The following is a 72089-nucleotide window of genomic DNA, read 5'->3' on the forward strand; positions in this document are numbered from 1 at the left end:
TCATGGTTTGTGACTACCGTGTTCCCTAGCTCTAACTTTCCGAATAAGATTTAGCCACGTAAGTAAAAAAAGGATTCAAAATATTTTATTTTGAAAACAGAGCACTAGATTGGCTGGAGTTTTGGCAGTAAATCCAATGTCTGACCTGGAAAATATTTGACTTTTGCGTACGACTAGATATAGACAAAAATTAATTAATTATTATTATATTTAAAAATTAAAGAGAGCGGAGAGCAGCTGGGGCCTTTGGGTTTGAAGCCCATTATTGTTTTCAGAGGCCCCATTGGTTCTGAATTTTTGAAGGTTGATTTAAAAAAGAGAATTTTTAAAAAATATTATTTTTATATTATTATGTACAAAAATATGAGAATTATATATATTTTTAATTTGTATAAGAAAATTTATTAAAGTAAAAATTAAAGTGTGAGAAACACAATTAATAGCTAACTAAAATATGAAAATGCAACATTTTTTTATCATAGTTATGTTTTCTTGGATTTCGAAAGTAATTTTATTTTATTTTTTAATTTAAATTTTTTTCTTTATTTTTTAATTATTTTTTCAGTTATTTTTTATTTCTTACTTATTTTTCTACTATTTAATTTTTTTTTTCTACCAATTTTTTCTTTCTATTTTTCATTTTTCTTCTTCTTTTTCATTTTTATTCATTTATCTATTTTTTTTATTTCATTTGTATTATTTTTTTTCATTTTTTTTTCAGTTTTCTTTCCTTTTTTTTTCTTTTTTTTTTTCCTTCTATTTTTTTTTCATTTTTGTATTTATTATTTTCTCCTTCCACTTTTTTTCTTTTTTCACACTTATGAGCTTTTTTTTCTTTCTTTTTTTCTTCTTCTATTTTTTCTTTTCATTTTTTTCTACCAATTTTTTTATTCATATTTTTTTTCTTTTCATTTTTCTATTATTTTTCTTTTTCTTCTTTTCATTTTTATTTATTCATCTGTTTTTTTCCTTCATCATTTCTTTTATTTTTTTCATATTTTTTTTCATTTTTGTACTTATTATTTTCTCATTCCATTTTTTTTATTTATTATTATAATTTTTTTTATATAGTTTTTTCCACTATTTGTAAAAAAATTCAAATCAATTTTTTAAGCATTTTCGTTTTACTATAACACTTATAGAAATACCAAAATTTGGAAAGAAAATAATAAAAATATAAACACGTGAATGGGTAATTGGTTACATTCATGTTCTTTGTGTGTATATTTCTGGGAGTAATTGGTTACCTTTCACGTTCTGGTGTGTGTATATTTATGGGTTCTTTATGGTAACTCGTTACCTATGTTACTAAAATCATAGTTACTTCTTCTTCCCATTTTAATGAAGTGTTCTTCCCATTTTTTCCTCAAATTTGATGTTTCTTTTCATATTTAATATGAGTAACTTGTCACCCATCTTATTATAACTGGTTACCCATCTTATGGCAGAAAGTTACTCCTCTCAAGATAACTGATTATCCCTCCTGGTACATATTTAACATAACTCTAGGATTTTTTTATATAACTGTCAAAGATCAATCAAGTAACTGGTTACCTTATTCAGGATTTGAAAAAAGAAACGTACAATAAGAAAAAACAGGAAAAAAATGTTTATAATAAATAAAAAATAATTTGAAAAACAATTCATATTAGAAAAAAAATTTGCAAAACAACCAAAGACAAATTTAATATAAAAACAATATAAAAAAAACAAATAAGCTAAAAAAATAATAATCAAATTACAAACATACCCTTCCAAATTAATAAAACTTGATTAAGATTAAAACTATGGCATAAACCAACTTTTGTAAAAAAAAATATGGAAAAATAAACCCATAAAAGTGAAAATTCTTAAAAAAAAACCATATTTTTGCACACTCTATTAAAAATCTCATATAAAATGTAATTTCCTCTTTAAAAAAATTATGTAGATTTAGGAGTTGTTTGATAACACTTAAAAAAATATTTTTTTATTTAATTAATTAAAATTTGAAAATTAAACTTAAAATGGTGTTGGTAACTCTATTTTTATTTATTATTTTTTTAAAATTTAATTAAAATTCATTAAATTTTGAAAATAAAAAATTTTCACTTTCAAATTTTTTTTAAACCGTTTTTTGACTTTTTCATTTTTTTTTCTCTTCTTCAAATCAACAACTCATTTTATATTGTTAAACAAAAAATAAAAATAAAAGTTATCAAATGCATTTATTATTTTTTGTTTTTAAAAAAAAAAAAAGAAATAGTTACCAAACATATTTTTATTTTTTTAAAATAAAGAAACAAAAATAAAAATAATATTTCTATTTTTGTGTTTAAAAGATTCAAAAGCAAAAATTTTACCAAACACAGCCTTAACTTTTTTATTTTTTTTATTTGAAAGTTTATAATAATGAGATTTTCTTTCTTGTAAATTTAAAAAATATATAATTATGTCATATTTCTAACAATATTTATGTTTTCTTTAATTTTAAAGTAAATTTTTCTTTTCTTTTCTTTTCTTTTTTTTATTATTTTCTAGATTTTTTTCTTTCTATTTTTCATTTCTCTTCCTTCTTTCTTTTTCTTTCATCATTTGTTTTTTTTTTTTGTATTTATTTAGTTTTCTTTCTTCCTTTTTTTTTTTCCTTTTTTTTCATCATTTTTTGTTTTTATATTTTTTTTCAATTTTTTTCCTTTCTTTTTCCTCCTTTTTTTTTTTCATTTTTTACCTTCTGTTTTCTCCTCTTTTTTCTATTTACTCTTTTCTTCTTCTATTTTATTTTTTCTTCATTTTTTTCTTTTTCTTTCACATATATTTTAATTTTACATAATTATTTTACCATTTTATTATTCATTATTGTCATCATTCCTGGTAAAGGTAGTGGCACTTGTCGACTCCCCATTGCAGGGCCCATCAATCTGAGCCATTAATGATGAGTCCACTCAACTACCCAAAACGTCTAATTCGTACCCTAGGTGACATTTCACTCCATATCCGAGGTGTCCTTTCCCCATGTTAATAATCACGATCCACGCCTCTTGGACTCTGACTGTTGGATCATTCTCGAGTGCCTATGTCGTAGGTAATCAACGGTCAGGGTGGAGCTGCTCCCCCCCCCCCCCCCCCCCCCCCTATGTTGTTTGGGTATAAAACCTCGACAACCGTCCCTCATAAATCACTTTTAGCATTCGACATTCAAACACTCTCTTCTTCTTCATCTTTTTGCTTCCCAAACTTCACCCATTTTCTAAGATCTCAACGCTCTAGAAGGTTGGTGAGAATCATCGTACTTTTGGTCAGGTGGCAAGCAATTTTTCAGAGATAAGACTCGCTTCTGCACTTATAAGCGCTTCATCTCGAGTAAGTTTTATTTCTGTCTCCTATTTGGTTTTGTGTTTACTTTTGAATTCTATTGAGGGTTTAAGTTGCATGTGTTAGGATTTGAATTAGTGGCACCCTAGAGGTCATTTTGACATCTTTTAGGTCTTTTTGGGCACATTTTGACGTTAAAAACGCTCTAAATGGTCCCCCACGCTCTGTACGCAACTTTTGCATTTCTGGACATCCGAATGAAATTTTTGGTGATGTCCATAATTTCTGGTGCTACTCTCCAGCAAACATCCTTTGGTCCCGAAGACATCCCAGTACCTTAGAAATTTTCCTTCTCATCTTCCCGAGCAGTATTCTTAAGGGTTCTCGTCTTTGGCCTATCTTTTTTTGGGTCATGACGTGAACTGCTTGGTTTCTTATTTCAGATGTCTGAGGAGCTTCAACAATTACACGAGCAGTCATTCTACGCATTCAACGCCAAGATATTGGAGATGGCCCAAGAGGCAAGAAGACTCCTCGAGAAAATTAAACAATCGGAGAGCATTCGGGCCCTTATGGCGAGGGAAGATAATCCCTCGACAACGACGAGGCCTCTCTGGCACAGAATCTTGGAGGAAGAGGAAAACTTCAGCCCTGTAGTTTCAGACAAAATACGTTGCCGCCGTGGGTTTCGAGGTGGAGGTGACCCCCAACAAGCCTAGACACAGAAGAGCTTTGGACAGGATTGTAACCCACCATGGGATGGACACTGCGATATTGGTGGACCTCTCTCGGGAGGACTAGAGGGCGCATGAGAGTGTCCACAACCTCAGGGCTTGGAACGCGTCTCATCTCCAAGCTGGTGCATCATTGCCACTACACCAATACTATGTTGACTTTTTGAAGTTCGTTGGCATAGCTCCATTCCAGCTATCCCCGAACGGATATCAAGTGCTGGCCAAGTTGTATGTTTTGTGCAAGAGGCACAATTGACCCGTTCCTTCTCCAGCTGAGATACTGTACATCTACAGCTTTCGACAGTGTTGGAGGAAGGATGATCGGGACAGGTACTACATGCTGATGAAGCATACGTACTTGGGGATGAAGTACAAGGCCCCGTGCGGAAACGAGAACCACGTGAGGGACTACAAGGACCACTTCTTCTGGGAAAGTGGCTTCCCTATGCGGAATAACCTGACTCTTCTCTTGTACTTCGCCAAGGTTTGTAAGTGTCACCTCTCGAGTTATTCAACTTATTAGCACTCCGCCTGTAGTTGTTCCTTAGTCTCAACCATTTTCTTTTTAGGTCCTTTCCACCATACACTTTACGTTGATGCCTATGACGAAAGGTTCAAGAAATTGAACACACTACATGAGGAAGAGATGAACCTCATTCTTCTCGTCACCGAGGCCAATCTTCAACGGTACGACTTGCTTCGAGAGGGTCAAAGGATAAGTGATGTGACCCTCATTAGCTTTCTTGATTCGAAGAAATCACTTAACAAGGCGAGGATCTACACACAGTACATCGCGGTGAAGGCCCAATATGAGTATGAACAGCGCCTTCAGGAGGAGCATATGGAGAGCGCACTCGCTATCCAAGCCGCCACAAATGCAAAAGAAGGCGAGGAGCTCGAAGTTGAGCTCGAGGCTGGGATCGAAGCATCCTCTATGCCACAAGGTAAATCCCCAATAGTTGTTAACTACACCCATCATGTAGGGGAGGGAATTAGCCCCGACCACTCCTTATTCTCGCCATCACTCCTTGAGTGCGGGCAGGTTTCACAACGTTCTTGGACTGACAAGGAGTACCAAGACTACCAAGATCTTATCGACATTTTTCTCCACCATCTGAAGAGGAGGAAACACCCCCAAGGGCTCGTGCCTCTGGACGAGGTGATGGGGTGTTGACTCATTCATGAGTTTGCCCATTCCATTCTTCACCCGGAGGAGCCTTATCGTGGTGGGGCTCTCGAGGAGATTTACTTTGTGCCTTACTTGCATGTCTATTTTTATAGATAGCTTCCTTTCTTTTCTTTCAAAGACTAATCTTTCCTGTTTCTCTGCGCAGAAAACATGGGACTGTCCGCCCTGGTCAGGCAGAAACAACAGAGGGTGATGGGGGCCTCTCAAATAGATGCCCCGAAGGCATTGACCACGGAGCCCTTGCCCTCGGCGCTCATTCCTTTGGCCCTAATTGTAACGACCCAAATTTCTTAATAAGGCTTAGGGCCTTGATTAGGGGGCCAAGATGGCAAATCTTGGAGTTATATGATTATATGATATTTATGTGTATCATTATGTGATTATGTGAGTTATATCATAATATGACTAGATATGCATGTTTAGGTGTATTAAATATGCATGTGGGTCCATTTCTATTCAATTGGGTAAGTTTCATATTTTGGCTTATTTTGGGTATATTTGGCATATATGTGGTATGTGTGTGGTGCTTCATTATTATTTGGTTATGCTTGGGTTACACAACACAAGACGATCCTAGGAGGCAAGCTAGTGGGAAAGTCACAATGAGATTCATACTTGACTCGGAGTGAGTCAAGGGATATTTAGCACATTACCGGGATATTGGGTAATGGGAATAAATATTTGATGATAAATTGGGAGTTAGTGAAATCAGGAGGGAATTCTGGGAATTTTGACTATTTTACCCCCCGGGGGCGTTTTTGGGATCCTGAGCATTAGGCTTTGCTTGAGGTTACTTAAGCTTGAAGTAACCTGTCAGAAATAAAAAGAGCGTTCTCTCTCTCCTATTCCCTTTTTGACACTGATCGCATTTTCGAAGGAAACTCGAGTTTTAGGACTCGGATTCAAGCAAGGATCGAGGCATAGCTATTCTAGGGAAGATTAGAAGCTTATTAGCCGGAAAATTTAGTTGGGAAATGACTCAATCAGAGGTAATCCGAGTTTTAAGTTTTCAAGTTTTTAAGCTTTGATTGGATTTTATGTTTTTGATGAGTTTTTGGATGATTTGAGATTTGGGTTATGATGGTTTTGGATAATAAGGATGTTTGGGAACTTTAATTTTTGGGATTTGGAGATGTTTGGATAGGTTTTTGGAAGGGTTTTAAATGGAGAAATGAGGTTCATGGTTGGGACGCGACCCTGTTCTTGGGCGCTGCGGCCCAGGCTTGATGAAAAAGGTTGTAACGCCCTACTTCCTTAGAGTCGTTACTAAGTGAGTTTAAAATGTGCAATTAACTCGCTAATCAAGGTTTTAAGGAAAAAGTGTAATTAAACCATAAACAGAGTCTTATACTTTGAAAATAATTCCATTCATTGAAAAACATAAAACATTTAACATTTGGGATCCCAAAATACTGTTTAGAAATATTTACAACTCAAAAATATAACTAAAATCAGCTAAACGACAAAATCTAGGTTTAGTACAACCATCTCCCAAAATACCCCTGGCCGTGGCAGCCTGGCAGGCCAAACATGTATGCGCCGCTTCACGCTCTCCGTACTCATGGTTGGTCGACTTTCCCCTTGCCATTACCTGCACCATAGAGCACCCGTGAGCAGAAGCCCAACAAGAAAACTCACACAAGCAGATAACATATGCATATTTAACATTCAACATATAATCAGGCCATCATCAGGCTAAACACGTACGACCATGCCGTCCTAGGCGTTTTACCAGGCCCTGGGTTCGCGGTCCACACCGTGAGGATATCCCAGGTATCCTTTAGGGTCTCGCCCTGGCAACTCGCACTCTGCGTGCTAAACGCTGCTCCTGGCCACTTGCTGTACTCGACCTTTGCCATTCCCGACCTTCGCCGTTCTCGGCCCTCGCCATCCGCGGCTCATGCTGTTCAATGCACAGATAGCATAATTAAACAAATACTTAAACATGCATAAGCACAATAATGGGGCTACGCCCTGCAACACAATCAAATAGGGTCGTGCCCTGTAATACAAACTATAGGGCCTTGCCTTGCTCTACGGGTACAACAGTTTTCTTACCTGTGTCCCAAGCTATCCGTGCACTGCGATCACGAGCATAGTCCTCTAACCCGAGCCTTGGAGAAACCCTAGTCAAAACGCATGAACAATAATCAACCATCACGTTCTAATCCATTAAATAGTTTCGAGACATAATTCTAACCTTTGGGACCTTGGTTTCTACCAAACTAGGTAGTAGAAACCTTCCCGAGCCTTAACGTTCAAGTTCCCGAGCTAAAAACCCTCATTTTGCCAAAAATCCACCTTTGGGCCGCGGCCCAGCCTCCCTTAAGCGCCAGGGTGCGCCCCAAAGCAGAGGCGAAATAGCCTCACATCTGCCAGCCTAGGGCCACGGCGCCCAAACCTTGCGCCGCGACGCTTGGGAAATTTCTCGAAGCGCCACTAGCCTATAAACTAAAGCGGGTCGCGACGCTAATGAATAGGGTCGCGGCTCAACCCCGAAACCCAGAAATTCCATGCATTTTTTACAAGCTAACTCCCCTGAAAAATCATCCCAAACGCACCCCAACAACAGAATTGAGTCCCATAATCACCCTAATACACTTTAAGCTGCATATAAGCCCAGAGAAACCAACCAAAATCCTATTATAACCCAAATTCCATCACCTAAGGGTCCAACCCCCAAAACTTCAACAAACAAAGGAAGTTCAACAGAAAAACCAGTTTTGATTCTTACCTTTGAGACAATTTCGGCCTGAGCTGATTCCTCTACTCCTCAAACTTGCACTCCACCAATTCACAGCCCAGCTCCTCAAGCTTTTCCCCAAAATTCCCTAGCTTCCAAATGAAAAGTGTGAACCGAATGAGAGAGAGTGCTAAAAGATTTATCTGATTTTTACTTCTTTCTTTTTCTTCCAGAATATGCCTAAAGACTAAGGATAACCCCAGCTGCCTAACATAAGCCTATCCTTTAACCAAAATGACCAAAATAGCCCTTTAACTTGTCCCTAATCCTTTAGTAACCCAAGGGTATTTCAGTCATTTGCCATACCCTGCTAAGTCCCCGAGTAGTCTAATAAATCCTTATTAATCCCGACATATCCCAACCATTACTTAATTACTACCCGCTATTAAATAATTCCCGAACACATTATAATATCCATGAAATACCCCTAAGCTTCTCCTGAGCTGAGTATTTGACCCCGTTCTGACTTTCTAGCTCACCGCTCCCTAGGACTGTCTCGGATCGTGCAACACAGATATATCACAAGTATATCATAATCATCACATTTATGCCCTCAACTGGCTAAAATTACAAACATGCCCCTAATAACCAAACGGGGCCCACATGCATATTTAATTCATCTAAACATGCATCTCTAATCACATATTCATACAAATTCACATATTATAATACTAAATCACTTATTGCCCTCCAGGCACACTAATCAAGGCCCTAAGCCTTATTAGCAAATTTGGGACGCTACAAAGGTGAAGTTGGCTGAATGGCAGTTAGGGCCGCGGCGCAAGGTGCCACGCCGCGACGCTAGGTACAGGAAGAAATGGGTTCAGCCTCTGTTTGGAGGCGGGCTGGGGGAGGGTCGTGACGCTTAAGGGCAGTTTTACCCAGATTTAGTTTTTAGCCATGGGAACTTAACTTTACTACCCAGTTGAGTAGGATTCGACGTCCTGGAGGCTAGGTTTAGGTCTGGAAGTATTTATTTACTCATTTTTTATGAAATTTTATATTATGGTTGTGACTAGGTTATCACTAGAGGATCGTGCTTGTGGCTCGTTTATTGGTAACCTGTGCTTGGACTAAAGGTAAGAAAACTGCACCCAATATGTGATGCATGTGATGCATAAGATACATGTGATTAGGGCATGGCATGAATGTTGAATATGAGATTGATGAGAGCTTGAGTCTCTGTAATTGTGCATGAATATGATTATGCTTGTGGTTATCGATTAAGCATGTTGAATGCCTTATATTTGGATGTTTGAATGTGCATGGTTATAATTATGCTGGTAATTGTTGATGAGGCATGTTGAGTGCTCTATATATGGACATTGATTGCATAGTAAATGCATAGCAGCTTTGCTTATCTGTGTATGGTACTGATTTATTAGTCAGCAACGGCAATGGTGTAGTATTGATTGTGAAGCTGTGACTTATTATTCAAGTTCGGTAGTGGTACTGGGCAGTGGTAGTATGGTATTGGCTTATGAGTCAAGAACGGTATTAGCGTGCTTAACGCAAGCCAAAAAGATTAGATCTAATCAGCTTAAGAATTATCAACATAAGCATGAAATGCTTGACCAACCCTAAGTTCGATGAAAACAAAAGTGCTTGTCTAGTCTAAAGGCTAGTTATTTAGAGCCAGGGCTATAAGCGCAGGTGACTGAAATGTCACATGGATAGGAGGGCGTGGAACCTCAGAGATAGACTTATCAGTCATCTATACAGAGATAGACTTATCAGTCATCTACACAGAGATAGACTTATCAGTCATCTACACAGAGACAGACTTATCAGTCATCTACTCAGAGATAGACTTATTAGTCATCCACTCAGAGATAGACTTATCATTCATCTATACAGAGATAGACTTATTAGTTATCTACTCAGAGATAGACTTATCAGTCATCTATACAGAGATAGACTTATTTGTCATCTACATAAGGATAGACTTATTAGTCATCTATGTAAAGTATGACTTATTAGTCGTCTATTCAGAGAGAGACTTATTAGTCATCTACCTCAGAGCGAGAGACTTATTAGTCATCTACTCAAAGCGCAAGACTCCACAAACATTTATTTGTACCCGCTTGCATGCATGAGTAGGGTTATTACTGCTAGGCATGCCTATTATGATTTAGTGACATGTTATTACCTGTTTATGAGCATGTTTAAGTTTTCTTGCTGAGCATTGGCTCACGGGTGCTATGTGGTGCAGGTAAAGGCAAAAGAAAGCTGGACCATCCTTGAGTTGGAGAGCTTAGGTGCCGATGTGTACATATGCAGCTGCTCGATCGCCATGACTGAGGGTTTAAAGAGGAATTAGGGTTAAATCCTATTTTTTCGCTTAGGTCGGCTGGTTGTAAATATTTTATTGTAATTAACCTTTAAAATATATTTTGGGATCCCAATGTATACCGTAAAATATTTTAGTGAAATGTTATATCTTTAATAAAAAAATTTAACCTTGAACCATTAATCACATTTAGTTACACGATTATGGTCAAATGGCTCGGTTAGCAAGTGAGACATCTCCCTTAATCCCATATTGCGCACATTACCCATGAACGACTTTGCAGGAAGTGTCTTGAATAGGGAATTTTCATGAATGAATATGGAATTTTCTTGATATTATTATATAATTAATTCAAACAATAATTATAGCATTCAAATATAATAAAATTGTACTTTTATTTAAAACAAATAAAATGTCTTTACACACTTTTAGGGCATTAATCCTAACAATCTCCCACTTGCCCTCAAAGCAAGTGAGGCATCTCCCTTAATCCCATATTGCGCACGTGATCCATGAACGACTTTGCAGGAAGTGTCTTGGTAAATAGGTCAGCCAGGTTCTGTTCTGATGCTATCTTCATAATAGTCACATCACCTCAGTGTACAATCTCTCTTACCAGATGGTGTTTCCTTTCTATATGCTTCCCTCTCTCGTGGCTTATCGGCTCTTTGGAATTAGCTACTGCTCCACTGTTGTCATAGTATAGGATTAGTGGCTTATGTATATCTGGAACAACTTCCAAATCAGTGCATAACTTCTTCAAACAATCTGCCTCCTTAGCTGCTTCACAAGTCGATATGTATTCGGATTCCATTGTTGAATCATCTATGCTAGATTGTTTAATGCTTCTCCAGACAACATCTCCTCCACCAAGAGTGAGCACTGACCCAGATGTTGATTTTTGACGGTCTTTGTCTGATTGGAAATAAGAATCAGTGTATCCAGTAGGGTTTAGCTCACCCCCTTAATATACCAGCATATAGTCTCTCGTTCTCCTAAGATACTTGAGAATGTGCTTTACTGCAATCTAGTGTTCCAAACCAGAATTTGATTGATAACGACTTACAATCCCAACTGCATAACATTTGTCAGGCCTAGTACACAACATAGCATACATCAGACTCCCAACTATTGAAGCATAGGGATACTTTCTCATACACTCTTCCTCCTGAGGTGTCTTAGGACATTGTTCCTTTGAGAGAGCAATTCCATTTCTGGTCGATAACTGACCTTTCTTGGAATTCTCCATAGAGAATCTTTCAAGCACCTTATCTATATAATTAGCCTGAGAAAGTACCAAGAGCTTGTTCTTCCCATCCCTTAGGATTTGGAATTCTAGAACATAGCTTGCTTCGCCCAAATCTTTCATTTGGAACTTTTCGGCTAACCAATTCTTCATGTTTAACAATGTCTCTACATTGTTCCCAGTGAGAAAAATGTCATCAATGTAAAGAACTAAGAAAAACATCACTTTTTCTTTGATGTATTCATACACACATGCTTCATCAACATTCTGTTCGAAGCCATATGTTTTAATTGTTTCATCAAAAGTGATATTCCAAGATCTAAATGCTTGCTTTAATCCATAAATGGATTTCAGCAATTTGCACACCTTTTGATCTTCCCCTTTCTTTATGAACCCTTCTGGTTGTACCATATAGACACTTTCATCAAGATAGCCATTCAGAAATGATGTCTTGATGTCCATTTGCCATATCTTATAATCATTGGCAGCTGCTATGGATAAGAGGATATGGATATGGCATGGCCACAGGAGAAAATGTTTCTTGATAATCAACACCTTCTCTCTGAATGTAACCTTTGGCAACAAGCTTCGCTTTGAAAGTCTCTACTTTCCCATCTACACCTCTTTTCTTCTTGTATATCCACTTACACCCTATGGGACTGACATCTTCAGGTAGATCCACAAGTTCCCAGACAGAATTAGAATACATCGATTCCATTTCTTAGTTCATGGCTTCTTGCCATTTCTCCTTTTTAGGATCATCCATTGCCTCTTTAAAGGTTAATGGATTGTCCTTGTATCAGAAACAAGGACACGTGCCTCATGTTCGTAGCGAACTGATTGTTTCACAATCCTCCAACTACGACATTGCACTGGGGTTTCTTTTTCAGAAATTATGGTTTCCTCAGTTTGTCGTTTATCATTTAATGATGAAGATGATTGTGATGGAATCGTATCAGCTTTGAGTTCCTCCAATACTACCTTGCTCTGAGGTTTATAGTCATGTTCAAGGAAGGTCGCATTTGTGGAAATAAATACCTTTTGATCCTTGGGGCTATAAAAATAACCACCTCTTGTTTTTGGAGCGTAGCCAACAAAAATGCACACTTCTGACCTTGATTCAAGTTTTTCTGATTTAGGTTTATGAACATGAGTAGGACAGCCCCAAATATGGAAATGGTGCAAACTATGTTTGCTTCCATTACACAGTTCTAGTGGCATTTTGCTAATGGTCTTAGATGGGACTACATTCAAAATGTACGTCGCCGTTTGAAGTGCATATCCCCAGAATGAGAGAGGAAGTGAAGAGTAGCTTAACATAGACCTGATCATGTCCACCAAGGTCCTGTTTCTTCTTTCAGAAACACCATTTTGCTGTGGCGTTCCTGGTGCTGTGAGTTGGGATAGAATACCATACTCCAGCAAGAAATCTTTGAATTCTAAATCAAAATATTCTCCACCTCGATCATATCAAAGTGTCTTTAGAGTCTTACCTAATTGTTTCTCAGCCTCAGCTTTGAATTCTTGAAACTTACCAAAGGTTTCAGATTTCCTAAGCATTAGGCAAGTATGACCATATCTTGAGTAATCGTCAATAAAAGTGACGAAATACTCATACCCTCTTGCTTGTACATTAATTGGACCACAAACATCGCTGTGTACAAGCTCCAAAGGTTCTTTAGCTCAATTTCCTTTTGCTAAGAAATGACGTTTGGTCATTTTTCCTTCTAGACAAGATTCACAAACCGAAAGAGTTCCAACTCTTAGTTCTCTCAAATGTCCTTCTTTTTGTTATCTGGTTTATCCTATCTAGACCTCTATGACCAAGTCTAAGATGCCAAAGATATATGTCATCCTCGTTTGAAATTTTTTGTCTTTTGTTACCTTGCGGTTTTGCTACTTTAAACAATTTTGAATTATTGAGCGTTTTCTCATTTCAATGAAAGCGATAAAGTCCAAATATTCAATTGAATGTCTAAAGAAAAAATTAAGAACAATCAATTTATAAATAAAATATTCTAAAGTCATTACATGCAATAAAATTCCAAAATACCTAACAAAAATGAACTAAACATTGTTCAAACAATAATAAAGTTTTCTTTTAATAAAACTAAAGAATTTTAAATAAATGGACTTTCTTCAACGCATTCTTGAACTAGACACTTTTCCTCTTCAACATTTTGTCTCCATCTGCAAGTTCCTCTTGATCGCTCAAGTGTCTATAAAGAAGAACAAAAAATATGATTAGTGGTTTCTAAATCAAATATTTAGAACGCTATGTATCGTAATCCACTATTAAGCCTAAGATAAAGGTAAATCATATCTACATTTTTTGTGATTGTGGTCTTGTCTGTAAATCCTCAAAGGCAGCATCCCACAAATCACTAGCATATTCAATGTGTTCGAACTTTTTCCTTAGCTTCTCTTCCATGGTACTAGGACAGTATCATCTCGCCATGTGATTTTATCTCATACAATCAACATATTTTTCATGTTCCTCTTTGCTTGCAACCTATTATCCCTATTTTCCACCTTTGACACGTGGCATGACCCAACGGGTCTGTGGGCTCTCAGAAGAGGTCTAGGCCCATCTTGAGCCCAATGAACGGGGAAGGAGGAAAATCTGATAGCCTAAACACTATGGAGCCCAACATCATTCAATGGGCACGAACATAATGTAGGAACCGAGACTGAGATACAGGCCTGACCATGACCAACCTACATCCTTTGAGATACTAATTAAGGTGGCAGACTAGCTGTTCACTGGAGACGGACCTTATAAAGAACCCAAGGGAGGTTTCCACCATCATGATGTCCACCTTGGAAAATGAACCTGGGTTCTGGTGAATGAACCAGGACTTCGGTAAATGAATCAGGACATTAGTAAACAAACCCGGACCAGACGTACAAATAGGGCAAGCATAGTTTTCCCTGATGTTGACCTGTCCCCACGAAATCCAGTAGTTGGTCTCCACAACTAACTTGTAGAAGAGGGTACACATGGAACATACACCATTTCTAGGAAATAGTACTGCCACTACTCTCCAGATCCTGTCCCCAGGATTCCCTTAGTAGCCCACGCGGACCAGTCTGTACCAACGTACAATGGGCAGCTGTAAGACTTGGCCACGCCTAAGCCTGCCCAATGGGCCCAGATTAACAACATCTAATTATGTTACTTTCTTTGTATTATGGCTCTGTTAGTGAGCAAATTGTAATTACATCCTTATTGGGCCCGGATTAGTCTGGCCCAAGCTACTTGATTGCCTATAAATAGGATCAGTTGTGCACTGTAGCAGGGATCCCCAGATTTTCTCTTATAAGAAAAAACTCTCCTGAATTTGTAGAAAAACTCCATTGTCGAAACTCTCTAAAGCATAATACTATATTTCTAGTTTCCAAAAAACTCAATAAACATTTTGGTGCTTTCATTGGGAGTTGAAGAAAGCTTGAGTCAACCTTGATCATCTGTGAAAATGGTGAACACCAGGCCTACCGTATTTGATCTTGCTCACCAGCAACAACAAGACAATGGAGAACCATTGCCCAATCAACCACTTCCTCAAGACCAACCCGAGGATGCGCCTTACCAGGGGCATCTGCCTGATGATTCCCAAAACTTTGGGGATGGGGGAGACTACAACGAAGGCTATTACAAGGAAAATGAAGGGGATTATGAGGATCATGAGGCCGAAAACCCCATTGATCCTGATGAGAAGGATATGGATCCTGAATAGGAGGATCCAGAGGTGGTCCGTTTGAGACAACAGGTCCTGGATCAAGAAGCCAGGATGGCTAAATAACAGGAGGCCACCTGCCAAATGCAAGAGTCCCTTCTGGCTTTGCAGGCCTTTATTGCTGCCCAAGGATTGGCAGCCAATCCTTCAGCTGTTCCTCCCCCTAGAACGCAACCGCCTGTTCCACTTGTAAGGACTGGCGTACCCAATGATGCTACCCCTATTCCTCCTCCGAGACCATCCCCACATCCTGGAGATGACCCTTCTAAAAAAAAGGGAAGGCCAAAATGGCTGATCCTGTTGAAAAAAAAAACTCCTAAAAGAGAGCTCATCCCGTTCCAAAAACCAGGGCTAACCCAGAGCAATTCCCTAGGAAAGAATGGATGAATCCTGTCCCAGGATGAGATCATCTGAATGATCCACAGGGGAAGCCCCTGCAGGGTACCAAGCCCTAGAATATCCCCAGATAGGACGATTAGGGACGGTGCTTTTATCCCAGCGCCTCCGTGAACAAGGATCATAGAGGGTGCAAATGTGGAGAAAAGTCGGAACCAATCAGTTTGGGAGACGACACTTCCCAAGTGGACTTGCGCGAAGGCCTCAATGCCCGAAAGGAGCTGGCCCGCAAAGAAAAGATTCACCCCCGAGGAGGCGACTTGAGGAATAACCTCAACGATAGGAGGAATGAAAGAGTTCCCCTGGACGATGGAATGGCAAGGAAATTCATAGAACAACCAGTTTCTCTTAAAAAGGTCACAGACTGCCTGGTCCGGAAGCAAGAAGGCGGAGGTTCTGATGGTGACAAACCATCCCCTACGACATGTACTACACAAACCCGAATCATTGGGAAGACTTTTGAAGTGGGCCATGGAGCTTTAACCAGTTTGATATTGTGTATGTCCCCAGGATTTCTATCAAGGGATAGGCCCTGGCTGACTTCTTCTTAGAATGGGTAGGGATAATTGAAGATGAAGAACCCGTCAACCCAATAATGCCCTAGTGAAAGATCTTTGTAGATCAAGCCTCCAATGAAAATGGGGTCGGTGTCGGGATCATCTTAATATCCCCTCAAGGTCACCAGTTACAAAATGCCCTATGCTTCCAATTCGAAGCGTCAAACAACGAGGTTGAGCACGAGGCCATGCTGGCCGGACTACGCTTGGTCTGGAGGTAGGAGCAACAAATATTGAAGTCCACAACGACTCCCAACAGGTGGTCAGGCAGATTTCGGGGGAGTACCAAACAAAGGTTAAGAATATGGCCACCTACGTGACACAAACCCGAGAGTTACTCCAATCTTTCAAGAAATACTTCATCCGCCAAATCCTCAGGGAACAGAATGTGTTTGCGGACACATTGGAAAAATTGGCCACAGATGTTGAAGAGGAACTCTCCGGAATAGTCCCGATCGACCATCTACCAGCACCCAGTATTCAAGCCCCCAAAATCATCAACGCCATCGATTATTCTACGTCCTGGATGGGCCCTTTCATCCAGCACCTAACCAGTGGGGAATTGCTCGCGAACAGGGCTGCCGCCATAAAACTTAAGTTCCAGGCTCCTAGATACGTCATGAAGGATGGAAAACTCTATCACAGGGGGTTGTCCATGCCCTATCTCAGATGCGTATCCGGGATCAAAATGAGCCCAATCATGCATGAAGTGCATGAGGGCTTTTGTGGAGATCACACGGCCAGACTCAGCTTGTCCAAGAAAATCCTCAGGCAAGGATATTTCTGGCCAACAATGAAGATGGATTGTGTAGATTACATCCGTAAGTGCGAACAATGCCAAAGGTATGGGAAGATCCCACGAGCCTTTCCAATGAAGATAACCCTGATGACCAGTCCCTGACCTTTTGTAGTTTGGGGAATCGATTTGGTAGGATCCCTCCTGACCGGGTAGGGTGGAGTAAAATACGTGATAACTCTTGAATAAAGAGTTATTTCATGTGCTTTTGAGCTTATAATTGTGGAAAAATTGTGGGTGATGTTAGTTTACTTTTAGCTTTTGTAGCTAACTTTGGTGTTTTTATGATCTTAGTTAAGTTTAGTTATTTTTGTAGATTTTAATAGCTAATGGGTTGAATATAATAGTTTCATGAATATATATTTATACAAAGAATGAACTAACATGTGAAACTATCTAAATTGAATTTTTGATGGCTGAATTATCAGGTTTTATTGCAGCAAAGAAGGTTTTGCTGAAGTATTTTGATCAGGCAGCTTTTGGACACCTAGGAACACGTGGAAAGTCATAGGGGTGAGTTGGAATAGTGGCTGAGGTGGTAAGTACAGAAAGTATGTCAAAAATTGAGAGTAAATGCCAAAAGAAAAGAGAAGACCCACATTTTTACAAAGAGGAGGGCAATATTGTACATTGGGGGAAAAATGAGGAAACCTAGAATATACTTAGAGAAGCATCAGCCGAAATATTGAAAGAACAACCATTTTTGGAAAGAAAAACCAGCAAGAAAGAAGGAGAAAACCAGAAACCAACAAGAAGAAGGAGAACGAAAAAGAGAGCTCAAGCTTCATTTTGGATTTGTTCTTTCTTCTATTTCTAAAGTTCATTTTTATATTTTCTAAGTTGATTTCTGAATCTGAATATTATGGGCTTTATTGATTGTGGATTAATGTTTATTAACTCAGTCATGAACTAATTTTTAGGTGGCTTGAATTGTTGATGAACCCTATGTTATAGTCTAGTAATTTCTTGCACTTTATTTTAGTGAAATCTCTCTTGTTCATTCAAGTGTGCTTATATTAATTTCTTGTTGTTGTTTGGCCAGCAATGGCAAGATATTTAATTATGTTTAATGCTGGAAAGATTAAATGTAATGGGAAGAACTTGGATGACACAAGTCATAATCTAGGTTAGATTATGTTAGTAAGTAACATAGGGATGTGTTATTTGCCTTGTGTAACTTTTGAGAATTAAAATTTGAATTTGCATTCTTAAATCTGATTTTGCATAAGAATATGTTTAATTAGGTAAAAGAATTAATGTCATAAAATTTGGGAAAGTTTTATGAGTGTTTAATGAATTCTTGTTAACCTGGGAGTTTTGCGAGAATATTGTTGCCGCAATCTGTTCAGGATGATTAATATAGGGGGAATCAATAATTCAAGTCCATTTTGCAATCCATATATTTCTTTCAATTTTCTTATTTAGTTTAGTTTTAATTTCAGTATTTCCATCTCTTTTAAAATTTTGTTTAGCCTAAAAACAACCCATTTGATTTTTAGTATCTTTTAAGTTGTTTAGTAATTGTTTTGCTTATTTTTCTATTTTGCAATCCCTGTGGAGACGATCTACTTATCTTTATATTACTTGTGTGATTACGCGCACTTGCGTATTTAAATCAATTTAAATTTATCACAAAAAGTTTTTGGCGCCGTTGCCGGGGATTAGAATTAGAAGTTTTGTAATATCAATTACTTGCAATTTATTTTTTTCTTTGTTGAGCTGACCTTGTTTGCTTGCTCTTGTGTTTTTTGAGGTGAGTTACTATATGTACGAGCAAGAAAACATTGAACTAGCTCCTATTGACCCTGAGATTTAATGAACAGTTAGAAGAAAATTAAGGGAACAACAGACTCAAAATCGCCTTAATATGGCTGAAGTGGCTGAAGGAGTTCAGGGTGCTAATAATATCACTAACGCGATTGCTATGGCTGATGATAGAGAGAGAGAGAGAGCCATAAGGGAGTATGCTGCCCCCATGCTCAATGAGCTCAATCCGGGCATTGTTAGCCCTAAAATTAAAGCACCCCAATTCGAGTTAAAGCCCATGATGTTCCAAATGTTGCATATAGTGGGTCAATTTAGTGGGCTGCCTGCTAAGGATCCTCATCTTCATCTTCGTTCATTTTTGGAGGTGAGTGATTCTTTCAAGCTATAAGGAGTGAGTGATGAGGCCCTAAGGTTGAAATTGTTCATTTTCTCTTTGAGGGATCGAGCTAGAGCTTGGCTCACCACCTTCCACCCGACTCAGTGACTACATGGAATGAGTTGGCTGAATTTTTTTTTGATGAAGTACTTTCTTCCTACCAAAAATGCCAAGTTTCGCAATGAAATCATGTCTTTTCAGCAGCTGGAAGATGATCCTTTTGTGAAGCTTGGGTGAGATTTAAGGAGTTATTGAGAAAGTGCCCACACCATGGGATCCCACATTGTATACAAATGGAAACATTCTATAATGGGCTAAATTCTTCCACTCGCATGGTGTTAGATGCTTCATCTAATGGGGCTATTCTCTCTATGTCCTACAATGAAGCCTATGATATTTTGGAGAGGATAGCTAGCAATAATTATCAATGGTCCAATGCTAGAGCCTCAACAAGTCGAAAAGTGGCTGGTATACTTGAAGTGGATGCATTGACACCTTTGACCGCTCAAGTTTCTTCAATGACTAACCTTCTCAAGAACATGAGTTTTGGAGGAATCGTACAACCAGCTACTATGGGACAAGTTGCTGATATATCTTGTGTTTATTGTGGAGATGGGGACACATTTGAGAGTTGTGCTTCGAATCCCGCTTTGGTTTGTTATGTGGGGAATCAAAATGTCAACCTTAATAACCCATATTCAAACTCTTATAATCCGAGGTGGAGGCAGCATCCAAACTTCTCATTGGGGGGGGGGGGGGGGGCAAGGAGCTAGTTCAAGCGGAGCAGCAATGCAAAACAAGCCTACATATCTACCGGGGTTTTCCCATCAACAACAAAGAGCTCAACCACCTCATCCTCAAGTGTCTCAATCAAGCTCTTTGGAGAGTTTAATGAAAGAATATATGGCTAAGAATGATGTTGTGATTCAGAGGCAAGTGACATCCTTGAGGAGCTTAGAAATTAAAATGAGGCAACTAGCTAATGAGCTAAGGAATAGACCACAAGGCACCTTGCCTAGTGATACCGAAAATCCATGGAGAGATGGTAAGGAGCATTGCAAGGCGGTTACCTTGAGGAGTGGTAAAAATCTTGAATTGACTAAGGATAATTGTAAGAGAAATAGCGAGCCCACTTCAATCCAAAGTAGTGTGGACAAGGAAGACAGAGTTGTAAGTTCAAAAATGTCAAATGCTGATCCTAAAGCAATTGCTACCGCAATTCCTCAGCAAAATGCTACAAAGAGGTCTATGAACAAGCCACCTCCACCATTTCCTCAACGCTTTCAAAAGCAGCAACAAGATGGTCAATTCCAGAGATTTTTAGATGTTTTGAAACAGCTTCACATCAATATACCGTTGGTGGAAGCTTTGGAGAAAATGCCCAACTATGTGTAATTTTTTAAGGATATTTAACTAAGAAGAGGAGGCTTGGAGAATTTGAAACGGTGGCTTTGACTGAAGGTTGTAGTGCTATATTGAAAAATAAAATTCCTCCTAAATTGAAAGATCTGGGCACTTTGTGACTTGGGGGCTAGTATCAATTTGATGCCCATGTCGATTTTCAAGAAGTTGGGGATTGGAGAAGCAAGACCAACCACAGTCACTTTGCAATTAGCGAAGCAAGATTGAGGATGTACTTGTGCAAGTTGATAAATTCATTTTTCCGGCTGATTTCATCATTCTTGATTATGAAGCGGATAGAGATGTTCCTATTATCTTGGGTAGGCCATTTCTAGCTATCGGGAGGACCTTGATTGATGTACAAAAATGGGAGCTTACTATGAGGGTGAATGACCAACAAGTGACTTTTAATGTGTTCAACGCTATGAAGTTTCTGGATGAGATTGAGGAATGCTCTCGGCTGAGTGTAATTGAGTCCATTGTCGCTGAAAAATTCCACAAGGAAGCGTTTAAAGATGGAATGGGGGTGAGGTCACTTGAAGAGCTTGAGAACTTAAGTGAAGAGGAAGAAAGCCAAGTTACATGGGTAATGTCAAAGTAGCCCTTTACTAAATTTAGGAGGCCTTTTGAGTCATTAGACTTGTCGGAAGGAAATTTTAAGCATCCTAAGCCCTCTATTCAAGAGCCACCAAAATTAGAGTTGAAGCCTTTGCCTAATCACTTGAAGTATGCCTATTTGAGAGATAATGAGACTTTGCCTGTGATTATTTTAGCCATGTTAGGAGTTGAAAAAGAGCATTTGTTGCTGGCTGATTTGAAGAAATATACAAGGGCCATTGGTTGGACCATGGCGGATATCAAGGGTATAAGTCCCTCATTTTGTATACAAAAAATTATGTTGGAGGATTGCTGTAATAATTCTATTGAGCAGCAGCGAAGGCTTAATCCTATCATGAAGGAAGTGGTTAGAAAAGAGATAATTAAGTGGCTTGATTATGGAATTGTTTACCCAATTTCAGATAGTTCTTGGGTCAACTTGATTCAGTGTGTTCCTAAGAAAGGTGGAGTCATGGTGGTGGCTAATGAAAATAATGAGTTGATTCCCACAAGACAAGTGACGGGGTGGCGCATGTTTATGGACTACCAAAAGCTAAATAAGGCTACTCGGAAAGACCATTTCCCTCTGCCATTCATTGATAAAATGCTTGATCGGTTGGCGGGAGAGGAATTCTATTATTTCCTTGATGAGTATTCAGGCTATAATCAGATTTCTATTATGCCAGAAGACCAAGAGAAGACTACCTTCACTTGTTCTTATGGCACCTTTACCTTTAGAAGGATGCCGTTTGGGTTGTGCAATGCTCCCGCTACTTTCCAACGTTGTATGATGGCGATATTTTCAGATATGGTGGGAAAGTCTCTTGAAGTCTTCATGGACGATTTTTCAGTATTTGGAGAGTCCTTTGACACTTGTTTGGCTAACTTGGAGCAAGTCTTGGCGAGATGTGAAGAAACAAACTTGGTACTCAATTGGGAAAAATGCCATTTCATGGTTCAAGAAGGCATTGTGTTGGGCCATAGAATTTCTAACAAGGGCATATAAGTGGACAGAGCAAAGCTGGAAGTCATTGAAAAATTACCACCACCTACTACAGTCAAGGGGATTAGAAGCTTTTTGGGGGATGCAGGCTTCTATAGGAGGTTTATAAAAGATTTTTCAAAGATTTCTAAGCCCCTTTGTTCCTTACATGAGCAAAATCGAGCATTTGAGTTCACCAACGAGGGTCAAGAAGCATTTGTGACTTTGAAAAAAGCTCTTATCATCGCACCCATCATTGTAGCTCTGGATTGGTCTCTTCCCATTGAATTGATGTGCGATGCTAGTGACTTTGCTGTGGGTGCCGTACTTGGGCAACGAAAAGATAAGGTCGTTCATTCCATTTATTATGCAAGCAAGACATTAGTCGATGCTCAATTGAACTATACCACCACCGAGAAAGAACTTATGGCGGTGGTGTTTGCTTTTGACAAGTTTAGAGCTTACCTTGTGGGGACTAAAATGGTGATTTACATTGATCATTCCACGATCATGTATCTAATTGCCATGAAGGACGCTAAGCCAAGACTTATTCGATGGGTGTTGCTTCTTCAAGAATTTGACTTGGAAATTCGGGATAGAAAAGGAATGGAGAACCAAGTGGCTAACCATTTATCTAGACTTGAAGCTGGAAGTGAAAAATAAGATGAAGGGCCTATTAAAGAGACATTCCCTAATGAGAAATTGTTGGTTGTGAACCAAGTCACTACACCATGGTACACTGATTTTGTCAACTATTTGGTGAGTGGTTTGCAGTCACCTGATTTTAATAGGCAGCAGCTCAAGAAGTTCTTTCATGATGTGAGATTTTATTATTGGGATGAGCCCTATTTGTACAAGCAATGTCCAGATTGAATCATGAGGCATTGTGTGCTTGAGAATGAAGTTTCAGGCATACTAGAGGATTTTCATTCAGCTCCTTATGGTGGACATTTTGGTGGGCAAAGGACAACAACTAAGGTTTTTCAATAGGGGTACTATTGACCTTCTATTTTCAAGGATGCTCATGACTTTTTTGAAAGATGTGATCGCTGCCAACGTGTTGGAAATATTTCAGTAAGGATTGAAATGCCTTTGAATAACATCCTTGAAGTAGAATTGTTCGATGTATGGGGAATTGACTTCATGGGGCTATTTCCACCATCATTCAGAAATTTGTATATCTTGGTGGTGGTTGACTACGTCTCTAAGTGGGTTGAAGAAGTGGCAAGTCCTACTAATGATTCCAAGGTGGTCATGAAGTTCCTACATAAGCATGTGGTCACCCGTTTTGGCACTCTAAGGGCGCTTATAAGTGATGAAGGCACCCACTTTGTGAACAAGATTTTGGCAGCTTTGTTAGCCAAATATAGTGTGAAACACAAGATTGCTACAGCCTACCACCCTCAAACAAATGGTCAAATAGAAATATCCAATAGAGAGATCAAGGGAATCCTAGAGAAAATCGTGAATCCTAGTAGAAAGGATTGGTCTCAGCGATTGGATGATGCTCTTTGGGCCTATGGAACGACTTTCAAAACCCCTTTGGGAATGTCACCGTATCGTTTGGTTTTTGGGAAAGCTTCCTATTTTCCCATTGAGTTGGAGTACAAGGCATATTGGGCCACTAAGAAGTTGAACTTGGATATCCAAGCTGCTGGAGAAGCTCGTAAGTTACAATTAAATGAGCTAGAAGAGATGAGGTTGTTATCCTATGAAAATGCTAAGTTGTACAAGGAGAAAACTAAGAGGTGGCATGACCAGAAAATTCAAGCTCGAGTCTTTGAGAAGGGGCCCAAAGTGTTACTCTTCAACTCGCGCTTGAACTTGTTTCCTGGCAAGTTGAAGTCTTGCTGGCCAGGGCCATTCACCGTGGTGAAAGTTTACCCCTTTGGAGTAGTTGAAGTTCGGGAAGATCAATCCAGAAGGGAATTTAAAGTGAATGGGCAGCGTTTGAAATATTATTGGGGAGGTGAGGTTGACCGAGAGAAGATCTCCATCACTTTGGAGGATCCTTACAGTCGTTATTGTTTTGAGTTGTCAAGTGACTGAGGCACTAAATTTAAGGCAACCCAAAAAAAGGAGAAGGTGTAAAATAATAGTGTATATAAAAAAAAAGAAAAGAAAAGAAAGAAAAGAAAAGAAAAAAAAAATATGAGTGTTTTTAATTATTTTTATTTTTATTTTTAATTTTTGTAATTTTAATTTCATTATATTGTGATGTTTTTGGAGTGGTTTCATGTGTATTTTTGTGTTTCAAGAGTTAAGAAAGCAACAAATGGTGTTTAGGAAGTAATTTTGGGGTCTGATGGAAATTTTTGCTTTAGCAAACAGGGAGCAAAAATTTCTGAAAAAACGGAGAGGTTACGTCAAATTTTGGTTGCTGAAGCAAAACGTAAGCAAAATGGTGAAAATCTAGGCAGGCAAAAATCCTGGGTCGTGGGTTCATTCAGAGAAAATATATATAATAATATATTTATATACATACAATTTTTTTTATATATAATACTATATGTATATATATATGAAAAAAAACAAAAAAATATATTTATATATCTATATATATACAAAAACATACATATATTCATAAAAAAACAAAAATAAATACAAACAATATATAGATATAGATTACTAAATATATATATAAAACTAATCCCCAACCTGTATACCCCATTTTCCCCTAACCCATCTTCACCATTCTCTGGTTCTACCCTGAGCACACCACCACCACACCTCACCCATATCCCTGAAACTCCCCAGCACTTCCCTCGCACACCCTCGGACCCAGGCATGGCTCTGTGCGCGCACCATAGCTTTCCCATCCAGTCGAGCGGCCCAACGCACAAACACCAGGCGCGGCTACATCGTAAATGCCTCCCAGGCACGGCTAGCACTCATGCACCACTCCTATGTGTGACTCCCGCCCGTGCCACCTAGGTGCTAAATTCAGACGCAATCCCCACCCTCAGCACCAAGGCACCATTTGCTCGAGTCCCTTCGATCTTATCCACCCACGACCGCCCGAAGGAAAGCAAGAGTGACAGCCCCCATCACCAACCTACTCACCAACCTCGGACCTAGGTGCCTTCGACATTCAAGCACCAAGCAAGAGGTTGGGCTTCCCAAGCCGTTTCCTTTCACAAAATTGATCAATAGCCACCAGCACTTTCGGTCAAGCCATTCCTCTTTGGGTATTACTCTATTTGTCCTGTTATAGTATTGTGAATATTGCTGGGCGTTGGCTTCATTGCTAGTGAAATTTTGTTTTCGGGGACAACTTTTGAGAACTTTACAGCTTGTTGACAGTGTGGGTCAGGTGTTGTTATATTGCTTTGTTGCTCTGTTGCCATTGTATTCATTGATAAGCAGGGTATTTGTTGTGTGGGTGCTCATTTTGCTGTGTTGTTGACTGGTGATATATCTACTCCCTTTTTTCCACTATGGTTACCAAAACAAGAGCTCAGAGAAGGAAATCCAAGCCACCAACTACCCCACCACCAACAAAATAGAATATGAAGGCCCCAAAATCTACCCCACCACCAGCCAAACCGTAATCCGAACCATCCTCTGCCCCACCTCAAGCCAACATGAAATCTACTGCCCAAAAATCTACCCCACCACCAGCCAAAAAGACATCTAAACCAACCTCTACCCCATCACCAACCAAAAAGAGCACCACTGTCCCCAAATCTACCCCACCATCAACTACCCCACTGCAAGCCAAAAAGAAATCCAAACAAACCACTACACCAATCACTGCCCTACTACCTCAGCCTTCCCCAGTCACTATAAATGATTCTACCCTCACCATCATTACCACACCAGCCACTAAAACAACACCAACCTGACCCACATCAAATGCACCTCCACCCAAGATACAAAAGACATCCGCTACCACCAAAGCTGTGCCCAAGCCGAAACCTACTGCTGTCCCAACCCCAAACACCAAGAAAAGCCTATCCCTTCAAGTCCCGCTAAGAAATCTACTTCTGCTCAAGCTAAGGAAAAGTATGAGTCCATTAAGACAAAGAAGTTGCGCCTAGAAAGAGGATTTTTGCCTACCACTGTTGAGGTGCCAGCTTTCATCAGTAATGTCATTGAGCAGCACAATTGGGAAGTTTTCTGTCAAAAACCAGATCATGCTATCATCCCATTGGTGTGAGAGTTTTATGCCAACCTAGCAGCCTCTAAGAATTCTAAAGTAATCGTTCGCGGCAAGGTTGTTTCATTTTCTGCTGAGGCTATTAACTCTTTCTTTGGGTTGGATAGTTTTGAGTGCATTGTGTACAATGATATGGTCTTGGCCCCTACACCAAACAATTTGACAAGGTACTGCAACTTGTCGCATCTCCCAGTGTTCAGTGGTGTGTTTCTTTCGGTGGTGTGCACACTTTATTGCACACTTTTATTTTACCTGAAGTTGGAGTGTGGTTGCATTTCCTCAAATGTCGCTTGCTGCCTACCACATATGACACTATAGTGTCCAAGGAGCGGATAATTCTGTTCTACTGTATGTTGACTGGTTTGAGTATCGATGTGGGCAAGCTGGTCACAAGGTAAATTATCAATTGTGCCAAAAAGAAAAAGGGCAAGTTGTTATTTCCTTCGCTCATCAGAAAACTGTGCCTTTGAGCTGGGGTGCCTTCCGCATCCACTGAGGATGTGCTCTTTGAGCGTCGGGACATTGACTTCACCATCACTACTTAGAGCCGCGAGCCTGCATCTGTAGCTGGGCCATCCACAACGACTCCACCAGTTCCCCCCTTGTGCCCACACTCGCCGACATCCTTGCTCAGCAGTGGGAACTTATTGGGCAGATGGTGTCCCTTGAAACTCTGCAGCACACCTATTGGAAGTAAGCCAAACAGCGGGATGCAGCGTTAATCAAGTCCCTTCAGTGGAACTTCACCAAACCCGCTATTGCTTTTCCTGCGTTCCCCAGCTCCATTTTGGAGGCTTGGACCGCTTCGGTTGTTCATGATGAACCTACTCCTTCCGATGCTAATTCCAAGGAATAGCCGTGGGGAGCCTCTTTAACCCAACTTTTGATCTGTATTTAATATTCTGTACTTACTTTCTGTTTTGAACTATCTTGTTGTTCACTTTTCGTCATCTATTGTTTTGTGTTTCTTCTGTGTTGTCTTGTTGATTGTTGTGTCCTTGTCCTATTTTTTTAGTTAATCTTTTGATGATAATCTTTGCTTTTGTTAGTGTTTAACTAGGGGGCTCGATGATGACTATGCAAAATTTATATAATCAATCTAAGTTGAAGTTGAATGTTTTTCTTTCTTAAGTTTTAAACTAAATTCTTTGGGTGTAAATGTTGCTAGCAATTGATTGATGAGAGTGTTTCTCTTTTTGGTATGTGCATAGCTTTTAAACAATTTTGAGACCCTAGAAAGAGCTAGTTTCTTGTGAGAGCTTAAGTTTCTAGAATTACTTAGTGATTTTCCTTGAGGCGAAATCCTAGACAATACCACACCGATGACATGATTTAGGCCATCTTTCAACTGTTTGAGCCTTTGAAGCCTACCTTGTATGCATTTTTATCCCTAGTCACCCCCTTAAGGTTAAGTGTCACTTTTCTTTCTTAGCCACTCATTAGCCTAGCTTTACTTATATATAATCTCCTCTTTTCATTACACCCTTTTAGCACCTTAATCTTTATAGGATTTATTTGTTGTGCATTTTGGGGGGTTGAGATGAATTGAGTGTGAGAGAAAATTGGGTGAGCATTTTCCTTTTCTTCTTTTGCTTGTTTTCACCATTGGAGACAATGTTGATTTTAAGTTTGGGGGGAAAGTGTGTTCTCAATTTTTTTGTTCTCTTGCCATCTAGTTGTTAATCTTCATTCTAAAAAAAAAATTTAAAGAGTGCACTCCCTTGCATCAAAGCATCTAAAAAAAAATCAGAAAAGAAAAAGTACGTATGTTTGTAAATAAGTTTGGGGGTGTAACTCTTCAAATAAAGGAAAAGTTGTTGTAGCTTTTGTCTTTGTATTTTAGTAATATAGGCTAGTGGCAAGATTTATATTGTGTTGTGGGGGTTTTCTTTGGGGAAATTAATGTGTGCATTTATGTAATTAGGTCCTAGAAAGGTTGAGGTGCTTAGGGTGATTAGAACCAAAATTTATCTCTCTTATCCTACCTTCACCCTAGCCTATCCTTACAAGCTTGATAAAGTCCTATTGATATTTGGTGTGGTGTTTGTCTACATTAGTGGAGAGGAAATTACTAAGTAACTTATGGAGATATTATTTAAGCTTTAGGACTAAGGTCTAGCTTGATTTTTGGTGATTGAAAATGTTTAGGAAAAATTATGCATGCACTAAAGGGTGAAACACTTCATTCATATTTTGGCAGCAACATTAATGCTTGAAGAATTTGGTTTAAAACTTGTGAAAGATTGAAATTTATCTTCTCTTATTCAAAATAAAATTTCCCAAGAGCCTTCCCCTTTTTACCATTGGCATAGCAAAGTTTGTCCACTATTGTTGTGTTTTGTCTTTGTTGTTTCCTTGTCTTCTGTTGTTTAGTTTGTGCCCTTTGTGTCTTTTTGTTATTTGTGTTTTATTTTTAGAGTCATCACTCGAGGACAAGTAATGTCGTACGTTTGGGGGTGTTATAACTCTTCAATAAAGAGTTATTTAATGTGCTTTTGAGCTTATAATTGTGGAAAAATCGTGGGTGATGTTAGTTTATTTTTAGCTTTTGTAGCTAACTTTTGTGTTTTTATGCAGATGAACCGTTGCTCTGATACCAACTGTAATGACCCAACTACTCTAGACTTTGGACCATTACTAACTTCTATAATAATCTTACGAAAACATACATTTGAGATAACATATCTTTATTTCAGAACTGTAAGGTAAATGTTTAAAACTATATAAAATTCATAAGTAGGACATTGGGATCCCATTGTTTGAAACAAAACATAACTTTGGCATAATGAAAACTTAATTAAAACTTATTATAACCAATTGTGGAAAAATACATAGAAAACCATAATCAAAGAGACTTCATCCTCGAATCGAACGCTCGATCCATACATTTCCATTCTGCCTCAATACAAAACCCCCAAGCTGCCAAGAACCTTTTCGCCACCATCGCTATTTTCCTGCACATATAAACATAAAGGAATGAGCCTAATGCCCATCAAGGAAAATCTAACACATAAATCATATACATAAAATTAATATCAACATATACTAAAACATATCATAAACATATATCACACATACTATAATGGCCATTATTACTTGGGGCTCGTAAACCAAACAAGTCATATGCCCATTAGATTTGTGGGGCTTGCTAGCTAAGCAAGTCATATGCCCATAAATTTATTGGGGCTTGTTAGTTATACAAGTCATATGCCCAAGTCTACAACATACATAACATAACACATAAATCATAAGATAACATATAACATAACACATAAATCATAAGATAACATATAGCATATAATATCCTATCCTATTTTCCTTACAAAAAATACCGGGATATGTGAACAGGTTTGGGACCTTGGGACACTCCTAAAAACCATCAAAGGAAGGTGATTATACTTAAAGAAAAAGGGATGAAAATAATGAAAGAACTATACCATCGAAAGATACTTACCAAGAACCTTATGTTCAAGACCTTAGATTTCCTAACCAAGAATAAAGAATGAAGTTAGGCTGTTGAGTAGAAAACTATAAGAACTTAAGGAAAGCAATACCAAAATGAAGTAGAGTTTGGAATACCTTGAATGCTTATATGACCGATCTAAAACTTGAACTGAAATGTGCTATAAACCTTACTTCCCAAGTGTTTGGTAAGCTTATAATCCCCAACCCAAGTGTTTAAGCACTCAAAAATAACCTAGCAGCTTGCAGCCTCTGAACTTAGCTTGATGAATGAATAAATGGCTGGGTACTAGGTCCTATTTATAGAGTTCAAGAATGAAAAGATCTTCATTTAACTTGAATAAAATAATGGCTTTTTAAGTGAAAAATATTTGAATTATCGTTCAGCAGAGGCTGAAGACTCGGTCAGAAAGATGCTGGACTTATCAAGAGGTTAAAGATTAAAATGAGAACGTTTTCAAAAACATTCAAAAATCCATCAAAGGAGCTGATATATCTCCCCTAGTAGGCGATATATCGCCTGGCCCAGTATGCCCGAGGCTCGTCGAGGTGATCGTGCGAAGTTACATGTTTTTCGTATCCCCGTATTGCGATTTATCGCCCATTATACCTGCGATATATCGGCATACGCTGAATATTTAAACACAAAATTGCACATTTTCAACCTAATTTGAATTGAGTAAACAACCTTGACTAAGTCCTCTAACGTTTTCAAAGCTGCTGACAGACCCTAGGATATTCAAATATTACTCTTAATAAACTTATTCCTAAAAAATACTTAATTATCATTAAACATACACAAGACAAGTGTTACTATCTTATTGGTTCTATCTAAACCTTATAATATAATAAATATCACCATCAATATCAGTCATATTAATCAAACCTTAGGTTAAAATTAATATTCTTAAACTATAGGTTAAACTTAGAAAATCTACAAGTGTTACTACGAGTGTCCAATTAAATCCCGGTCTGAACCAAAATCTACAGTCATAAAAATACTACTACTATTACTATTATTACTACTATCTAACCAGCTAAGTAAAGTTCTTGGACTCTACAATTCTCCCCTACTAAAAAGAATTTCGTCCTCGAAATTTACTTACCAAATAACTCCGGATACCGGCTTGCATGTCCTCCTCCAACTCCCACGTTGCCTCTCGTTCAGAACTATTACTCCATAGGACTTTGACTATAGGAATGCTCTTGGATCGTAATTACTTCACCCCCTATCCAGGATGCTAATTGGTCATTCCTCGTAACTCAAGTCTTTTTGGAGTGCTATCGTATCGTACTTGAAGATGTGAGATGAGTCTGACACATACTTGCGTAGCATCGAGATGTGGAACACGTTGTGACTATCTGCTAGTGCTGGCGGTAGGGCTAGTCTATACGCAACTGCTCCCACTTTGTCCAATATCTCAAAAGGACCTATAAATCGGGGACTAAGCTTGCCTTTCTTTCCAAACTGCTTTACACCTTTCATAGGAGATATCGTCAAGAAGACTTGATCTCCGACTTTGAATTCCACATCACGTCGCTTGGCATCCGCATAGCTTTTCTGACGGTTTTGAGCAGTAAGCATACGCTGTCTAATAAGCGCTACTGCTTCTTGAGCTTGTCTAACAGCTTCGGGACCTAGAAGCTGCCTTTCTCCTACCTCGTCCCAGTGCAACGGTGATCGGCATCTTCTTCCATATAGCAATTGATAAAGTGCCATCCTGATCGTTGACTTGTAGCTATTGTTGTAGGAGAACTCTATCAGCAGCAAGTACTTATTCCATGATCCTCCGAAATCAAGTACACACGCGCGTAGCATATCCTCTAAAATCTTAATCATACCCTCGGACTGCCCATCTGTTTGAGGATGAAAAGCTGTACTAAGACTTAACTTAGTACCCATAGCTTGCTATAAACTTCCCCAAAACCTCGATGTAAACATCGATCCTCTATCCGACACCATTGTCTTGGGGATTCCATGCAACCGTACTATCTCTTGGACGTAGATGTCTGCATATTGGTCTGCTGTGTATGAAGTCTTAACAAGCATGAAATGAGCTGACTTGGTTAGTCTATCTATTACTATCCAAGAGGAATCATGCTGCTTATTTGTCCTTGGCAAACCTGTCACGAAATCCATAGCTATATTGTCCCACTTCCATTCTGGTATGCTAAGCGGTTGCAATAAGCCAGCAGGCCGCTGATGCTCTGCTTTCACTTGCTGGCATACAAGACACTTAGACACAAACGCTGCTATGTCCTTCTTCATCCCTTGCCACCAATAGATTACCGTGATGTCATGAGTCATCTTGGTAGATCCTGGGTGAACTGAGTACGGGGTACTGTGCGCTTCTTCTAGAATCATCCTCTTAATCTTCTGATCATTTGGCACGCATACCCGATCCTTATATCTCAATAAACCTTGACTAGATATTGAGAAATCTGTAGCCTTGCCTTCTCTGACTGCATCCATATGTGCTGCTAGTGTGTTTTCATGTCCCTGACCAATCCATATATCTTCTAGCAGATTCAACTGGATAGACAAGTTAGCTAGCTTGCCTACAACTACTTCTATTCTGGCACTGATCAGCTCCTGCTGTAGCGGCTTTTCTATTCCGGCTAAAGCTGCTAAACTTCCATAACTTTTCCTACTAAGCGCATCGGAAACTACGTTTTCTTTTCCCGGGTGGTATAAGATTTCGCAGTCGTAATCCTTCACTAACTCTAACCACCTGTGCTGCCTCATGTTGAGCTCCTTCTGAGTAAATATGAACTTTAAACTTTTGTGGTCTGTATAAATCTTGCACCATTCTCTGTAGCCAGATTTTCAACCCAAAGACCACCGCTGCCAACTCCATATCGTGAGTTGGATAGCGCTGCTCGTACTCCTTCAACTGTTGTGAGGCGTAGGATATCACCTTATCATTTTGCATCAGCACGCAACCCAATCCTTGCTTCGATGCATTGCAGTAGACTACGAACTTATTGTTGGGTGTCGGTACACAGAGTACTGGTGTTGAGCAAAGTTTATCCTTAAGCAATTGGAAGCTTTCTTCACATCTATCATTCCAGTTGAATCTTTGTTGTTTCCGAGTCAGGTTGGTGAGCGAAAAGGATATCTTAGAAAAGCCCTCTATGAACCTCCTATAATAACCTGCTAACCCTAGAAAGCTTCTTACTTCAGATGCGTTCTTTGGTCTTGGCCAATCCTTCACGGCCTCTACCTTTGATGGGTCTACTGCAACTCCGCCTTTTGATATAATGTGCCCGAGGAATGCCACTTGCGAAAGCCAAAATTCACATTTCTTGAACTTGGCGTAGAGTTGATGCTCCTTCAATCGTGACAAAATCAACCTCAAATGTTCCTCATGCTCTACTTCATCATTAGAGTATACTAAGATGTCGTCGATGAACACTACGATGAATTTATCTAAGTAGTCCTTGAAGACCCTATTCATCAAGTCCATAAACGCGGCTGGTGTGTTAGTAAGACCAAAGGAAATAACCAAGAACTCGTAATGTCCATAACGAGTTCTAAAGGCTGTTTTAGGAATATCTTCTCCCTTTACCTTGAGCTGATGATACCCGGACCGTAAATCAATCTTTGAGAATACAGTCGCGCCTCAGAGTTGATCAAACAAGTTGTCGATCCGGGGTAGTGGGTACTTATTCTTAATCGTTACCTTGTTCAACTCGCGATAGTCTATACACATCCGCATTCTTTCGTCCTTTTTCTTCACGAATAACACCGGGGCTCCCCATGGCGAATGGCTTGGCCTAATAAAACCCAAGTCTAGGAGTTCTTGTAGCTGCGTCTTTAGCTCCTTGAGTTCCGTAGGTGCCATCCGGTATGGTGCCTGGTACTAATTCTATCGTGAAGTCAATTTCCCGAGTTGGCGGCAATCCTGGCAAGTCATCGGGAAATACCTCTGGGAATTTTTTTACAATACGGACGTCTCCAACCTTAAGTGGTGTCTCCTTTACTACATCCGTGATGCTGGCTAAGAACGCTTGACATCCTTTTTCCATCATTCTTTGAGCTTTGAGAGACGATAATAACGGGGTGCGCAATCCTGAAGCTTGTTCCATGAAGCATAGTTTCTGGCCGTTAGGAGTCCCGAACATCACCTTCTTGCGTTTGCAGTCGATGGTTGTGCCATGCCGTGCTAGCCAGTCCATGCCTAGTATTACGTCAAAGTCCTTGATCACCAATTTTATCAGGTCTCCTTCTAGTTACGTCCTCAATCTTGATCGGTACGCCTCGTACAATCCGTGATGATAGAATTACTTTGCCCGAAGGCAACTCGGTTACAAACCTAGTTCTCAATCTTTCACAAGGTTTGTCTAGTTTTCCTATCATTCCTAATGAGATATACGAATGAGTGGCTCCCGAATCAAATAATATAGAGCATATGTTATTGAGGATAGAAACCTGACCTGTTACCACCTTATTGCTAGCATCAGCCTCTCCTTGGGTTAAGGCAAAAACCCTAGCAGGAACCATCTTGTCGTCCTTCTTCCCTTCTGGCTTGCGCTGAGGAGAATCTCTTTTTCGGTGTCCTTCCTGACCACAGTTAAAACATTCCTTGGTGTTTGCGCGGCATTCTCCAGGATGTTTCTTCTGACACTTAACACATGGCGGGTATTCCACATAACCCGGCCTATTTCCTCCATTATTTGTCCGTGCCCTCTTATCGCTGTCAGATTCCTTGTTATCAGGATGCCTTCTCTTCTGACCATTACTGTTGTTGCCAGACTGATTATTGCTATTATTGTTGTTGTTTTGACTGATCTGAGGTTGACCCTGCTGTCTAGGCTCAGGCTTACTGGCTTCCTCTTTACTTACATTAGCCTACAACCTCTCTACTTCTATTGCCATTTCTAGAACATCGACATACGTAGTATTTCCTGGGTTTGCTAGCTTAACCCCCAGCTCGATCTTAGGTTGAAGTCCTCTAACGAACTTGTGCACCCTTAGAAAATCAGTTGGAACCATCTCAGATGCGAACTTTGCTAGGCGGAAGAACTGACGAGCATACTCTACCACTGATAAACTACCTTGCTTCAAGTTGGCGAACTCCTCAACTCTTGAAGCGAGTACAGCCGAATTGTAATACTTCTCGTGGAACAGCTCCATAAATCGAGTCCATGTCATGGTGGCAACATCATGCGATTTTTGGACCAAGTCCCACCATATCCTGGCATCCTTCTTGAGCAAAGATGAGACGCAGGATATACAGTTCGCATTACTGAGGTTCATGTGCGTCAGAATTGGCTCCACATTCCTTAGCCACTCTTCTGCCTCAAAGGGGTCTGTAGTCCCTTCGAAGTTTGGAGCGTGCTGCTTGCGGAACCTCTCATAAAATGGCTCCATGTGCTGTACTGGATACGGTGCATAGTTTGCCACTGGCCATCCCCCATATGGACCAACTTGTTGGGGTATTGAGGCCATTTGCTGTGGCTACGGTTGCGGTGGAGGCTGAGGCTGAGTCTGGGGCTGAGTCTATTGTCGATGTTGCTGCAAAAGTTCCTCGACTTGTTGTCGTAGTCTGGCGATCTCCGCAGTGTTGTCAGCTGGTGGTTCCGGCGCGTTGCAGCTGGCAGTAGCACGCACTCCCCTTCTGCGAACTGGAGGGGCTTCATTGCTCACTGGAGTAGTATTGGAGGCGTTTCCATTGGTGCGTGCAGATCTTCGGAGCGACATCGTAGCAGAGTTCTAACAGTTGAAAGAAACATGTTAGAACTTTACCTAATAGGCTCTAAGGCAAAACTTATTCTAAAACAAACATAACTCGGACCTATTGATTATGACCTCTTATGAAAATTATACAAGTCTTCTTTATCTTTAGAATGGGTTTCTATACTTAGAAAAACAAGCCATCTTTATTATTTCTAAGTCTGTTTCTAATCATCCTATATGACTTAATTCTCAGGCTCGAAACTCATCTTTGTTCCAAAGTTAACCATATTGAGGGAGAGTTAGGAACAGTAAAATCGTTCCCACTACTATGGCCCCATAACTCTCAATATAGAAACTTGGTTCATTGATTTGTATCCACCCTCACCGAACTTAGTCATTATTTATTTTATTTATTATTTATTATGATTGCGAAATAAAAATCAAACTCATACATGATAACAAAATAACATGATATTTATTTGGAAAAGAGTTTTTCACTAATTACAACCATAAAACAAACAATAAAATTAACTATTCTAAAAATTAAGATCTTCTACATCCGATCCTTCATCTAGCATATCTTCATCTAACTCTTCATAGTCTTCATTATCATGTGCCTCAAAGCGTCCTCGAGGAAGGTTCGTAAAAATCCTATGTTTTTGCTCATTTGTAAACTGAAATTCTTATTTTGCAGTGAACCTAACTAAGAGAAAGTAATATCGCATTGCTACTGGTAGTTCGTCTTCGTCATCCATTGTTTCCCATATTTCCTCTAAGGCTGAAATTACGGGATGAAAATCTCTAAATAGTCTAATCACTAAAACATATTGTTCCGTTGCTCTCATCATGATTTTCTTAGACTCTTGAAGGTGACCTATTTCTCTGTGGAACAAAAGCAGTCTCCGAGTGATTCTCTCTAGTGTTCCTATGGTGTTTCTCGGTTCTCTTATTCTCTTTAAAGCCTTAATGGCTCGGATATCCTCATAGGTTAATGCTCCGTTCAAACTTAATTGAAAACATAAATGCTAAAATCGTTAGCTATATATATAAGAATAATAACTATAACTTAAATACTTACTTAGCGGTCAGATTCGGTGCTTTGAGTGTGTGTATCGAGGAGAACTTCATGCGGATGAACCGTTGCTCTGATACCAACTGTAATGACCCAACTACTCTAGACTTTGGACCATTACTAACTTCTATACTAATCTTAGGAAAACATACATTGGAGATAACATATCTTTATTTCAGAACTGTAAGGTAAAGGTTTAAAACTATATAAAATTCATAAGTAGGACATTGGGATCCCATTGTTTGAAACAAAACATAACTTTGGCATAATGAAAACTTAATTAAAACTTATTACAACCAATTGCGGAAAAATACATAGAAAACCATAATCAAAGAGACTTCATCCTCGAATCGAACGCTCGATCCATCCATTTCCATTCTGCCTCAATACAAAACCCCCAAGCTGCCAAGAACCTTTCCGCCACCATCACTATTTTCTTGCACATATAAACATAAAGGAATGAGCCTAATGCCCATCAAGGAAAATCTAACACATAAATCATATACATAAAATTAATATCAACATATACTAAAACATATCATAAACATATATCACACATACTATAATGGCCATTATTACTTGGGGCTCGTAAACCAAACAAGTCATATGCCCATTAGATTTGTGGGGCTTGCTAGCTAAGCAAGTCATATGCCCATAAATTTATTGGGGCTTTTTAGTTATACAAGTCATATGCCCAAGTCTACAACATACATAACATAACACATAAATCATAAGATAACATATAACATAACACATAAATCATAAGATAACATATAGCATATAATATCCTATCCTATTTTCCTTACAAAAAATACCAGGATATGTGAACAGGTTTGGGACCTTGGGACACTCCTAAAAACCATCAAAGGAAGGTGATTATACTTAAAGAAAAAGGGATGAAAATAATGAAAGAACTATACCATCGAAAGATACTTACCAAGAACCTTATGTTCAAGACCTTAGATTTCCTAACCAAGAATAAAGAATGAAGTTAGGCTGTTGAGTAGAAAACTATAAGAACTTAAGGAAAGCAATACCAAAATGAAGTAGAGTTTGGAATACCTTGAATGCTTATATGACCGATCTAAAACTTGAACTGAAATGTGCTATAAACCTTACTTCCCAAGTGTTTGGTAAGCTTATAATCCCCAACCCAAGTGTTTAAGCACTCAAAAATAACCTAGCAGCTTGCAGCCTCTGAACTTAGCTTGATGAATGAATAAATGGCTGGGTACTAGGTCCTATTTATAGAGTTCAAGAATGAAAAGATCTTCATTTAACTTGAATAAAATAATGGCTTTTTAAGTGAAAAATATTTGAATTATCGTTCAGCAGAGGCTGAAGACTCGGTCAGAAAGATGCTGGACTTATCAAGAGGTTAAAGATTAAAATGAGAACGTTTTCAAAAGCATTCAAAAATCCATCAAAGGAGCTGATATATCTCCCCTAGTAGGCGATATATCGCCTGGCCCAGTATGCCCGAGGCTCGTCGAGGTGATCGTGCGAAGTTACATGTTTTTCGTATCCCCGTATTGCGATTTATCGCCCATTATACCTGCGATATATCGGCATACGCTGAATATTTAAACACGAAATTGCACATTTTCAACCTAATTTGAATTGAGTAAACAACCTTGACTAAGTCCTCTAACGTTTTCAAAGCTGCTGACAGACCCTAGGATATTCAAATATTACTCTTAATAAACTTATTCCTCAAAAATACTTAATTATCATTAAACATACACAAGACAAGTGTTACTATCTTATTGGTTCTATCTAAACCTTATAATATAATAAATATCACCGTCAATATCAGTCATATTAATCAAACCTTAGGTTAAAATTAATATTCTTAAACTATAGGTTAAACTTAGAAAATCTACAAGTGTTACTACGAGTGTCCAATTAAATCCCGGTCTGAACCAAAATCCACAGTCATAAAAATACTACTACTATTAATATTATTATTACTATCTAACTAGCTAAGTAAAGTTCTTGGACTCTACAATATGACCTAAAGTTAACTAGTCAAGCCATTAAGCATATGTCTCGATCTAAAAAGCAGTCACTACAATTGTGCGAGTTCATAAAGACTTTGAAAGTCTAATAAACACGATAATAAATAGTAAAAGGAGATAGCAGAAAGATGGAGGATAAAAATAACAAACATATATAAGAGAAGTACATGTAAATTAAGGACAAGGATAATTAACCTTGAATTAAGACCTAAGGCAATTGTATCGTTATAAAAGGCCTCGGTACAAGGGGATTGGGATACCCCCAATATAAAAATAAAACAACCATAAAAATATAGAAGAGCCTCTCATTCCTGAGTTCTGACAGCATGCCCCTAGGATGGAACCTCTTCATCTCTGCCTAGACCTCCAGCCCCAAAGGATGTCTCGACCGTGTCGGGGGGCTCCTTCGCCAACCGTTCTTGGAACTCAGCCTCAAGGAATGAAAAGTCCATGTCCTGGTTGAAAGGCCAGACCTTGTAGAACATCTCTTCCAAGGAGCTCTCCAGCTTGGTCCCGTGACCTTCACCTTCAGATCGAGCTCCTTGATCCGAGCAGCATCCTCCTTGTGCTTGGAACGGAACCTCTCAACCTTGGCCTCATCCTCGGTGGCCTTCAGCTTGAGCAGTATGACCTCATTTTGAAGCCGGTCGTGACTTTGGATCACCTCCAAAGCATGTGCCTTAGCTATTCTCTCATTATTCTTTGAAGACTCCAAGGTTGTTCTAACCTCCCCCAGTTTCCCTAGTTTTGAATGAACCCGAACGATGGTCCGGATCTGGGTAAAGCAGGACTGCGACAGACAAACAAGGTGTTAGTTTGCAAAACCAAGGAGGTTAATAAAGGAAGAGTAAGGACGAAACTGACAATCAGAGACATCCCCCAACGCGAAGTCTAGAACCCCGTGCTGACCTGGTTTACATGGGCAATTAGATGGCTTGTGATCCTCTAGAGTGAACCCCACATGGGTTCTAGATGCTTCCCCACCTTGATGTGAGGAGCTGGCATTATGACGGTCAGGACTATGACCTGGATGCCTTGGGGGACGTACAAAGGATCATCAGGAGCTGGGGGAGGAGCCTCTATGGTTGTAACCGCTACTGGGTGGAGAAAGTTCCCTTAGCCGTAGCTTGAACTCCAACTCTGAAAGCAACTTTCTTTAAAAATTTCTGCCTCTTGACTTTAGGACCGGAGCTGAAGATGTCTTAGAGGTTCATGTCTTCTTTTGCAAGAACGAACAGAAAAGTTAGACAAAAACTAACTGAAAATCATGAAGTAAAAAGTGTGAGAACCCTACCCTCCGAATTGGAGGAGGAAACTACTACGATAAGCTCTAGATTATGAATTGGGCTGGTTGCAACCTCTAACTCTGGCATGGCTAGGGTGGAGGAGATTATAATATAATTACTTTGCGGGATTCACTAGATTCGGGTTCTTCACCCGAGATGGAATCATACTCAGCCTGCCCAATGACTGGGGTAAGGATTTGTCCTTCTAAGGAACACCCAAATCGGACATTAGTACCGTACTGTTCAAAAATGGTGGACCTAAAATGAAAGGTATTGTCTACTACTACGGTATATTTAGGGTAAGCTAAGTCGTGGTGAACAAACAAGTGCTCAACGCATTGCTGCAACATTACATCCAAATCTAGATCGTCAGGATGTGTACTCACGACTTGCCTTGGATTGAATCAATTTAATACAAAACTGGTAGCAATTCGGTATATTTCACTATCCTTATTACCTTGGTAGGAGGTGCGTGCTGCTACCCCTAATTCAGCATGACCTTGGCCATTATCTTGCCCGCCTCCGGTAATGTTTCTCCTACGCACCAATGGCATGACTTCCTCCTCTTCCTCAACCTCCTCAATGACTGGAAGAGGCCTTTTGAGAAGGCCTCAGGGCTTGATGGCCAAACAATGACCTTCCTTAATTAGCTTGCAGACCACTATTCACCACTGCCCTGAACTATTTCTCCTCGGAAAAGGCATTGTTCAGAGTAGCGTATTGACCCAAAAGGGTCTGAGACGCCTTCAACCTCTTGTAAATAGCTCCATGATATAGTAACTCGATCAGAATAAACTTAGCAAAAAAAAATTCAGATAAGGATTTAAAGTTAAGATACTTATGAGCTCAGTTGAAGTAGCAATGTTCGCAGCTCCGGAACCCATTCGACATAAAGAATTGGTCCTTATAGTCGTTTGGGTGGCTTGGAAGGTTGATGATGTTGGAAGATTTTGGGAACCTGGCGAGGTAATAAAAACCATCACCTTCGGTTTTAGTGTCTGGATTAGCTTTCAGATAGAAAAAATATAAAATATCATTTGAAGTGGGGACCTCCCACTCGTTCTTGAGGAACAAACACTTTAGCATCGCGAGGAGGCAAAAGAAATTTGGCGAGATCTAGAATGGAGCGAGCTTCATGTAGTTCACAAAATCTATGAAGTATGAATTCAAGGGGAGGAAGGCACCTGACTTCAGGTTCTCATCACTCCAATCTCCAAAGTCATCCTCCAACGGGGTGCAGCTTTGTTCGCCTTCCATCGCAGGTCGGGCTCAAAATTTGGAGTCTGTCTCGATCCCGTGAATCCTCATTATTCTTTCCACCTTGGACTGAAAAACTATTCGAGACACAATCCTCTTAGCATCGAAGAAACTATCAGGTTTCACCTCGACTTCCTTCTCCACCACCTGACTAAAGTGGGGAATAGGAGTCTCGGTGGCCTGTTTATATTTATTCTACAAAGAGAAGCCTATGACGGTCTTTTTCTTGTGGTGGACCATGATAAATGTTTTTAGTTCATCTGGTTACAAAAGGACTCATTAAAGGTGACCTAGGAATGTAACCTAGCTATAAGAACATCTGAAATAGGGAACAAAGATTTGAAGACATCATTGATTGATCTAAAGTTTGTATGGGTTGAATGTGTACTTCAAACCAAAATATGTGTCCCCATGCATGCCCCTAAGTTACGCACCCTATTCTCGAGAAGGTGCTGGAACCTCGGGATTCGTGTGTCAGACTAGTGGTTTCAATTAGCGGTTTAATGCAATGCCACATCAGTACCGCGTCTCTTAAGCTACCTCGATTTGAGCCTAAAACCCTTCACCTTCCAAGCTAAAAACTCATACATTCAACCTCTAAACCTAGAGAAACCCAGAAATTAACTATTTTTATGCATTTATCTTAACCATTTTTAGTCATATTCGTTTTGGCTTAATAAAACCCAAACTAAGCCTATACAAAACCAAAATGAGGCAAAACACATGCTATAAATGGTGAAGAAAAAACTAGTGAAAAGAAATTTAAACCAGAGAAAAAGTGTACCTATGAATTAGTTCTTGATCGAGGTTTTAGAAAGACGAGAAATGGTGAAGATTGCAGAAAAGCTAGGAAGTAATTGTCGAAGGAAGCTCTGGGAGAGAAGTAATGCAAAAGGATTTTTGAGAGTTTCTAGGAGGAGAGAAGAAAAGGGAATGCTCAAATGCAAAGGTGATGAAGATCAAAATTTTCTCTCCTATTTATACGTAAGAATCGGAGAAGATCCAGTCCATACATTTAAAGCAATTCGAGATCCGAGGGTTAGAATTAAATGAATCAAACGACAACAAAAGATTGACAAGACAATTGTCACATTACTCGAAACTCGAACAGACGCCTATAACAAGTGCACACACGTCCCGTACTCGAGTGAGTAGGCAGACACATTTTCCCACAATTGAAGCAGAAAAGCCCCTACTGTGTGTCAGAAGTGACTTCATACACGAGTAGTGACTTGGGGGGAATTTTTTGTACCCTAAAAATATGAGCTCAGTTATCTTGTCAGGGTACACCTGGCAAGAATCAAAATGAAGGAAACTTGACTACAGATCAAATAGCTCGAGGTTGTACGACCAAGTTTGGGACAGCTTGAGATCCTCCAGTTTGCCTTAAATGCCAGTGATAGAGATAAATATATATGGTGTCCAGATCGCTCTCGTCAAGCTCCAAGCATGATCCAAGTAAGTTTGTCATGCTCCCATAACATCCAGTTTGAGTAGCGCATCTACCTTGTGAAAGTCCAATGACGTGCATAAGGAAGAATCCCATTAGACTCGGAGATTCTACATGCATAATAGGTAACAACCATATCCAATGCCCAATATAACAACCATAGGTTTAATTAGGGCATTTAAGTATTCAATTATTTGGGAAGTTACACAATCCTGTAAGTTATCTTTTCTTGTACAGTTACCCAATATTGACAATCACAAGTCCTTATAAATATAGAGGGAATTGACAGTAAAAGGGATCAACTTTTTGTATGCTAAAACCATGCAGAAATTGTTGTAAACAATATCTCCAAGAGTTCCTAAACAGAAATAAGACTGACTCGTGGACTAGGTGGATTTTAACCACTGAACCACGTAAAATCTTGTGTGTTCATACTTTCGGTTTATTATAAGTCTCTCTCTATTTCAGATTTCTTAATCCCCTGTCGGCAAAAAACCCCGTCTATACTATTCACAATATTTATATTTGTTGTTTTTGATAATTATAGGAAGCATGCACCTAGACTATGAAATTGTAGATCCTACATATAAATATAAGATTTATAAATGAGAATTTAGAGAAAATGCAAAATCCTAATTTTTTTTTCTTACTCTAATTTCCCAAAACATTATTGGAGAAACATATTAGAGAGATTTTTTACCCGATATTATAAATATAATCCATATTTTTATAATAAAATTTATATATATTATTATATGTAAGGTATTATTTATTGATATTGGTCTTTCAATTACATAATTTATTAAGTATTCAACATCCAATCAAAGTCAATCTACTCCATCTAATCCAATTCAATTAGAAGAAAAAAATAGATATCCAATTATAATTATTTGAATGAACACATTGTTTAGCGGCTGAAATCTACAATTGAAGATAAGTCGTACGATATGAACTGACAACCTGTAGAACAAAGAAAAAGGATCGTGAAAGACTTGAGATAGTATGATGGTATCGATCGAAAGGACTCTAAAAGATCAAGTCAATAAGTAATTCGAAGATAATAAGAGGTTGTACTAAAATAAAGTATCACCTATCTTCGTAGTAGAGCGTTGGCAAAAGACTAGTTTTGGTAGTCAGAATGTGAGTAATGATCCTACTGATTAGTTGAGCTTTGGAGAACCAAAGAGATAACATATGAGATATTCATTTGATATTCACAAAGTGCCTTGGCGATAGGTATAAGTTTCATAGGAATGTTGTTGCCCAACCCTCACTAGAATGATTGGGGAAGTGGTATTCCTTCCCAAATTGAAGGAAGACCACTTCTCTAGGAGTTGAGTAGTTTTGGATGAAGACTTATTAGGTCTTCAGTCCATTAGGTTTGGTCTATGTAGGAAAATGAATATGGTCCCATATGGGCCGAGTTTCCTTTTGTTTTGTTGTAAAATAGCCCATATAACTGAATTGGAGTTTGAACTGTGTTAAGCCCAATGGAGATGACCGTACGTAAGATTAGGCCAAAGTTCCTGTCTGATATCTAAGTCTGGACTAGTTCAACTAACTGACCATTAAACTCGGGCCTGTGTTGTTGTAAATTCATTTTGATGAATTGAAAATTTCTTATTGTAGTTAGGTTGGAGTATTAGGCCTAAGTCCAATTTTGGCCAGTGAGCTAATTTGATTGGATAAGATGTCAAAACTAGATTCTAATTAGATAGGATCGATTGATGGATAACATTTTCAAAAATCCAATTAAAATTGATCTAATCCAGTATATAGTATATATTAAATTATTATCCCTAATTTTCTGTATGATGAAGTGAAAATTTCTAAGGACACGTGTCAATAGTACGACTCAAATGACATCAACATTGCTCTGTATATAACAACCCAGAAGAGCGGATTAAAAGATAGAATCATTAGCAAAGTCGGTCAAGCATCCTCATTTGATCAACATATAGTTGATCAATACAGAGCTGGTCGAGCACAAGGTCAAACACGTAACACACGAGCAACTTATATCGAATGTAAAAGTTTTACATGTATTTTTCACCATTTTATATGTAGTTTTTATTATTAGTAAGTCTGACATACTTTTAGGGCCCATTATTGACATTATAATTCTAGTAAGCCTATAATGAAAGACTCATTGTGCCATTTAGATTCATTCATTTTTATACACATAAACTCTGTCAAATTATAAACACATTTAGACTTGAGAAACTCAGTTAAGTCTAGTTCATATGATCTTGAGTTTAAGCATTTATTTAATAAAAGTGTCAAGTGACGTAGGTTTCTAGGGCCGAACCACTATAATATCTCATGTTCTTTTTCTATTATTGTTCAACTCTCAAATTATTTGTCGTTTTCTATTGAGATTGTCATTGACCATTTCAGTGGTAAGCATAAATTAATATAAAATACATAAAAGTTAAAAATAGAAGTGAGGTTTTATTGGTTATTTAAATTTATTATGAATCAGTTTAGCATACTAATTAAAATAACCATATATAGTAATCAATATTCAAAACTATGTATTATAATTATTTAATATTTGTTTTTATTTATTTTTTTAAATTTTAAAAAATTTATATGAAATTTAAGAAAGAGATTGGAAAAGTTGATCTAAGATGTTATATGCAAATTGGATTGACTATTATAGGCAGATTGGATTGTACGAGTATTTTCAAAATCCAATATCTAATTGTATTGGATTGGTTGAGCTTTAAAATATTGAATCGGATTGAATGAGCATCTCTACAATTTATTATAATTTGATTCTTGAGTTTCTAATTTTATGATTAAATAAAGAATAAGTATGTTTTTTTATATAATTTATTACGTAAGATGTAAAAAGTTAGACTTTGAATAGTAAAAAAGTCTTAAGAAATTATAAATTTAGAAAATTATTAAAATTAAAATTTTAAGAATAACTTGGAATAAATAGTGTAATTTAAGGACTAATAGAATTAAATATTTTATAGAGTAATTGACAGCAAGAATACCAATGTTTTGTAGCTATTGCACTTTATACATTTTATTTATTGTGAAAATATCCAATGTTGCAAAAATAGTGCTTCCGTCACTACTCACCTGTTAATATCATCAATGGCTCTTATGTGGTATTGACGGAGCATTAGTATAAGGTATCATGGTGCCCAACATCACTTGATACAGATTTGTGCAATTTAATATTGAGTCTCACATATTATATTTTAAGTTTGCATATGTGGGATCTAATATTAAATTACACAATTCACAGTATGCCACGTCAAGTATTGTTAGACACCATTGATCCCATTGGTGTGCAATAGTAATTATCAGCATTAGCATGGCAAGCAGCGGAGGAGAGACGAGGATTTGAGAGATGTACTCAATGATCGCCGCGAGCGACACGACAAGTACGTCCCCCCAGCACCAGAGGCCACGGCGATTCCTGGCGCCGTGCAAGCCCAGATAGATGCCCTCAACCAGGCAGTGCAGCAGCTGGTTGGGGGAAGAACATCTCATATCAACCACGATAGGAGAAAAGGCACTCCTTTCGTCCAGAGGATAGCTATGCCAGAAACTCCTAGCAAGTTTAAGATGCCTACGCCTCCGAATTTTGATGGGTATGCTGACCCGGTATCTCACGTCAACAAGTTTGAGATACAAATGGACATTCAAAAAGTGTCCGAAGACGCTCAGTGCAGGATCTTCCCTACAATACTTTCTGATGCCGCACAGGAGTGGTTTTTCAAATTCCCTCCTGTAAGTATAGTTTCCTGGGAAATGTTCGTGAAAGAATTTTACAGACAATTCTATGCGAGTCGTGTGCACCCGACTGAGGCAAATCAGCTGGTTGAAATACGCCAGCAAGACGGAGAGCCACTGAAGGACTACGTCCAGCGCTTTATGCGAGCAGCTGCTGGAGCAAAAACAGTGGGAGACGAAGGCAAGATGATGGCCATAATCGCAGGGGTTAAGCACCGCACGCCTCTCTGGGATAACCTCAGAAAGCATGGGGTCAGAACTACCCAGGAATTCTTGGATCGAGCTGATCGATATATCAAGCTCGAAGATGCCATCGCCAATGAGGGGAAGCCCCCAAGCAAGGACAAGGGGACAGCCAAGCCCGCCAAAGCCGCCAATGGGTCCAAACCCAATGGCAATGACAAAGGAAACGGGAACGGCAATGGCAATGGAAAGAATGGGGGGAAGCGACCGCACAATGAGCCTTCCACCTCTGACAACAAACGAGCCAAAGGTAATTGTTATGAACCTCGGTTCACTAACTACACTGCCCTTATTGAGTCTCGGGGAGAAGTTTATCAGGCCACGAGTTCCAGTGTGCCTTATAAGAAACTTGCTCCCATTCGAAAGGATATTTTGAGAAGAGATACTACCAAGTTCTGTCGTTATCATAACGACTACGGACATGATACCAACGAATGCAACCAGTTGAAGGATGAGATCGAGTTCCTTATTATACAAGGACACTTGAGAAGATATATACGGGCCTCAAGAAATTCCCAACGAGAAGCTCCAGGTGGCAACGAGCAAGCGCCCACACGCCAACGCTCGCCACCTTTGTAGCCTGACCCCATAACTGGCACATTGTTAACCATCTGTGGAGGCCTGCACCTCGCGGGAAACAGCGGAAAGGCTAGAGAATGATATGCTCGGACTCTGCGCCACGACCAGGACATTGAGATGATGACTGTGGATGACCGCGCACCGAAAAAAGCTCGGTCAGAAGAAGGCGAAATAACCTTCTCTGATAGTGATGCCCAACATGTCCGGTTCCCACATTCCGATCCGCTGGTCGTGGATATCCAAATGGCCAACATGATGGTGAAGAGAGTGCTAGTTGATACAGGAAGTTCGGTGAACATCCTGTATAAGTCTTCGCTGGAACGCATGAAGTTGTTCGTTAAGGACCTGGAGCCTTGCAACCAAACAATATACGGCTTCTCTGGTGAGGGACTCGCCCCTGCAGGGTCAATCAGACTACCAGTGGCAGCAGGTACAGCGCCTGCTACTAGGACATTACTCGCTACTTTTATAGTAGTCGATTGTCCTTCGGCGTACAGTGCCGTCATTGGGAGGCCTATATTGGTTGATCTACGGGCCGTCACCTCTATGTGGCACTTGGCCATGAAATTCCCGACAGACGTAGGGGTAGGATGCATGTTGGGAAACTAGAGGGAGGCTAGGAGTGCTACAATGCCTCAGTCACGAAGGCAAAGAAGGGAACGTAAAAAAGCATTCCCCCAGATAGGTTGCAGATGGCGATTGATACACTAGCCCAATCTGGTGATGAAGTCACCAAATAGGGTGTTGCCCAAAGTGAGGATAGAGATTTAGATCCTTGCTTTGGGGATTTTGAAGAAAACGTTGGACCCGTCGAGGACCTGGAAGAGGTCTAACTTGATGAAAAAGACCCGACCAAAGTCGTGAAGGTCGGGAAAAACTTATAACCAACCACGAAGCATGCACTGGTGGATTTTTTGCGGAAAAATCAGGAAGTCTTTGCCTGGTCACACAAAGACATGGCTGGGATAGATCCTGCAGTTATCAACCATGTCCTGAACGTAGACAAGAATTTTCCACCCGTGCAACAGAAAAGAAGGCTGCTCGATAAGGATCGCTCGAGAGCCTTAAAAGAAGAAGTTGAAAGATTAAAGGAGAATGGGTTCATCAGGGTGGCGTTTTATCCATCGTGGGTCTCTAATCCAGTACTGGTTCCCAAGCCAAACGGCAAATGGCGTACCTGTGTGGATTTTACAGACCTCAATAAAGCCTGCCCGAAGGATTGCTTCCCACTCCCGAGGATCGACCAGTTAGTCGATGCTATTGCAGGGCATGAGATCCTCTCTTTCATGGATGCATACTCAGGCTACAATCAGATCAACATGCATCCCCCTAACGAGGATCACACCAGCTTTCGGACCGATACGGGATTATAGTGTTATAAATAATGCCCTTCGGACTGAAAAACGCAGGTGCGACTTACCAGTGACTGGTTAACCACATGTTTAAAGAATTGATCGGAGTAAATATGGAGGTGTACGTGGACGACATGCTGGTAAAGTCAAAAAAAGGCAGAAGGACATGTGAAGGATTTACAAGAGTGTTTCGATGTATTGAACAACTACCAGATGAAATTAAATCCTCTCAAATGTTCCTTCGGAGTCGAAATCAGGGAAGTTCTTGGGGTTTATTGTCAATTCAAGAGGAATCGAGGCCAACCCCAACAAGATAAAAGCCCTGATGGACGTGAAATCGCCAAAGAAGATCAAGGATGTACAAAGTTTAACTGGGAGAATTGCCGCCCTAAGTAGATTCATTTCCAAATCAACGGACAAATGCGTCCCATTCTTCAATCTACTTAGGGGCAACAAGAAGTTCGAATGGATAGGAGACTGCGAGCAAGCTTTTCAGGCCTTAAAAGCCCATATGGCACAACCTCCTATTTTATCAAAGCTTGTTGAAGGAGAAACTTTGTTCATTTACCTGGCGATCACTGAAGTTGCTGCTAGTGCGGTACTAGTACGAGAGGAAGAAGGCGTACAAAAGGCGGTTTACTATGTAAGCAAGAGGCTAATCGGAGCAGAACTGAGGCATCCTCCCATCGAGAGGTTAGCGTATTGTTTAATCCTAGCCTTAAGGAAGCTACGTCCTTACTTCCAAGCCCATCCTATTACAGTTTTAACTGATCAGCCCCTTCGGCATGTCCTCCAAAAACCGGAAGCGGCTGGGCGTTTATTAAAATGGGCAGTGGAACTTGGGCAGTTCGATATTACATATTCACCGCGAGCAGCAGTAAAGGGACAAGTCTTGGCCGATCTTATTGAAGAGTTCACCGAACTCCCAGACAACGAGCAGTGCGAAAAACCTAGTGCTCCCGAGCCTCAAGATGAAGCTCCTTCGTGGAAGTTATTCACAGATGGGTCGTCCAACAAATCTCACGCGGGAGCAGGGGTGATTTTGATAACGCCAGAAGGGCATCGATTTCACTGCGCCATTAGGTTCGACTTCACCGCGTCAAATAATGAAGCCGAATACGAAGCACTCATCGTTGGATTAAGAATGGCAAAAGACATGAGTATAAAGGTGCTGGATATTTATAGTGATTCACAGCTGGTAGTGAATTAAGTTCTAGGGGAATATCAAGCACGAGGCCTAAAAATGGTGGCCTACTTGAACAAAACAAAAGATCTGTTAGCCCAGTTCACGAAGTATACCCTCCAGCAGATACCTCGGGATCAGAATTCGAACGCAAATGCCTTAGCCAAACTCGTGGGCGCGAAAGATGCAGACACTTTGAATATTGTGCTAGTAGAAAGATTGAGAGAGCCAAGCATACGAGCAGGCAAAACCAGTATGGAAATCCGAATGGAAGATACATGGATGGCGCCTTACTTGGAGTATCTGACAAATGGTGTACTACCAGTAGATAGAAACAAAGCCAGAACTCTTCAAAGGCAGGCTGCTAGGTATATACTGGTCGATGGCGTTCTATACCGAAGAGGATATTCCATGCCACTGCTCAGATGTATTACACCAGAGAAAGCTAAATAGCTAATGAAGGAAGTACATGAATGCTGCTGCAGGGATCACGCTAGGGGGCAAAGTTTGGTGAAAAAGATTCTAAGGCAAGGCTATTTCTGGCCGACTATGAACGAAGATTCAATGGAGTTTGTGCGAAAGTGCGATAAGTGTCAGAGATTTTCCAAAATCCCACGCGCAGCTCCAAACGAGTTAAAGCAGATGCAGAGTCCTTGGCCTTTTGCAGTGTGGGGTATAGACTTAATTGGGTCCCTGCCAACGGGAAAAGGCGGGGTGAAGTACGCAGTTGTAGCAGTCGACTACTTCACCAAATGGGCCGAAGCTGAACCACTCGCTACCATAACGACCAAAAAAGTTCTTGATTTTGTCGTCAAGAACATTGTTTGCCGATATGGCTTGCCTCGAAAGATTGTCTCAGACAACGGCACCCAATTTGACAGTGACTTATTCACCAATTTCTGCGAAAGGCACGGGATTATCAAAAGCTTTTCTTCAGTCGCGCATCCACAAGAAAACGGGCAGGTCGAAGCAGTGAATAAAATGCTTAAGGACACTCTGAAGAAAAGGCTTGAAGACGCTAAAGGAGCATGGCCAGAACAGCTACCTGAAGTCCTCTGATCGTATAGAACTTCTCATCGAACAACGACAGGTCATACCCCGTTTTCCTTAGCATACGGATATGAAGCCATGTTACCTGTCGAATTAGATTCCCCCTCACATCGACACATTACATACGACCAGAGCCAGAACAGCCAACTGATGATGGAGTCCCTAGACTTAATTGAAGAAATACGAGAAAGAGCCCAACTCCGAGTCACTGCGTACCAGCAAAAGGTCGCCCGATATTTTAACTCAAAAGTAAAAGAAAGGAAATTCAACGTCGGTGACCTAGTGCTACGACGAGTTTTCTTGAATACCCGCGACCCCACTGCTGGAGTGCTCGGACCAAACTGGGAAGGACCTTACCAGATTGAAGAAGTCCTTCATCCGGGCACCTACAAACTTGCACGCTTGAATGGAGATCTCGTTCCACGCTACTGGAATGGTGAACACCTGCGCAAGTACTACCAATAAACAGCCCTTTTTAAAGAACTGGCTTGTATTAATTTTTACTTTTTACAAGTTTCGGAAAAAGGGTTAGCCACGTTGTATGGCTAATCGCTTATAAGTGTAAGATCTTTTTAAGATCACTCATAAAGACATGTTTAGTCCATTTTAATACGAGATTATAAGGGACTGTGCGCAGCCAGTCATTCTTGCCAACCTTTGTAAATTTATTTTACAAGTATTTGTTCATTACGTGTGTTGTTTTGCTGTATTACAAGTGTTATATTTACTATCGAGCAGTAATGTTCGCACAGGTCATGGTCAAGGCAAGTGACCAAGGACCTAAAGCTCCTCGATCACTTGGGGGGCATATAAGGTACATCGATAGCAAAGCATACCAAAAGGTATGTAAACACATGAACAAAATAAGTGAAAGCATGCTACGGTACTTAGAGTATTTTTCAAATTTTATATTTTGTTAAGTCAAGCCAAAGTACTATGCTAAGTTCGGTCATGCGAACATATATTATAATAAAGAAAATATTATAATATCATAAGGCATTCTTTTACACTGCAAGCATCACTGCTTGGATGTAATTGTTTCAAATAAAAGGAAAAGTTTGCTGCCCCTGCAGCAAATTTTAAAGTAAAAATTGTCTTTACAACACAACCCATGGGTCGTGTAATTGAAGAAAAATAACAAAGAAATAAGTTTAAGGAGCAGGAGGGTCTTGCTCAGTAGTCTGATTGGCCGCATCCTCAACAACTCCTCCCTCCTCTGCGTCAGCGGCCGGCTGGATGCTTGGGGAAGCAGGAACCCTTGCTCTTTCTTCTTCGTCAGCCAATCGAGCAGTGCAGCGGGCCAACTCAGCGTTCCTGGCATCTTCTGGAAGGTAGTTAAAATTGGCACCCCGGTCATGTTTCCAAAAGTCGTAGAAACATCGAAGTGTCGTATTCTTGTACCTCTCCAGATTATTAGCATTGGTAAGATTCAGCTGCTCCACCTGGCTCTCAAGAACAGCTATGGCCTTGTCCTTATCTAGAAGCTCCTCCTTGAGCCCCTTGACTTCACGATATTGGGTTCGGCTGGAATCCTGGTATTCATCCCTCTACTTCTTCATAGCTGCCTTAGAAGACTCAGCCTCTGCCAGCTTTGCCACCACAACATCCTTCTGCTGAGTAACCACTTCCAACTCCCCAGCGTGCCTGGCTTCTGCAGCCTGAAGCTCCTCGGTGGCTTTCACCTGGAACTCCTCAACGGCCTTTGCCCGAGCCTGGTCAATGGTAGCTAGGGCACGAGTGTGAGCGGCAGTTATTGTCAGCATGGCCTGCAGTCAGGGAAATAAAAGTTAGACTATACTACAAAAAGGAGAAGTAAAATCCAAGAGGAAAAATACTTACACTGGTCACTTCGTTAAGAGCCCTGTTGAGGATCTGGTCAACCCCCATGCTCTCAGCTTCAGCCATTGCCTCCCTGCAACGGTCGTGCTTCAAGATATGGGCAAGGCGATCTTTGGCTGATCGCAGGGAGCGGTTCGAGAGCTTGGTCCCAGGAAACTCTGCTTGCGGGGTGTGCTCCCTTCGGGCCGCAGGCGGAGGGTTGGCAGCAGGGGCAGCCTCCTTCTCAGTAGGAGCAGAAGGCTGAGTAGAGGCTTGTCCGGTTGACGCATCCTTGGAAGGATCTTCTGTTCGACCCTTCTTGGCTGGAGGTCCTTGGCTCGATTGGCCAATATGCCTCCTGGATGTCTTTCGTCGAACCAGGGGGACTTCTGCCTCCTCTTGGGCCTGGTACAGATCGAAAATGTTGGGAGTAGCCATCTCTGCGTACAAAGAAAAATATGCAGATGATAAGATAAAGGCAGATGAAAATTCTTGGTAAAACAGAAAAGAGGTCACAAAGTTTAATACCCGAGCTACAACTACTAGTCGCTATACTACTGACTCTATTAGTCATACACTCACTATCTGGCATGAAGAAGTCTGGCCCTAGATTTGGAGTATACGTAAAATTGTCGTCCCCGTCAAACAAGTGATAGGGAATTGGCAAGCTATTTAAAAGCAAAACAACAATACCTTTTTCATCTGAGGATTCATCCAGGTCTATGAAAGACTCTGTTGCCTTTTGTTTCCCCTTGCCTTGGGCCGCAGAAGGCCTCTCTACTGAAGGGACGCCAGTGGGTTCCCTGATCGTAACCCCCGTTGGCCTCCTTCGGGGAGGAGATGTCGAGGGTCGCTGCTCGGGATCCCCCTCGGCCGTGGCATCTCCTACCACAGGTCCTCTTGTTTCATGACGAGGAGCCAGGAGGCCAGATAGCCTCAGATTTTCATCAGTGACTAGGGACTTGACACTTTTTTCTGCGTTGCCATCCTGGCCAGTGTGTTGGACCTCAACACCATGTCTGGTGTTGGGTTCAGACGTAACCATGGACCTGAAAGGCATGGTATACTTTAGAAAGTTTCAAGAGAATTCAGAAAGGAAAAGTAGCGACTAGTGAAAAAGGCATGGTATACTTTAGAAAGTTTCAAGAGAATTCATAAAGGAAAAGTAGCGACTAGTGAAAAAGGCATTTACCTCCGTGAGCGAAGGCCAGGTTGTTCGTAGTCATATCCGGCATGAGGAAGTACTCCCTACTGTACTGCCCCACGTTGGAAATATGGGTAGTGTCACTCAGGAAAGTTCAGCTAGTTTCCTGGTGACAGAGATGGAAGAAGCCCGTCCCGTATTGTTGAGGGTTGGACTTAAGGTCGAAGAGGAAATTGACCTCATGAGGGGTAGGTTCCGGCCATTTTTTAAGTTTATACAGGATATAGAGTGCGGCCAACATTCTATATCCATTTGGAGTAATTTGAAAGGGGGCGACACCAAAATAGTTGGCCACCCCCTGGTAAAAAGGATGTAGAGGGAGGATAGCCCCCGCCTCTATGTGATATCTGGACCAAGTGCTATAGGCACCTCCGGGAAGGTTAGCTCTTTGGTCAGCAGCCGAGATGGTAAGATTAACTCCTGTAAGAGGATACTTCCTGCGATAATTGGCAGGCATCCGGGGAGTCACTTGGCTGGTGGGGGAGAGATACCACTCGACATCAGGAAGGTTTTGATGCCGAGGGTAGGCCCTGACTTGGATACGAGGGTCTAGGGCGGTATTTTCTCGACCACTGGTCGAGGGAACCCTAGCCTATGAATCAGGTTGGGCAGGAGAGTTTGGACTGTTTTCAGAGTCAGGTCTTTTCTTGCCTAAGGACTTAGAGTGGGCCATTTGAGGTGGTGATGGACGAGGTCTAGAAGAAGATCGTGAAAATGGAATCTCGTGAACTCGGTCGGTCGGTCGCTCTTCGCCTTTGAGCAGCTGGGCAAGAAGATCATCGTCAATGGGCCGTTCACCTCCCCATAAATCTGGCATTAAAGTCTGCAAACAGAAGAATGGGGAGGTGAGGATGAAGAATTTTGAAAGTTTTTTAGAATAACGCTGGTTGAGTATAAAAGTTAAGCTTTTATACAGCAGCATAACAAAAAACTAATTTTTTTCACTCGAACAATTTGAGAAACAGATCAAAAGTGAAAGCAAAAAGTTTTTTGGAAAAGCTTTTTCAACTCCTTTTAGGGCGGGAAAAACCTAGTTTTTCAGCTAGCATAAGAATTGAATTTTCACTTCGATTTTACGTCCTAAGGCCATGATCTTAACTATCAAACTAACTTGTAACTCCCTAGTAACAGAGAAATATCACACAACATTCAGTGTCACCTATTAAACCCCCCTACTGACATGCATCTCAACCCAGAAACGAATGAACCCAACAGTCGGTCTACAGAAGCATGCACGACAAAAATATAAAGCGTAAGAGTCCAGAAACTTACCAAGGTGAAGATCGTGGAGATTTGAGAGATTTTCCAGGCGTAAAAGGGGCTCACGGGCTAAATCTTGAAACGCCGAAGGATGGTCTTCAGAGGGAAACAGGAGCTCTGGTGTTAGGGTTTCTTGAAAGAGTGATGGCTTGCGTAAAAAGGAAAGGGAAACTTTGAAGAGGCTATATATATTTTTGTCCATAAGCATTAAAAGGAAGTAATCATCAGCTTCCCCTTTTTTCGAAGTATGGGGAAGGGTGATAGCGGTCGAAACGTTACTTGGGAAGCGAAAAGCCGTGATTAGACAAGTGTAGGTTGCTTTTTCCAAGATTGCACGAAGTTTTCTGACAGGTATGGTGGGGTAACCGAAGGGTCGTTTCCTCAAAAGTTTATTTATTGCTCGTAATAAATAAACTTGGGGGGCAAATGTTATCAAAAAAACAGGCACGAATGACGTGGCAAGTGACTTCTGGACACGTGGCTGACACTTGGCGGAATTCTGCTAGGGTATCAACCAGAAGAGATATTACAAGCAAAAGGCAGTCGAAGTTTACCTGCGACCAGTATGGTCGCAGGTTCTGCGTATCTCATGATATTTTTATAAAGATCTTAGTCAATCCCGAAATTGACTCCCATGATTTCCTGAGTATCTGATTATTTAGGAGAGAATATCTGTAACAAATTAATGTAATCCTCCTTGAGCCTATAAATAGAGAAAGATAGCTCAAGGAAGGGACTTTTGGCCTTCAAATTATTTGAGACTAGAGTGATTCTATTTGACATATTGTATTGTTCTTCAGAGGTTGGTGAAACTCATTGAACCCTAGTTCTTTGATCACTCCTTTGAATTCTATATCAATAACAATTCGAAGTGGACGTAGGTTATTACCAGATTCTGGGGCCGAACCACTATAAACTCTTGTGCTCTTTATTATTTCATCATCATATTCTTTCCAACGTGTTTGTCCACATCAAGCAAATTTGACTCCGTGTTAGTTGGCCAAAATCAGGGTCAACAAATTTAAATTAATAAAAAAAGTTGTTCTTATTGTTATAGCCTAGTCACTGACCCTTTGAGCATGAACCCGCCACTCCTCCAACATCCTTGCGCAACCCCTCCAACAAAGTGAGAGGCTGAACTTGCCCCTCCTTCGATGTTCTCAAGTCACCTAACGAAAGCATATAATTAAAAATTTTTTATTTTAATTATTTTTTTATCAATCAAAATATATATTTTTTTCAATTTTCATTCAATTAAAATATTTTTTTATTTTTTATTTAAAAATAAATAAGTGTCATTGATTTGGCAATGACACATCATCATTGTTAGGCCACATTATTGTCACATAATCACCATTAATAGACGTAACAAGTAGTTAGTGATGAAAATATGATTTTGGCACCATTGAATACTTTATATCTTAAAAAATATAATAAAAAACAGTAAAATATTAAGTATTTTTGCAGTTGATTACCTTTTCTTATATATAATTTCATAAACAAAATAAAAATATGAAAAAATTACACAAATACCTTAAAAATACAAATTTATTCTAAAAGTACCTTAAAACAATTTATTTGCACATATATTGTGCCACATCAGCATCGCATACCGGATTTTGAAAAAATTTGGGAAATCCACTTTCCGTTTTTTTTTTTTTTATAGATTGTAAAAAGTTACCGTTTGGTTGCTTACAACACTGATAAGATACCGATTGGTCACATTTTTAATATAAAAAGCTTTATTTTTAGATCATATTATTTCAGATATATTTTGGTTACTTCCAAAACTTATTTGTAGACATCTTAATATACTAATTAGTTATTTTTAGATTATATTGTGATATCTTATTATTTAAGACAATTTTACATTACCTTCAAGTCTATTTTAGAAACTAATTAGTTATCATATAGTATAAAAAGTCATTCATATAATTCAAGTTACCATGAATAACTTATTAGAAAATGATACTATTTAATATGCTGCATAGTTACTTTAAAAGCTACATTTTCGTTGCTTTTAAAATCATTTAAGATACCCATTAGTTATCTTATGATATATGACTAAATTTTTGGGTATGGCACAAATTTAAAGCAACCTATGAACTTAGTGAGTTACCAAGAAAAGTCTTATGTGTTCTATTTAAAAGTTATCAAACAATATCCTAATGAATCTATTTAAAAAAAAAATACTTGAAATGTTTCTAAAATGGCTTTAAAGTTGTTTACAATATCATATGGTATCTTTTAAATGTAAAATAAGAACACACTTTTTGGTATATTAAATTTTGTTAAGTTTAAAATTTAGTTACTTTTTGGTTAACAAAATATAAAAAGAAACTAAAAAGGTTGCTTTTTATTATGGTCATCTTCTGTAGTTATGGCGAAAAAATATATATTTCTCACATATCAAAATGACCACCTTGAGGAGTAAGTCATGATGGTACCACTCTTAGCCCAACTGACTAACGGTGTGGGTGGAGAAATATTTTTCATGTTAAGGAGAAGAGAGAGAAAGAGAGAAATCGGGAAACGTGAAGAAACAAATCAGCCAAAACTTGAAAAAACGGTAAAAAAAAAATGTTGAAGTTGTAAATTAAATGGGTCACGATATTTTTGTAAATATGGTGCTACATGTAAATTTTCCTAAAAATAAGGGGGATTGTATACCTAGAATCTAAAGTATTTACAAATATACCTTCAACAATATTATTTACAAAAGTATTGGTACCACGTCAGCATAGCATACTGGATTTTGAAAAAAAAAATTAGGAAATCCCGCTTCCCGAAATTTTTTATTTTTTTATTGGGTTGTAAAAAGTTGCCTTTTGGTTGCTTACGATACTGATTAGATACCGATTGGTCACTTTTTTTATTATTAAAAGATTTATTTTTAGATCATATTATTTCAGTACCTTTTGGTTACCTTCAAAACTCATTTGTAGACATCTTAATATACCAATTAGTTATTTTTATATTATATTATAGTATCTTATTATTTAAGATACATTTTGGTAAACTTCAAGATTATTTGAGAAACTAATGACTTGCCATATGGTATAATAAGTTACCATATAGTTTATTAATAAATATTAATTTAGTATACTACATGGTAACTTTTAAATGAAAACTGTTGACTGCTTTTTTACTATCAACCTAATCTAAGAACTTGACAGGAAATAGAAGAAAATAACAAAGGTTTTACGTGGTTCAGGCTATAAAAGAGCCCAAATCAACAAGTCTTTGGTGTTAGTGAGTTTGAAGATTATTTGAGCAAGCTTCAATGGAGTCTCAGGCAGCGTATATATTGCTTTGAGTTTACAATGCTAAACTAGTCAAAGTTCTGAAACCCTTACAAGGAGATATCCTAGCCCTATTTATACGGGCCTAGTTCATTAATGTCCTTAATGGACAATTAATACGACATTCCCTATTATTTGGGGAGTAAAATGCTAATAAATTGCATAGGGATGCACTAATTAAGACCATGGGCCCAAGCAGATTTCACGGGGCCTGTCCACCAAATTTACGGGGAACAGGTATCTAACAGACGACGTTGTGGGAAATGCGAATTTTCAAGTGTACGAACTCAACACCACTACTCGAGGTTCACCAAAAGTTGTCAGACGATCTTTTGATGGGCCACATCTGCAGCGTTTGACACTTGGCAGCTGCCCCAGGTTTGAGGACAAAAATCCTAGACCTGATGGATTGGTGAATGAAGAAAGCGAGAGGACCACCTTAATGGTCCTTGGAGCGTGGCCTTATTTGGAGACATCCACATCTTGGAAACAGACCATGGGACGTGGCCTCTTTTGGAGACATTCGCACCTCGAGGATAAACCTCGGGGTGTGGCCTCACTCAGAGACATCAACGTCTGGCCAGATCACAATACGAGGGGAGAATTTTACACTGTGGGAGCTCTACACGAGTTGTACGAAACCTCACTAGCACTCGAGAAGCCTAATTATCCTCTAGTGACTACCACGTGTCCTCTAGTGAAAAGACATACAACATTTGCCCCCCAAGTCTTCGCTTGTCTTCAGACAGTAGAGAATTAAACTAAGAGGAGTAATTCGAAAGGTCTTCGGGGGGAGACACTTGGGCTCTTCATGACATCAAACTCTTGAAAAGCTAATGCCATGTGTTGACTCCTTATTTGTTACGTCCAAATTTCGCTAATAAGGCTTAATGCCTTTATTAGCGTGCCATGAGGACATAATTGGATTTATATGTGAATTTAATTGAATATATGTGTGTCTATGTGAAATATATGAATTATATTATGATATAATTGGTTATGCATGTTTATGTGTGCTAAATATGCTTGTGGGCTCGTTTTCGTTAAAAATGGCATTTTTGTAATTTTGACCCGTTGAGGGTATAATTGTAATTATATGTGTTATGTGATTGAGACTATATTATTATGTGGATATATTTGCGATATTTGGCTTAACTCGATCCTTATGAAAAGTCACAATGAGAATTTATACCAAGTTCGGGGTGAGCCAAGGGGTAATTTAGCAATTTTGCATATTTTGAGAATTTATGGAATATAAGATATATTTGGGGAAAATATTGGTGTTTGGCAGATTAGAGGATTTAATTGGGAATGTTAAGTATAATTTGAGGTTTAGTGGGAATTTAGGCAAATGACTAAAATGCCCTTGGGTTTAACTTTGAGACTAAGTAAGGGTAGGGGTAAAGTGGTCATTTGACCAATTGATGAGGCTTATGGATAAGTCTAGAATCAGTTGCAATTCACGTTTTGCACACTTACTCCAGAACCTTAGGAATTGGATTTTGATTTGGGGTCTCGTGGTCTTTGGAGCGACCGCGCCAGTACCCCAGAAACCCCAAATTATATGTGGGTGCAACCGCGCCAAGTGCCCCAAAAACTGGTTTTGCTGATTTTAGGATTAGGGCTCGGGAGATTTGAGATTCCATTTGGGGGCCCACTTGGGGGCTCCGGGACATTTCTAATGTACCGCCAACTGGGAATAGTAGTCTATAAGCTAGGGTTCAGGTTGAGCCTCAAGAATTGGATTCGATCCCTAATAGGAATATGTTTAAGTTGTGAGTAGATTTCTACAAGGCTCGGGATCGGGATCATACTTGAGGTCGTATTGTCATTTGCAGGGAACTCGAGGTAAGAAAATTGTACCCTTGTTCAAATTAGGGCTTGGGCCCTCTTGTGATTGAACTTGCTATGACTCTGTTTGAAAAGTTTGTTTGAGTATGAATAGCTATGCTTTACATAGTTGAGTTATGTATGTTTGTTTATACCTAGAAGTGTTCTATGCACTGGTACGACCCTATGGTCACTTGAATAATGACTAGAGCGTGAGTTATGCATGTCCGGATCTATATCTGTCTAAACGAAGCAAGTGCGGTACACACTTGGGTGGCCTTGTGGTCTCATAAAAAAATTAAATACTGCTGAGCATTGTTTATAATTATTAAGAAACCTATTTATAATTGTAATATGTTGATTGTTTGTATGATTGATTGAGTTTTCTTGTTGGGCCTTGGCTCACGGGTGCTACGTGGTGCAGGTAAGGGTAAGGGGAAGCTGGACCAGCAATGAGTTGGAGAGCTTTGAGGGCGATGTGTACATAGGCAGCCTGCTCGACCACCACGGTCAAGAGTTCTTTTGGGAAGCTAGGGTCTAATAGTTTTGCCGCTTAGGACGGTTGTCATGTACTTTATTTATTCTCCCTTGTATCAATTATAAACTTTTTTTGGGATCCCGTGTATATACCATATTGTTTAATGAAAAGTAGTAATCATTTGACCAAAAACTTTATACCAAATTTTTAATTAACCATAACTACATGTTTTAATCCAAACGACTCGCTTAATGAGTCCAGCACAATTTTAAACACACTGTGTAACTGTCTTGGTTTAGTAGGGCGTTACACTATTGATGGGCCCATCAATCTGTACCATTAATTTCGAGTCTGCACCACGGCCCGAAATGTCTAATCCGTACCCTAGGTGTCCTTTCGCCCCATACCCGAGGCATCCCTTTCCCATGCTAATGATCACGAACCACACCTTTTGGATCCTGACTGTTGGATTACTCTCAAGCGCCTATGTCGTAGGTAATCAATGGTCGGGGTGGAGTTTGTTTCCACCTCAAGCTCTTCGAGTATAAAACTTTAGAACCACCTCTCAAAAATCACTCTAGCATTTGAAATTCAAAACCTCAGAACCTTCAAACCCTCTCTTCTTCTTCACTTTCTAGCTCCCCAAATCTCCATTTTCTGAGTTCTCGACATTCTGGACGATTGGCAAGAATCATCCTACTTTTGGTCAAATGGCAAGAAATTTTTTAAGTCTATACTCACTTCAGTTACAAGCACTTCATCTCGAGTACGTCTTTACTTCTCTATTTCTTGTTTGGCTTTGAGTCTATTTTGGAATTTTGTTGAGGGTTTAGGTGAATGCCTAGGATTTTGAATTATTGGCATTTCAGAGGTCATTTTGACTTCTTTTAGATCTTTCTGGGCACAATTTGACGTTAAAAACTAAAACGATCAAAATGGCCCAATACACTCTGCATACGAATTTTAGCATTTCTGGACACTCAACAGGAATCTGGAAATTTCCTAGATTCCAGCAATGTTCATAGTTTCTGGTAGTATTCTCCAGCAATCATCCTTTTGCCCTGATTACACTCTAGTCCCTTAGAAGTTTTCTTCCTTCTCCTCTTCCTGACCAGTATTATTAGGGGTTCTCATTTTTTGTCTATCTTTCTTCTGGTCATGGCACTAACTGCTTGGTTTCTTGTTTCAGATGTCCGAGGAGCTTCAACAACTACAGCAGCAAGGATTCTACGCATTCGACTCTGAGATAATATAGATGGCTAGAGAAGTAGGAAGACTTCCTTAGAGGGGAAATCAAGTGGTGGAGAGTATTCAGGCTCTCGTGGTAAGGCCTCTTCGACTTGGCATCTTGGAGGAAGAGGCAAACATGGGTCCTATGCCATCGAAAAAAACCTACACCGTCGAGGGATTCAAGGCAGAGGTGACCCCCAGCAAGTTTAAACACCGGGGATCTCTAGAGATGATTATAGCCCACTACGGGGTTGACACAAGTGACATGTGGGTGCGCTTGTCTCGGGAGGGCAAGACAGCGCATAAGATCATCCACGATCTTGGGGCCTAGAGCGCATCTCATATTCATGCTGGTGCAACCTTTCCACTGCACCAGTACTATGCCAACTTTTTGAATTTTGTCGACATTGCTCCATTTCAGTTATCCCCAAATGGATATCGGCTGCTAGTCGAGCTATTTGTTCTGTACAAGAGGCAGAATTGGTTCATTACTTCTCCAACTCATATATTGTATATCTACATCTTCCGACAATGCCCGAAGATGGATGAGTGAGATGAGTACTATACTTTGATGAAGCATACGTACCCAAGGATGAAGTACAAGGTTGCATGCGGTAATGAGAACCACGCGAGGGGCTACAAGGACCACTTTTTCAGGGCAAGTGGCTTCTCCATGTGGACTAACCCGACTCTTCTCCTGGACTTCGCCAGGGTTGGTAAGTGTTACTCATCGGGTAATTTAGTTTATTAGTCCTTTGTTCGTAGTTGCTCCTCAGTCTTAACCGTTACTTTTCAAGTCCCTTCCTCCGCATGACTTTCATTGACGCCTACAACGAAAGATTCAAGAAAATGAATGCCCTCTTCGACGAAGAGATGAGTCTCAGCTTCTTCTTCACAGAGGCTCATCTTCAGCAATATAGCCTACTTCGAGAGGAGCCAAGGACAAGCCCCATGGCCTTCACCAGCTTTCATGACTCGAAGAAGTTGCTTCAGGAGGCGAGGCTCCACTCGGAGTACATTGCGGCGAAGGCTCAATATGAATATGAACAACATCATCACAAGGAACACATAGAGAATGTACTCACAATCAAATGAGTCAGGAGGAGTATTTAGCTCATGCTGCAGAGCTGGCCAGAGTCCAGGAGGTGGCCACCAAGACCAAGGAGGAAGTCTTGCAAGTTGCTTCCTATGTTAAGAGCCTCGCTTGAGAGAACGAACACCTTTGACTCCGAGTCGAGGAGATGGAGAGGGACCTTGACGCGATGGTGGATGACACCCTATTTGTGGCATGGTAGAGCAATAGGGACAAGGATTTGTCATTCACGGAGAATCCAAACATGCGGATGATGCTCGAGGAGTGCCTTTTGGCTGAGGAGGCCATGGCAACTCAGGAAAAGGAAGTCGCATCAGCTGGTTGGGCTCCCGAGACCAATCCCATCATCGAGGTGGTAGTGGAAGTTCTTCTGGGTGAGGGTTCGAAGTGATTTTGTTTTTCTTTGATTTCATTAAGCAAGTCTACATGCCTTTTGTTTATTAGGGTATAAAAAATTTAATGCTCGAGCCCGCGAGCACAATTGTAAATACTTTTCACCTATATGCAACTTGCACTACTTTTCTTGCCACTATTGCCTCTTTACTAACATGCTAAGACTTAGTAATTATGCAATTTGGTCTTATTGATTTGGCTAGGTTTTAATGCAACTCAACGTAACATAACACCACGAGAGTCCAAAACTTCAACCCATCCCCAATTTGTGGGCCTCAAGTCTTAGAGACTTAGTTCTTATGCTCGAGTCTTTATCGACTTCTCTTAGTATTTGGACAATGTTAGGCACTTTGTGTTGTCCCCCAGACTCGTATTCCTCTGGAGTAAATTTCAGTGCAAGTCCCACTTATTCGGGGCTTAGGCAAACCACCATACTTAGAGCTTGAAGATCTTCCTCTTAGTGTTTAGACACTTTGGGTTTTAGTGTTGTCCCCTAGGCTCGCAGTCCTCAGGATTAACTTTAACACTTTGTCAAATTGAACACTTGACGGTCCTACACTCTCAAATCCCAGCAACTCAGGCCTTAGGAGGTCTATTGCACCATAGGGTTTTAAGGTTTCTATCTTAGTACTGATGGTTTAGGCATTTAGTGTTGCTTCCTAGGCTCGTTTTTCTCGAGAGTAACTTTAATTCCATCCTGGATCCTCGAGTCCCAACGACTCAGGCTCTAAGAGGCCAAATGCACTAAGATAATCGCTTCCCGTGCACATTGTCCCCAGGATGTTATTTTGGGCTTTCTGCCTTGCCCCCTGAGTACAGTAACTCGAGCCTTTGCCTTGTGGAAGTCGTGAACATGTTGTCTCAGGGCTCTAAGTCCCCAGAGCATGCAACTGAGTTTTCTGCCCCTAAGCTAGGCCTCGCGATGTTCAAGTTTAATTACCTTATATTTTCGTTCACATCTTGAGATTAAGGGACTTGGTTGTTAAACCTCAGGAGGTAACCTTAAGTCAACACTCGCGTTACTTGGATTTTTCATTGCAGGGGTGTTTTAGGGTTGTGCCTGAGTACAAACAACTCGGGCTTCTGTTCACATCTCCAGGATTATGACTTGGTTTTCATTCCCCGAGGCACATGCTATCCTTGGGAGAATACCTTAGGTCTACCCTCACGTTACTTAGATTTATTCGATGCTGGGATTTCTCCCAGGTCTTAGCTTTCAGTTCTTTATGACAATAAGGTTTCTCAACTCGTCGACTCTCTTAGCTTTACGGGTCATTGATTCCCAACACTAGGATTAACCTTTATGTGCTCAAGTTTTTGTAACTCAAGGCTTTGGGCCCAAGTGCAGATGGGTCGGGCTTCCATTCGCATCTCGAGATTTAGGAACTTGGTCATAGCTCCTCGGGCTCAATGTCCTTGGGAGGAAACCCAAGCTTGCTCTCACGCTGCTAGGATTTTTAGTCCTCGAAGTCCCATGACACTAGGTCTACTCCACTCATGACAAGCTTAGTGTCTTAGGTCTTTGGGCTCAAGTACAGATGGTTGGGGTTTCCATTCGCATCTTGAGATCTAGGAACTTGGTCATAGCTCATCGTGCTCAATGTCCTTGGGAGGTAACCCAAGTTCACTCTCGCACTACTAGGATTTTCAGTCTTCGAAGTCCTGTGACACTAGGCCTACTCCGCTCATGACAAGCTTGGTTTCCTAGGTCATGGACTTCCCCAACTTTGCTTAGTTCCCTATATCTTTCTATTCTCTGGGTATTGGCACTAGGCCTATTTCGCTCATGACAAGCATATTTTCCTAGGTCATCCTCCATGAGACACTATACTTTTTGAGGATGCTTTAACCCCATGCCTCCCAAGTGATCTAAGACTAGTTTGTGTTCAAGTGTCCAGACAAGTGAGCGGGTGCTCTATTAGTAGTACAAAAAGAATAAAATGGAAACTAAAATATAAGCAGATTCTTTCAAATTTTATATCGTGTTTTGTCTACACAGTTTCCATTAATTATGCTCGGAGGCTACAAAATGATTACAAAATTTAACAAAAATACACTACTCATATCACTTGTAATACCGGTGGAGATGCTCAGCATTCCACACATGTGATATTAATTCCCCACTCAGTCGGGCCAGCTTGTACATCCCTAGACACAAATGATCTCGACTTGGTACAGACCTTCCCAGTTAGGGCCCAGCACTCTAGCACCAGGATCTCGGGTGGATAAGAAGACTCTTCGCAACACCAAATCTCCGACCCCCAAATTTTCTATCCTTCACTTTAGAGTTAAAATATATGGCTACCTTCTGTTGGTAGGATGCTACTCAAAGTTGAGAAGCTTCACGAAGCTCCTCCATGAGCTCCAAAGACTCTCAGAGTAAAGAGTGATTTGTGGTAGGATAGTACGTATCTCTCCGGTGCGTGGAGATTGCTGCCTCAACTGGGAGCGTGCCTTCATACCCGTAAGCCATCGAGAATGGCGAGTGACCGGTGGAGGTCCTGACAGTGGTGGGTTAACTCCACAATGCCTTAGATAGCTCCTCGGGACATGCGCCTTTCGCATGTTCCAACCTTTCTTCAAGGTGGCTTTAAGCGTCTTGTTGACTGCTTCCACCTACCTATTTTCTTGCGGGTGAACTACAAAGGAGAAGTTATTCTCAACTCCATACCTTTGACAGAAATCTATGAACAACTCACTGTCAAATTCTAAGTCGTTGTCGGAGACTCTTCCTCGGGAGTGCATAGAGGCAAACGATGTTCTTGATGACGAAGTCCAACGCCTTATTAGAAGTGATAGTAGCGAGAGGTTTGACCTCGACCCACTTTGTGAATTAGTCGACTGCCACAATTGTATATTTTACTCCCCCATTTCCCCTAGGTAAGGACCTGATAAGGTAAATTCCCCAGATGCGAAGGGCCAAGGACTTGTCATCAGAGTGAGCTCATTTGGAGGAGCTCGGGGTATGTTGGCAAAGTGTTGGCACTTGTCATACTTCTTGACGTAATCCACCGCATCACTATTCATAGTGCGCCAGAAGAACCCTTTCCTCAAGATTTTCTTGGCGAGGCTCTGCCCCCTTGCGTGGTCCTCGCAAAAGCCTTCATGTACTTCTCGGAGTATAAGGATGTCTTCTTCCATGGACACACATCGGAGCAAGTCCAACGAATATCCTCTCATGTACAACTTACTATCCATGATAGCATACCGAGGTGCCTAATAAAGTAGCTTGTGATCTGCCTTCTTATCCTGCAGTAACACCCTGAAGATAAGGTACTTCACAATAGGCTCCATCCAACCATCCTGGGGCTGGATCGCTTCTACCTTCTCAAGGGCTGAGATGGTCAGAGCGGCCCAGTACTCAATGGGGACTACGTTGATTAACTCAATGTGCAAGCTTGGCCAAGGCATCAACATTAGAATTCTGCCCCCGTGGCACTTTTCGTATGGTAAATCTCTTGAATCTATGTAGCATTTCTTGGGCTTTTTCCAGATAAGTAGCAATCTTTGTCCCCCAGACTTGATACTCTCTCAGTACCTGGTTGACCACGAGCTACGAATCACTAAAGATTTCGACGCCCTCGGCCTGAAGCTCAAGGGTCAATCAGAGTCCAGCAATAAGTGCTTCGTGGGCACTGTGGACCTTGTGCCCTTCGGATGATACCAAGATCAAGCCCATTCTAGCTCCATTTTCATTGGAAGACCCGTCTACGTACAGCTTCCATGTAGGCCTAACCACTAGGGCATCCCCGGGTCTTTCATAGTTTCTCGTGCACTCTATGATGAAATCTGCCAATGCATGTCCCTTGATGGTAGTCCTTAGGTGATATGTGATGTTGAACTGACTTAGTTTGACCGCCCATTTAAGGAGTCTACCGGATGACTTTGGTTTCTGAAGGACTTGCTGCAAGGGATGCTTAGTGAGAACCTTGATGGGATGCGCCTGGAAATATGGCCTTAGCATCAGAGAAGCCACCATTAGGCAAAGTGTTAACTTTTCTGAGGAGTCTCTTTCTTGTATAGTACACGGGTGCTGGACGCGGCCTTCCTCGCGCACCAAGGTGGCACTAATGGCACTCTCTGAAATAGCCCTATAGAGGAGGAGGGGCTCTCCATCTACGGGCTTTGAGAGGATCAGTGGGAACGCTTGTTCATACTCCTACGTCCATTCAAATCTTTGACCTCCTTGGAGTATGTTGAAGAATGGTATGCACTTATCAGGTGCCTTGGAGACAAAGGGAATTAGGGCTGCTATCCTCCCGGTGAGGCTCTGCACATCTTTATCCTTGCAGGGGGATGGCATCTCGACCAGAGCTTTGATCTTCTTGAGGTTTGCCTCTATCCCTCGGGCGCTGACTATGAAACCCAAGAACTTCCCAGAGGCAACTCGAAAAGTGTAGTTTTGGGGATTCAACTTCATCTCGAACCTGTGAAGTACTAACTAAAACACGTCCGCCATGTCTTTCACATGGTCGGGGCCGTCCTGGATTTGACTAGCATGTCATCCATGTAAACCTCCATGTTCCAACCCAACTGGTTCTTGAACATACGGTTTACCAGTCTCTGATAGGTGGCACCAGTATTCTTGAGCCCAAAAGGCATCACTTTGTAGCAGTGAACTCCTTTATCAATTTGGAAGTTGGTGTGTTCTTGGTTCGCGACATGCATGGAAATCTAAATGTACCCTTAGTATGCAATCATGAAGGACAAGAGCTCGTACCCGGAGGTGGCGTTGACCATCTAATCTATCTTCGGCAAAGGAAAATAATCCTTTGTGCAAGTGTTGATAAGGTGAGAGAAATCTATACAGGTCCTCCAAGTGCCATTTTTCTTGGGCAGCAAGATCGAATTAGATAGCCATTTCGGGTATTGAGCTTCTTGAATGAACCTGTTCACGAGAAGCTTGTCCAACTCAGCCCTTCAAAGGTAGTTCTTGGGTTGGGTTGATCGTCCTCCACTTCTTCTTAATTGGAGCAATGTTGGGGTCGATGTTCAAGGTGTGGCATATTATATTTGTCTCAATGCTTGTCATGTCAGAGTGAGACCAGGAAAAGACATCTTGGTTGTCTCGAAAAAAGCTCACCAGCGCTTCTCAGACCTCCGCCTTGAGGTTCTTTCTGACCTTGGTTTTCCTGTTGGGGAGGGATGTGTCAAGGATCACCTCCTCAACCTCCCCCATGGGTGCGACAACCCTTTCTTCTTGAAGTCCAACTAATTTGACTCCTCTGCTTGAACAACCTGTACCTCCATCTCCTCGGGAGGAGGCTACTCAGGGGTTGCTGCTTCAATCACCAAAACTGGTTGCTTGAGGGACATGTTTAGCACTGCCTGTCCTCCTTCTGTTCTCCATGGACTGTGTCGATTCCCACTTCCTTGGGGAACTTCATGCATAGGTGTTAAATTGAAGTGACTACTCCAAATTCTACCAGAGTTTGATGCCTCAATATGGCATTATATGTCATGGAGCAGTCCACTACAACGAAGGTGTAGTACTTGAAGGCCTAACGAGGCACTTCTCCAATTGTCACAGGCAGCTTGACTTGCCCCATCAGAATGATACCTTCCCCCGAGAACCCGTATAGAGTCAAAGTGTACGGGGGCAGGCCACTCATGGTCAGCCCAATCTTCTCATAGGCTGACTTAAATAGGATGTTCACAGAACTCATGTTGTCCACCAGGATCTGAGCCACCATCATGTTGGAAATATGGCTCTCGACCACTAAATAATCATGGTGGGAAAAATGTACCCTCAGAGAATGTGATGACTTGGTCAGTCATCCTAGGCATCTGTGCTGGTAGCTGAGTTAATGTTAGTACCTCATCGTCGTGATTCAGGGCCTACGCATATCTATTCTGCGAACCCCGGGAGGTGGCCCACAAGAGGGTGCTCTAGAGATAGTTCCCACTCTCCCAATTACTAGTGGAGGCTCTGGACTGCCTGTTTTTGTGGGGTTGCGGGCATTGTGGCAGGAGCCTAGGGAGCTGCTTGTTATAGAGGCACTCCTGTAGCCGGGGCCAGAGCCGGGCGTGCTCCACCCTGAGCATACTGGTAAAAATTCTCAATCTCATCCTTGAGTTGTCAGCACTCATTGGTGTGGTGCCCCACATCATTATGGAACCGACAAAATTTGTTGGGATCTTTCCTCTCCCTATCCCTCCAGATGGGTTGTGGTTTCCAGTGGTAGACGTGTTGTTCCGTGGCTAAGAAGATGTTTTCCTGAGAGTCAACTAGGTTCGTGTACTTAGATTACTACGAGACATACTTCTCCTTGGGGACCGCTCCTTGTCCTATCGGATCTGCCCTAGTTCTCTTGGGCTATATGCCCTTGCCTTTGCCCCTGCGCCTTCTTCCACTAGGAGTCCTGTTGGGTGCTGTTGATTTGTGTAGTACCACAGTTCCAGCACCGAAGGCATGTTGAAAAGTACTGTACATAGTGGGAATGACTCCATATCTCGTTAGGATGGCACTGAAGCCAGTAGGAGGCACGACACTAAAGCCAACTGACTGGACAGCTAGGCTGAACTGGGGGGCACTCTCCATACTCTGTTAGACATGAGTGTAAGTTAGGTACTGGGTCCCTGGAGCCACGGGGCTCGGATTCAACGGAGCAGAAAAAGCGACGGGTATGCCAAAATCTCTAATTTGGGAAATCTCCCTGTTTATATATTCTTGTGCTCGACAAATGAAGTTTTCAAGTATACGGCATCCCCTTTGTTGGAGGTTATCCCATAGGGGAGACCCTGCACGAGTGCCTGCCTGCAAGGCCACCAACTGTTGGTTGTCATCGACCTTATTGGTCCTAGCAGCTTCCTTCTTGAAGCGCTTGATGTAGGCCTTGAGGGTTTTGAGAGGTCCTTGCTTTATGTTTTCCAAGGCATTGACCTTAAAGCTCACCTTCCTAGCCGCAATAAATTGTTTCGGAATGAGGACGAGAGTTGGTGCCAGAAATGAATGGACCCCAGTTTGTGTTTCTTGAACCACTCATCCGCTTGTTCAATGAAGGTCAATGGGAACACATGCCACTTTGCATCCTTGGAGACATGATGCACCGACATGAATCGGTTGAACTTCGACAGATGGTCGATGGGATCCATGTTTCCATCATATGACATGATGGCTGGCATCTTCAAGCCTCGTGGTAACGGGGCTTCAACTATATGGGGAGCACACAGCTTCCCATCCTGATCCTCTGAGTCATAGTCATGGCCTCATCTTCAGGCCATCCTGAGCATAATCTTTTTTAATCTCTCCAATTCAACGCGGAGAGGGTCGCGGTCTTAATTGGCACTCTGTGCCAAGCGTTCTCTCTTCTGGGCATTGTGATTGTCCCAGAAATCTGGCTAATTTCTCCTCCTGGGGTTGCCCCAGGAGCTGCTATACCCCTACGATTATTTAAGCCATCTCGTAGGTCTTGTTGACCTAGGTCGCAACCACTATCCTTGGGAAATCCTACTTCGGTCTCACTATCGAACTCGATGTTTTAGTTATTAACCCCGATGTTGAGGCCTTGCTATCGATTAACAGAGACATTCCTCTGGTTGACCCCTTGTCCAGAGTTTGTGCAGGGCTAGCGAGGTGTTGAGGGGACACCACCTCCAGGCCTAGAACAGTCCATCTTGGTGCGCCTGGGCAGAACGCCCTGGGCTCCATGGGTGCCGGCGGCCTAGTGATGTCCTCGGACACCATGCCCTTTGTCCCTGTTTGCTGGCCTCGGGTTCTTGTTGTGTTCGGGGGCTCAACGAGCCTTCTTTTTCCCCAGAGCAGAGTTGTCATCAATTTTTCCCTTGCCATGTTCTTGTGGCGCAGGTGGGGCTCCAGCTCCATCTGGGTGCGCAGGCAGCACGCCAGCTGGCGGATCTTGCACCACATGAGCGGGGTACTTAGGAGGCACACCTATTGTGTTTATAGGTAGCATTCCAGTTGGGTGCACAAGTAGCACGCCACCTAGCTACGTAGATAGTACTTCACCTTGCGGGACCACTCGCAGCCCTTGGGCCGCCAGAGTGGCCCTCATGGCGTTAACCATCTCCTATAGTGTGATAATGTTTCCTTCCCGGGCATCAATTTTTTGTTGTTGGGTAGCCACCTAGTCGCGAAGCACCACCACTGTTGCGATATTTTTGCTATGCAAGTGTACACAGTCGCAATTCGTAATAAAATGGTAAAACCTAGTATCGTCCTCAAAGACTGATTTATCAATTACCAGTCAATTAATTTCTTGTTTTATTTGATGAATTGAAATTCTTGATTTTTGTAAACACAGCAAAAGAAACTATAAAGTGCAGAAACAATAATTGAAAATTAAATGGAATAACAATTAATAGTAAAACTTTTAATTTAATCACTGAAGAAACAATTAGGATATTTAATCTCATCAACTATCCTCCTTATTATTCCCTAATGCAAAGTGTGAATTCTTCTTCTTTTTACCTAATTCAATTAACAAGTTGATACAGCAGCCTATAATCATACTATGAATTATAAATTCAACCTAGGTGACAATTTCCTATATTCTATTGTAAATTGAACCACACAGGTAGCATTAATCTCGACAACTTAATAAACAGTTACACAATTAATTCAGATACTTTCGTTCTAAATTAGAATTATGTCCAATATAACCACAACAGATTTAAATCTCACTTCTCAGATTTTGACTTAAAAACATATGTATTTGACTATAGATGGCCAATCAATAATCAATCTATAAAAACAGGTTATATGGAATTGAAGAAGATTGAAGAAGAAGAAAATTGAAATTGCATTAGTTCATAACAGGGATTCAAGTGATTCAATTAAACATCCTAAACAGAAAATTAGTTCATAATCAT

General features: G+C 40.5%; 1 non-coding gene across 1 annotated transcript; it reads right to left on the reverse strand.

The window, feature by feature from the left end:
* Positions 1-19296: 19296 nt before the first annotated feature.
* On the reverse strand, positions 19297-19402 carry LOC133807925 (small nucleolar RNA R71). The gene has a single exon (XR_009879808.1). It is a non-coding gene; the product is annotated as a small nucleolar RNA R71 (small nucleolar RNA).
* Between the last annotated feature and the right edge of the window lie 52687 nt (positions 19403-72089).

This window comes from Humulus lupulus, chromosome X (genome assembly GCF_963169125.1).
Source record: "Humulus lupulus chromosome X, drHumLupu1.1, whole genome shotgun sequence".
NCBI lineage: Eukaryota > Viridiplantae > Streptophyta > Magnoliopsida > Rosales > Cannabaceae > Humulus > Humulus lupulus.